A 72,089-nucleotide genomic window follows, 5' to 3' on the forward strand; every position below is an offset into this window, starting at 1 on the left:
TTATAGCTACTTTAATACATATTACTAATGAAAAATCTTGATTTATTAAATCAGGGTATGAATCAGTATATCTAATTTTAGAAAAGCTTTCTGTATTTTTACTGAAGTGAGAAAATTTGATATATTTGACAATTGTTACTCGAATATTTCTGATTAATGAGGCTCTTAGAGCTAAGCTGTTTATACAATGCCTTTGAAATGTATTATAAGTAGTAGTCCATAGATTACTATAAACATGGATTACACCTAGTGATTTTAAAATTTACTCTTTTTTTTTCAATATATCTTTATTGATTTCAGAGAGCAGGAAGGACACGGAGAGAGAGAGAGATAGAAACATCAATGATGAGAGAGTCATTGATCAAGCCCACAACCGGGGCATGAGCCCCGACTGGAAATCGAACCCGGATCCCCTGGATCCTAGGTCGATGCTCAACTGCTGAGCCACACCCGGCCAGGCTAAAATTTACTCTTTTAAAGAAAGAGTTTTTTAAAGAAAAGCAGAGATTAAAATGAATCAAATAATCATATCTGTCCAGTTGAAAAGACTCTACTGCATTCTCTAATTTTATCCAAAGAGCCAGCATTACCTTGCTCTTACTTTCTTGCCCCATCTTTTGCCCCCTCTCAGTCTTTCTTATCCCCTCTGATATTCCTATTAGGCCTAAATCAAGATCATGTACCCCTTCATTGCCCAGAGTAGAAACGATATAGAGTTTATAGAAAGACAGAGTGATCCCTTAGCAGGACTGAGCCTTTTCCCTCTGATTCAGCCATAAGGGAGCAGAGAAGCTGTTCGCATACTTTAAATCTCCAGGAAAAGTCAAAATGAAATAGTGTTATTATTATCAGACATTTACTTCCTGACTTTGCAACAAGTATATATATATATATATATGTATGTATGTATATATATATGTATATATGCATGTATAAATGTAAAATTTGTAAACATAAATTATTATAGGTAATAATTAAAGTGAGGAACTAACATTGTTTAAAAGAAAACCTTCTAGATGTGTACCAAGTCTTAAACTTTTTCCTCTTAAACTGCTGAGAATAAGGTGTTCGGGGAGAAATGTTAGTTCTTTCAAATCGATTAAAGTCAATGTAGTCAAAGTCACAGTCCTGATGAGTGTAAACGTCAGAATAGTTAATTGAAAATACACATTTAGTAAATGACTCTCTAGCATACATTTTCATATTCTTCCCCCAATACTTAATCTACCCCAGCCAAAGAATACCTTGCTCTTTGATAGGAATCTACCCATCATCACATTGTCAATTAATCTTTGTAATATCTCAAAAGAAGTTTTATTGACTCCTCAACTTCTCAGTAAAAAACATTTTTATTTTTCAGGATGTCAAACTTGGGGCAATTTGACTCCGATTTTTACCAATCTAATTATACCATTGATAATCAGGAGCAGAGCTGTAATGGTTCAGATGCTTATGGAAATCCTTACGGGTCCAGAAAGTAAGTACTTTATATTGAAAAAATATGTTACCATTTTAAGAAGTAATAATATTATTGCAAGGGGTTCCAGGCAGAGAGGTTTCCTTGGAGGAAGCAAAAGCATGTCTTTGAAAAGTGCCCAAGAAGAAATGTCAGGGAAGGGCAGAGAAATGAACTCAGTTCTCCATGAATCCCCTTGATCACCTCAGACCCATTTATAGCTGAATGGCTTGACTCTCTTTTCAAAATATCACTTAATAAGAGAGTCTGAATACAGGGACTATATTCCCTGTGACACTGCTTGAAAAGCATATTTTATTCAATTTAATAAATATTTATTGAGTACCTGCTGTGTGTCAGGAATAAAAAGGGCACTATAAACCCAAAAATAAGGGAGAAATTCATAATCTTTTACCTCACAACATTTAAGAATTTATGTTGTGGAGGTAGGCAGTTAAGTATGCTGTTATAACACAGTGTGAAAACTCCTAAGTGGAATGAAGATAAACATATTTCAGAATGTGTTAGTTATTTGAGTTGACAGTTCACCTTGAAGATAGATAAAAATGATTTAAGAATTTAGTATTTACCCTTTATTAGTGCCCAAAATAGGGCATTGAGAGTGAGAAGAATTTGGTTCAAGTTCTGGCTCTTGCATGTGTTCTTCGTGACCTTGGGAAAGACAACTTCCCTGACTGGTGTCTTAACTGAGAAATAAGGACATTAATATTATCCACTTCATGACATTGTCATGAAGAACATTTGTGATAATGTGAAGGAAAGTAGGTGTTAAAGTAAAGCCTCTATATAAGTGTTACTTATTTATGTAATTATAGGCTGCAAAAGTAATTGGCACTTTGTTGCCTAAAAACACCTAAACTTATTACGTTTGGTTATAGAGTTGTTTCTTTGGATGTCTTTTATGGGTCTAGATGAGTGAACTGTGAAAGGGTCAGACCTTTCAACTTTCATAATAACTACTGAGCTCTTACTATGTGTTAGGAACTGTTCATAGCTTTACATAAATTAACTCATTGGATCTTCAAACAACCCCGAGATAAGTACTATTATTATTCTATTTACACCTGAGAAACCAGGGATGCAGAGAAATGAAGAAACTATTCAAAGTTCCATAGCTAATAAGAAATGGGGTCAGGATTTTAACCCAAGGTTGTTTGATTAGGCCCTTAACTAGAGTGAACATATGATTTATTGTAAAATCAAGACATTTTGGAAACAAAGTAGGTACTATTGATCATAATATTGGTGAACGAAGAATAAACTCAGACATCTTGGAAAAACTGCGATGTGTGGTCACTGTGACATTCCAAGTGTAGGCCAAATAACCACATAAAAAATATTTCAAATTGATTGATTCTTGAAGTTTATCTTTCTAAACACAGATAAGTACCTTGAAAGCTTCCCATGTAGGAAGAAAAGACAGAGTAAATACAACAGGCAATGGGCATGCTTTTGTTCCAACTATGCCTGGGGAAATTTGAACACCATTTATCCTACAGATATAGGCAGATAGGTGCTGCCCTCACACACACTGCTTCCTAGCTACTGATTCTGAACCACTGCTCTTTCGATAGGGAAAGGTATTGGTATATAATGTTTAAAAAAACTGTAAGTGTTAAAATATCTGGAATTTTATCTCATGCATGCCCTTATTCTATATTGTCCAGCATCAGTCAGATTACCATAAGAATTTCTTAAAGTGAAAAACCACCTGTACATCTGTCTGTCTGTCTGTCTATCATCTGAATATTATGGCTGGGCAAATTAAAATGTTTAAAATTTATTATTAATAATGAGGGAAGCCTTGGCCTGTTGGTTGGAGCACCTCCCATACACTAAAAGGTTGCAGGTTGGATACCTGGTCGGGATCCATACCAGAAGCAACCAATCGATGTTTCTCTCTCACATCAATGTTTCTCTCTCTCTCTCCCTAGCCCCTGAAAATCAATGAAAACTTATCCTCAGGTGAGGGTTAAGACAGAAGGTGAAGAGGACAGGCTGTGTGGGACTGGCTCTGGGCTTTACATAAATTAGCTCATTGGATCACACTGTAGCATCCAACAGAAGAAAAAGAACTTTTATTTTATCTCACTGATGACTTATACCTTGGAACATCAAGAAAAAGAAAAGATAGAGTGTTTCAGGCAGAGGGAGTAGTTTGAGGTATTACAGGATCACAACTGAAAATATATAACCCACACTGAGAGCTATGTGAAAGGATTTTCAGCTCTGTCCTCTCGTTTTATTGAAAGGAACCAGTCGCCTTGACCTTCCATTTCTCTTCTCCCTTCTCTGGTCTATATGGGGTAAGCACCTGGGCAACACCTGCAATCTATATTTTCAGGCTAAACTATACTGAAATGTCTAATAAGAAGGCGATAGAGCTTTCCCCTTTAAGCAGGGACTCGTGGATCATATCTTTCTCCCCCATCCCACCTAGCCCAGTTTCTTTCTCCATTTGATTTTACATATCAATGTTGCCCAGAAATCAAGATGACCAAGAGGTGGAAGTTAATACAACCAAATAAGGAAAACTCTTGATTATATTGTTTCAGGTTGATGGCCTAGCCTGCTTATTAGCATTTAAATCCAAGCCCTGATTTGGAGGTGGTAACATTTAAATTCTAACCCACACTGCAAGCATCAGGAATTAGAAAAGGGCATGTTAGCTGTGGTAGTTTTATGAGGCACATAAAACATGGAGTCAGGTCAGTGAATTTCTAGTGTTCATCAGACAAACAGAGATTTGACCTTTCATTCATTCAGTGGACAGTTCAATTAAAATACACCCCAGTCAAAATAATATGCGATCATCCTGGCAAAAGATGCAGGAATCCGGAGTATAGTTTATAATTAGTTAACCTCTTTATCTCTGTTTCTGTCTTCCCCTAACAAGCTTGTTTGGCTCAATGACATGCTAAGCTGAAACCTGATTCACTGCACTTACTAAAACAATGAAGACATTTAAAGGCCAGTTCTTTTGTTTTAGATTAAACAAGAAGGAGCTTTCTCATTTTAAAATTTCTGTCCAGTCATCTGGGTAGGCATCAGTTCCAATCACTGGCAGTCAGTTATCGAGGCTATATTTCCCCACTATATATCTCCAATTTTTGAAATGGGAAATCGATTCAAATTATTAAGAGAAAGAAACAGAAATTTCTGCAGGAAGGTGACAACTAGAAAACTCCCTTTGGATGTGGAGAGTACATTTGAGTAGGACTTGAACAGACCAACACTGAATCGCCTTCTCATTGAAATCCCCAGATCTGATCTTTCTCTAGTGTTTAAACATAGCTGATGGCATGTCAATGGCATGTGGTTACTGTGCACTCACTGGCTGGACCAGCCAGGATTTAGGAATGTTATATAAGTTAACTCACCCAGGTGCAATCTCCTAAACCATTCTGATATCGAACTGATCCTATGGGATATGTTCTTACCAACAACACTTGAAATGCCCGATTTTACTGGTTCAATGGGAGACTTACATAGGTAAAATATTTCTGGGGGTTCAGACTAAATTCTTTTAGCCAACAGCGTACTTTTGTTGTAGATCTGTCATATTGTTATCTTATGTTGTTTCAGTCGGTGGTGTTGCAAATTCTGAAACCCTTAGTAGTCTCAGGTTACTAGAGGAATACATGTCACCTGATTGTATGAAATACTCATATACTTGAATGTGACTCCAAGAGTGGAGATAGACTTACAAGGAATGGGACTTATCTGAAGGTACGTGTTTTACCATCGGGTTCACACTCTGGCTCTCTATACAAGACAGGAGTGAGCGCACCACCTGTATTCCCCTAGGGGCAGACTGACAAGGGCAAGCAGCTCAGTTGACCATCATGATGGAAGTCCAAACCTATAGATGTAAAAAAAAAAAAATCCTCTAATAAAATATGTAGCTAGTGATTATGGAATGGGGTCCAGAAAACTGTGCAGCAAACAAATCTGCAACCACAGAAATTATAACAAAGTCTTCTAATGATGACCTTCTATATTTATACTGAAAGATGAGTGTTAAGTACTGTTGATTCAGAAACAGGTCACAAATTTTCCCCAGTGAGAGACTATGCCTAATCTCAGCACAATGTCATGTAAATGAAGGCAATCTTCTGGAGGCTAGTTGGAACATTATAACCCCAGGTATGGAGAATGAAAAGGGGAATATTGAAGAATTGGTGAACATACAGAGGGTTTTTCTATGGATTAGGTGTGTGACCATTGCTTTATGGCTCAGAGACAGAAATCCTGACATGAGTATAGTGGATGTTCTTCTGGTAGGAAAACACAGAAAGTCTGGAATGTCGTTGAAGTCACTGGGTATTCCAGGGAAACCAAAATGGGAAAAAGCTAAAGATGATCAGCACAGAAGAGATACAAACTCTTGGTCTCCTAATAACATTGTTTTCTTTGAGAAAGTGACTGACCAACATTTACAAATACAAATGCTCTGCCAGGGTGTGTGAAAGATGTTTAGAAAGCTTTAGTGTAAGTCTCGGGAAGAAAACAACACACAAATACTTAACTAATGCTTATTGATCACTTTTTGTGTACCTAACACTACTCTAAGTGCTTTACTTATTTTAGTTAATTTAATTCACCACAGCTTTCTGAGTTCTGTTATCCTCATTTTACAGATGAGAGACTGAGGTACAGAATGGGAGGTGATTTACCTAAGGCTGTCAAACTGGGATTTGAACCCAGGCATTCTGACTCCACTAGCTGTGTTTGCTAACTACTCTACTTGGTTCAGCATCATCTACTGTTAGACTGTCATTACAGGCAGAAATGCAACTCCACAGAGTTCAGGAAGCCAAAGAAGGGAAATATGACCAACAATGTTGCCATATCTAAAGGAGAATTTTATAACCACCTCACAGTTGCTTGAGGTGATGGGGTATATCAATCTGACTCATGCAATTGCCTTTAATAGGTTACTAATTCATGGACTTGACAGAGCAATTGGTAAAGTGTCCAGTCCCATTCATCCTGATTTTTTTTAAATGAAAGGATACTGTAGGATTGAAAGACATCACTAAAAATATAAGAGAAGGTCATTGGCATAGTCATTCAGAATTGTAACCATCTAGTGTAAAAGGATAACACTAGGAGACATGGGACTAAGTGTCTATTCAAGATATATGGTTAAAATTATGGCTGCTCAGAGTCATTTTTCAGAGAAAGGCCTAAAACATGAGAATTGGGTATTTACAGAGTTTATCTGGGTTGGAGTGTGGATTAATAATGTGATCATTTTAGTATTGCTTAGGTTTTCTTCATTGAGATATAATGTTAATTGCTATAGTTAATATGTACAAAGTCAAAATTATAAGATAAAAAGAGAAAATTTTAATTTGGACTGTGATAGAAAATGACCATGGTAATTTTTATAAAGAATTTTGAGGCTTTTTTTAACAGGAAAAATTTTATTTCCTAAAATTAGAATGGGGGAATTTTAACATTATGCCTTCATTATAACAAGGTCAACAGAGGCCAAGCTCCTATTGAACATATTTTGTTGGGTGAAATAGCAGAGGGATAGGGGAAAAAGAAAGGGATAGAATTTTGCTGGTATTTTTTTCTGTAAAAATGTGTTTTGCCCTTGGCAAGGGTGGGAGTGGGTCCCATACTGAATACCCTCATTCACAGAGATTGCTTTTCCCGGAGTAATTGTGAAAGTTAAGTTTCCTCAAGCCTGGTTATTAGCACCTGGGCATGGGTTTTGGTGAGGCCAGGAAAATATGTCAATGAAATAGTCTTGTTTAAAAAAGAGGAAAAGAAATAGTCTTGTTTAGACACTGGTCCATTCAATCATCTCCGTTTGCCCTTTTTATTTTTCTATAAATGGTTACATTAAAAAGTACAAATCAGGGGGAAGCTTTATCAACCAGCAAGCTATTCAGTTTCTTATTTATAATCCATTTCTTCCAGTACTTTTGATAGTTGGGCCTACTTTGCTGGGAAAAAAAAAAGATTAGAAATATGCCCTATGATTAAATGAACAATAACAGTACTTAGCATATGCTGTTTGGCAGCGATTTTCAACCTTTTTCATCTCATGGCACATAAACTAATTACTAAACTGTGGCACACCAAAAATTATATTTTTTGCTGATCTGAGAAAAAAATATATAGGTATATTGATTGATTCATTTATACCAGGTGGCTATTGTTGTGTTGGCTGTTGTCATTTTTTTATTTGACAGTCTAAGGGATAAAAGGTTGGTGCCCCTAAGCAGTAAGGTATTGCATGTTTTAAAAATGCTTGCGGCACACCGGTTGAAAGTCACTGCCGTGTGGGATTCAAGAAGTATTACAGCAGGCCCCTGCCCTTAATGAGCCTGTGGCTGAGTTAGTGAATGATTAAATGTATAGATTTCTTTCTATTTCATAGCTTTATTTTTCAAAAGAGGTTATTTTCTCTGTACTCATATAAGGGAGGGTGAATGTGCTATTCTTAGATTTCATAAGATTAATATTGGAAGAAAAGTATAAAAAGCCATTTTGTAAATATTTTAACGTAAAGAGATCACAGCTACAAAGTTCAGAATCCTAGAGTGTATTTTTAACTTAGTTTAGCTGAAGAGACTTTGATAGAATAAACTTAACACATGTTAATACAGACAACTTATATTTCTTCCCCTTCCTTCAGGAAAAAAACAATTAAAAATGACCATATAACTTCAAACACACTCTCATTTTTCATTCTTCCTTTCTCTAGCTTTACAAGAAATTGTTTACTGAGATTGTTGTTTTCCAGCTTCGTCACACAAAAGATGAAATAAAAAACAAACAAAAGCATGGTCAGGGAAGCATCATGTTTGACAAGAAACATGTTCGGACAAACTAAATTGTGCACTTCAAAAGAGAGACACTAAAGCCAGCTGTTGAATACTTTTAGTTAGTACTCAAAGATAATTTGATTGGCAGTAATTGTCTGGGAATGGCCCGAGTTAGAAAGTCTATTTCTTTATAGACAGCAGTCAGTTTATTTATTTTTTCCTATGAATTGGCTGTACTATTAAAATTGTGATTTTCACTTGCTGCTTCCATGCATTTATAAGGACAGTCATGTTTGGTGGTTGCCCTGAAAATCAATGAGGAAGCAGCCTGTGTAAGAGGCAGAGCACAGCTCAGCCAACTGCAGTTCAGAGACCGACACCTGCAGTGTTCTGTGATTCTGGGCAAGTCACTCAGTCTCCAGGAACCTTTGTTTCTCTTTCTGTAAAATGGGACTAAAATTGCAGTTTTCACCTTACTGAGTTTAATTACATGAGAAAATGTGAGAAAATATGTCCAGCATATTATACATAATCAATCAATATTGGCATGGATCAGTCTTCTGGAAGTCTTTTCATGACCAGTTACTTCACTTTTATGATTAGAAATTAAACTTCAAGCAAGTTCTTTCTTTTCCGCTTACATATTCATAAAACCTAGGATAATTCATGAAAGAAACATTGTAGTTCCTTTCCTTGATTTGTCATGATATCCCTTTCTTAGCTGTATAAATGCCAGTGTTTTCCTTTCTCTAGACTGCAAGCCGGTGAGCAGCCTCAGCTTGCCTTTGTCCCGCCGGAGATGCTCATGTCATCAGGTTACACTGGACAATATTTTCAGCCAGCATCCAACCCGGATTATTATTCACAATCTCCTTGCATTGACAGTTTTGATGAAGAGCCTCCTTTGCTAGAAGATAAGTTAAGGAAGTGCTATTAATGTGTGTACAGCTTGAGAATAATAGCAATAATGAGCACTTAATGTGGGCTGGCAGCATGCTGCGTGCAGTGTTGTGTGTGATTGTTCTGTGTGTAAACAAGTCTGCCTCTTCAGGACACTAAAACCAGTGGAAGTCTGTTCGTGTGGGGGTGGGAATCAGAAGTAGGTGTGTACTGTTGCTGTACTATTGCTCCAGTTATTACATATTTTTTTCACTGTTTCTTAAATTTGAACCCCCTGGCAGTGTCTAGGCAACAGTGAAGACATCTTTTCAAAAAGTGGTTATATCAAAGTAACCACCCTTCCCCCCCAGTTAATTAAACCACTTCCCCTCCCACTTTATACAGATCGGAGAAAATGTCTCAATTATTTTTTTTCCTTTGTGATTATCCCCACCAAATGTATAGTCTATTAGAAGAGAGAGCACTTAATATAATTTGTATTTTGAATCTGAAATTTCTAAGCTCTGCTCTAATATGTTCTTCAGGCCGGGCGACTTTGTGAAAGTCTCGAGCTTTGTCACTATAAAAGATATGAAAAGGCCATAAGCAGGATTTCTGCGATAAGGTGATGAATGACATTTGCTAGCTTTTTTTTTTGAGTGTACATCTAAACAACCTGTAAAATCATGAATCTATAATAAGACATCTCCCGCCCAAAAACATGTCATTTGAAACTGCTTGTTTATGCTTTAAATGCTTTGTTGTCTAACAGGCTTGTTTGGTTTTATGTAAGAATGATAACTTTTGCTATTTGATAATGTACAATCAATATGTTAACAAATACGCCTTGAAGACTAATAATCAATTTAAGTCTATCAGACCAGAAAAATTACTGTGATATTTATAGCATAACCTGGTGTTTATATTTGAAAGGCCAGTGACACAATTTGCATAGAAAATAAACATGTTAATTCATTTTTATAGCATTTATAGCTTATACTTTACTACCACTAGATGACAGTAAAACAATAATTTTACATTCAAATTTCATAGCAATTTTATTTTATTTTGTATAAGGTGTTAGATTATCTACAGTTAATAAATACTTATAATCTCATTTGCATACCTTGTAATATATTTGGAAACAAAATACAGGGTGGAGCAAAAGTAGGTTTATAGTTGTTCATATGAAAAATAATACAGTAATTAATAAATAATAATACAGTAATAAACTGCTTCACATATTCACAACTGTAAACCTATTTTTGCCCCACCCTGTATTATGATGATGTATTTGATAAAAAACACATAAAATCTTTTTTCTTATGAAAATTTAGTAGGTCTTAGGTTCATTCACTCTTTTATGACTCAGTGTTGAAACGCGTATAGAAGTTAATTATGCCATCAAATAAATGATTGAAATCAGGAATAATATCTCATAAAACATTTTTCATCTGAGTTTCTTCAGGAATAATTATGCTTTTTCAGGAAAAAGATATTTTGAATTAAAGGCCACTTTATTGTGCTCAATACTATTAGCATAAATGTCTAAATTGAAAATGAAGTTTGAACATAAATCTGAGGTGAAATTAATTTAGCCCAGTATTTCTCAATTTTTTAAAGTCTGCTATTTTAAAAATCACATTAGACATTCTAACCCAGCGTTTTTTAGTGTGTTTTTTAATCTCATGGCACATAACCTAATTACTAAAATTCTGCGGCACACCAAAAAATATATTTTTTGTTGATCTGACAAAAAAAAGGCATGATTTTTATTCATTCACACCAGATGGTTGTTGTGTTGGCTGTTGTCATTTTTTATTTGACACTGTAAGGGAAAAGAGGTCAGTGCCCCTGACTAAATAGTCAGGTATTGCATGTTTTAAAAATTCTTGCAGCACACTGGTTGAAAACTGCTGTTCTAACCTTATTTTAAGCTTGGCGAACTGCTTACATTTTCCAAAGTGTATGTTCATTAAGAAATATATAAATACACTGTGAAAATACAAAGGATGCAACATGAATGTTATCATGTAGATTATTTGCTCACAATTAATTTAACCAACCAATTCTTTTCTTTTCAAACTTGGGATAGTAATTGTCAGTCTGAATGTGAAATGAGTGAAAGAATATGCTCTCCATCCTAGTTCAGAGCAACACCTGCCTGACCTTCTGAAAAGTGTCGAGGTCCCTGTTAAAGCAAGGCCCTCTGTGTCAGGGTGATTATTAGAAGTCCGTCTGGTCTGTGTATGGAATGTCAGCTTTGCAAGGTGTTTAGGTGGGATGAGCCGTTGTAAAAGAGGTTGAACTATACTCTTTATCTGACCAAAACGAGTTACTGAATTCTAGGAAGGGAAGTTGAATGCCACATACAAATGACTTAGGGAGACAATCCACATGAGAGAATTGGGCTCAACTGAAGAAAATGCAACCATTATCCGTTTAGATGCACATTGACTCGATTAAAGCATGGGTTTTGTTTTTGGGGTTTATTTGTTTGTTTGTTTGGGAGGGACTGGTTGTATTCTCATACCAACCACTCCCTATTTCCGCCACCCCCAACCCCTGGCAACCACTTTTCTGCTCTGTTTCTATGAGTTTGACTAGTTTTTTTAACTTTTAGATTCAACATATAATTCATATCATGCAGTGTTTGTCTTTCTTGACTTATTTCACTTCATGTAATGCCCTCAAGGTCCAACCATGTTATTGCAAAGGGCAGGATATTTTATTCTACCACCACTCATAAAAGGGAACAGTTAACTTGTCTCAAGAATTTAATCTTTAAATACACAGGTTCAACCACATAGAGTATTTAACTTGTTAAAATATGCATGCACATCATGATTACTTTTACTTGCTGAAAGGGCCATCCCCTTTTCTCCTCTGTGGCATTTCAGGCACTTAGCATAGAATTGCTCTTCTCCTCAGGCATGTGAAAGTGAAATTCCAGACCTGGGGTAAATGTCTTTAGTTTAGATAATTTTGCTAAGTGAAAAATGATGAAGTGTTTGATATAACAATATTTCAAAAGTGTTAGCAATGGAAATTTCAGGGAAGGGAAATGTCTAAATGGGCAATAGGATGGGACTTTTGGTCTGTTAGCTACCATTATATTTTATTTTTACTGTAGAATGTCCTTTTCCCAATTTTAAGCTTGTATTTTCTACATAAGGGATATTTTTTTCTTATGGAAATATTTGTCTAAAATATTTCAGCTCATTTTTTGGAAAGAAAAATCTATGTTTATTTATGTTTAAATTTTTACATAGAATTTTAGATTATGGAGGTTAACAATTAGATTAAAATACTAAGTAAGTGAATCGGATATATTAACTTTAATTAAAGAATATTACTGATGTTTATTTTTCTATATTTATATTACCGTTTTCTCTCCTTTTTGCAGAACTTGGAATTAATTTTGATCACATATGGCAAAAAACCTTGACAGTGTTAAACCCACTGAAGCCAGCAGATGGCAGCATTATGAATGAAACTGACCTGGCTGGACCCATCCTGTTCTGTGTCGCACTGGGAGGCACCCTGCTTCTGGTAAGGGACAGCAGCATCAGATTTTAATGTGTGTCCTTTCCAATGTGATTTTTGCAGAGCACTTTGTAAATTAGAGGGCAGTATGTCACTTTACACAGTGAAAATTGTCTGTTTAATTTATAGCTACTTTTCGGGGGGGTAAGAGAGGCATACTTGATAGAATTATAGTGACAAAATAGAAACTGTCATCATGCATTACAACAGGTATAAAATATAAATTTAAATAAAACTTTAAAAATAAAATCACGAAATGAAAACTTTCAACAAAGCAGGCAATCATTTATGTCTTTATTGTTATTAAGGAAAAAAAACTGTCAATCTGGAATAGTTGAAGGAGCACATGGATTTGGGAAATATAAGGCTTAAATTTTATTTCTTGCTTTCTGTGAAATCTGTATTGTGACACTGGACAAATCCTTTCTGTTTGTTCATCACTTTCTTTGCTTGCACGTGTCTAGACTATTTCTAAATATCCTGTGGAGTCTGAGATGAGATGGGTCTTGTTTCTTTCTGGTTAGGTACTATGAGTAAATTAACTTGCAGTGATAACAGGATTTGTTCCTTCAGTCAATATATTTCTCCTATTATTTTAGTTTTATGCTTTTTCTGAGGACATTTTTTTTCCTGACTTCACCATTTCCCTTGTGTATGTGCCTCTTTCATTCTTTATATCTACGAGTGTTGATATCAAAAGATACCAAAAAATTTGTTTAAATCACATATTTGCACCTAAGTTAAGTTTAGATAGCATTCAAGCTTATAGTTTGGAACAATGTTTCATTTGAAAAAGGAAGAAAAAGAAGAAATGAGAAAGGGTTTACGATTTTATGCCAGGAGGGAATGATAATACATTAGAAACAGAGGTTGGCTTCAGCCTCATGGCTCAGTAGGTTGGAGCATCGTCCTGTACACCAGAAAGGTTGCAGGCTCAGTTCCCAGTCAGGGCACATATCTAGGTTCAGGTTCAGCCCCCGGTTGGGGCGTATGCCGGAGGCCACCAGTTGAATGTTTCTCTCACATTGATGTTTCTCTCTCTCTTTTTCTCTCTTTCCCCTTTTCTCCCCCTTCCTCTTTCTCTAAAATCAATAAACATGTCCTCGGGTGATGATTAAAAAAACAACACAGAAGATGAAAAATGTGGTCAAGCTAGTCTCAAAAATATGGTTTTATTAAGGCACAAAATGATAAACTTGGCAGGAGAAATAATATAGGGAATTAAAGATTCTAGACCGTCCCACTTTTCTCTCTCATAGCTACTTCCCATAATTGTTTTTCTCCAAGTAGTTACAATTTTTAAAAGTAGCTGTAAAATGTTATTTGCAATTAAATAAATTTTCACTTTTTATTTATTAACTACTTAATACAATTATCAAAACACTGATAGAAATCTAGTTTCTGCATGGTAATGTGGTCCATAATCCCAGCATATTTATTCAGTACAATAGTATTTTGTGATAGCATCTTATTTCTTCCTTTGAACTACAGCAAATACAAATACTCTGTAAATCAAACATTATATCAACTGGAGTTTTAATTTAGTCTCTAACCTCCCTTCTGTCTTTGTCACAATAATTTGATAATCTTAGATTAAATGTTGCTAAGTAACACCATGTCGATTAATCAAATAGTCAGAAACAATCAATTTAATATATTAACTCATCTTTCTTTTTCAAGTAATTTGTAATATAACAGCTGTTTTTTTGTTTTGTTTTTTAATATATCTTTATTGATTTCAGAGAGAGGGAAGGAGAGGGAGAGAGAGAGATAGAAACATCAATGATGAGAGTCATTGATCGGCTGCCTCCTGCACGCCCCTGACTGGGGATCGAGCCTGCAACCCGGGCATGTGCCCTGACTGGGAATCGAACCCGATCTCCTGGATCCTAGGTCAATGCTCAACCACCGAGCCACGCCTGGCCAGGCTGTTTGTTTTTTCTGTAGAAATACTACTATCACCACCCTTTAAAGCAAATTATTAATCCCATTAAGATCTTTTTAGGGTGTACAGTGTTAGTTGGAGTTATTTAAGTATCCTCTCTTTGGTCTTAAGTACAAAGTTATATATATAAACAAAGAAATCAACTGAAAGTAAGAAAATTGAATCTACCCCTAACTTTTCCTCTAGGTGTGATCTTGAATCTTTTGTTTTCTGTTTTTGGGACTTCATTTCTTCATTTTGAGGGCAAAAACGGTTTATTAAAGTGGTTCTTAAGGTTCCTTTCAGTTCTGAAATTTTGAAGAATATTTGAAAATGAGTATTTTCTGAAACCTTTTAAGAAAACATTATCACTTCAGTTTTACCATTAGTGCATGGTTACTTTGGAATTGATTCTGATGCATGTAGAGCAGTAAGGACCAAAACAAGCAAACAAAGTGGATATTAGTGAAGTCAGATTTAATTGAGAATCCATTTGCAGCCAAGTGAATCCTGCCCTGGATATGTCGAATTAAAATGTAAAGGGTGAGCCCTGGCTGGGGATCTCATTGGTTAGAGCATTGTCCGGATGCGCCAAGGTTGTGGGTTTGATTGCCAGACAGAGGCATATACAAGAATCTACCAATGGATGCATAAATAAGTGGAACAGCAAGTCAGTGTTTCTCCTTCTCTCCTTCTCTCTTTCTCTCTCCCCCCCTCTTAAAAATAAAAACCAATCAATAAAAAATTAAATTGTGAAAGATGATTTTATGGGCTGGTATATGCATGTACTAGAAAAAGCAAAAGCAAATCCGGAAACAATGTCCAAATCTGTTCATTGTCTCTGGAGGTGTAAGATTCATAGTCACATACTCATCGTTTTTCTGATTTATGTTGATATAAGGCACAGTACCTTTTAGTGGACTTTCTTCTTGTTGAAGGAGACAAACCAAAAAGAACAGCTTCAAACACTTAACACAAATTTAGTTTTACTTATTATTTCTCTCAAAATTATTTTCACTCCCAATACAATAAAGAGGAGTCATGGTTTAAAGCTATGACTCCATTTATTTTTATTTTTTTGGTAGGTCTAAGAGTGTGATCTGATAAAGGAATATGCATGGTAAATATAAAAGCATGATACATGAATAAGTATTTCTAACAAAGATTTAGTATGAAGCTGGTACACGGAGGATCCTGAAAATTTTGAGGTTAAGAAGAAATTGAACTTTTTTCCTTTCCTTTTTTTTTTATTATAAATGTTTCAGAACAACATTATAATTTGACATCTGTATACACTACAAAGTGATCACCCCCAAAAGTCTAGTTACTATCTATCTCCATACAATTAACATCCTTCACCCTTTTAGTCCATCCCTAACCCCTTTCCTCTCTGATAACCACAGACCTGTGATCTGTTCTATGTAGGTACTTAAAAAGAAAGAAAAAGGAAAGAAAAATGAAAACGGAACATTTATTTTCCATTTCAATTACAAGCCCTTGTTACAATTAGAAGCAAATTGAAAAATGGTGGTGGCCACTGCCAGTGAATAAAATTACAAGAGAAAGAAATGACGTGTCAGCACCTGACCTGGAAAGGGACAACTGTGCACCAAATTAGTTTCATTCATCACTTATTTACCCCACTTTATTCACAAAACTCTTGCGGCCAGGAAGGTCCAGCTGTGTGTCCTTTGGTGTAGGGAAGTTGCTTTTCACCATTACAACTATCGCTGTCTCAGAATTATCACATTCAGTTAAAATATTAAATAAAATACTTCTCTACTACATGAAAGTGAATTGAAAGTGTCACTAATTCACAAATGGAGCAAACCCACCCAATGGTGTAGTGCATAACTGATATTTTGTTTTTTAGCATGTCCATTAGCATCCTTAGTGTTATTTCACAAAATATCCAAAAGAATACAAAAGATATTCAATGAGAACTTCTTATGGCTAATGCAGGAGAGAACTCTGCCAGAGTAGCCCAGGGACATTTTTGTGAAAGAACTTAGTAGTGACCAACCTCCTTACCTACAGAGGAAGAAGAGTTGAAAATAACTGGACAATTTTGAACACTAAAGTGGTCTTAACATTCTCCATTACCTTCATTAATCACAAATATCTCTTTGTTCTCTAAGACATAAGGACTTTATGAATAACTGCTGTGGAGAGGGAAAAAAATGACAGCTGAAAGCTCTCTTTCTGAATCAATGTACCAGATTCTTTGCTGTTTTTTAATAATTCCCATGAAAACCAAAGTCAGTTCATCCAGCCTTTATCTAGAACTTCTAATCAGTTTAATATAAATATAAAAACTAAATTTGTTCTTTACTGGAGCATTGGCATCCTCAGGTAGCCAACATTAAAGTAGCCTCTGCTGAATTAATAGTAGATCATGGCTTTCCCCAGATAAGTTCCATGGAGATACTTCAGCTCCTAGACCCTAGTGCTTTGTGAGTGGTGGCTATTTTTATAAGTCCTCAGAAGATCCGTGGTATATCTGAACACCAGTGAATTCCCTTAACAGTACCTCTTTTATGATCCATTACCAGGTAGTTTATATAAATCAGCTTTTCATAAGGTGTATTCAGTTAAACTGGCAATAGGCATTCTGAAAACAAAATTTTCTATGGTCAAATAAGTTTGGGATATGCTGGGTTATAAAAAGTTAAATAAGTTCCATTATTTTAAGACTTCTTAGAGCTCCTGTAGATGTTAAGGACCTAAATTTTAGAGCCAGGTTTTCTTGGTTTAAAGCCAAGCTCCACCAATCAGCATTATTTTAATTTGGGAAAGTTACTTAAACTTTCTGCCCCTCAATTTCCTCCTGTGTAAAATTGGTACCAATAATGGTACCAATCTCATAGGATGGTTGTGTTGGATTAAATAAGTTATAGATGTGAAATGCTTAGAAAAGGCACTAACATAGTAAATCCTATAGATGTTTGCTAATATTACTAATATCCCTGTAAATCTCCAACGGAATTTTTTCATTAATTGATTCATTTATTTAATTTGAAAAATATGGGGAGAAAATATATTCTTACTTATGCCTTGTATCTCTAATAAGCAATCTATAATTTAAAAAAATATAAGCCTAAAAAATATTTCATCTTTTCTGTAGCTTGCTTGTGCTATCCCAAGTATAGTCTGGGGTGCTTGTTCTCAGGACCTTAATTCGTGTTATAGCCAGAGTTTTTTCCAGAACTCCCAGTCTCCTGATAGTTGTACGTACCACAAAGATATGGAACACTGAGCTGATTGACTCTAAAATGCTCTCTGATTTGCTGACTTTCTGATTTTTCTCTTGATGCTTTTTGTATGTTCATACTGTTCTCTTCTCATTGTTTCAGGCAGGAAAAGTTCAGTTTGGTTACGTATATGGCATGAGTGCCATTGGCTGCCTCGGGATTTATGCCTTACTAAACTTGATGAGCTCTTCAGGGGTGTCCTATGGCTGCGTGGCGAGTGTTCTGGGTTACTGCCTGCTCCCCATGGTCATCCTGTCCGGCTGCGCCATCTTCTGTTCACTGCAGTAAGTGTCCGTGTCCGCTAATTGACCCACCTGCACAATCATCGCTAAGGTGTGCCACACAGTGCAACACTTAACCTCTTTCTGATCATTTTGGTTGTGGAGTTAGGGAATCCAATGACTACTAAAAGGTACAGGCAGATTCAGGAAAGTAGGTTCGTTTCGGCTAAGGTGCTGTTTCTATTTCAATAATTAAAAAAATGGATTAAACCAAGTAATCTTTAAAACTGGCACTTTGTAAGTTGTCACATCCTTCAGTATGAGCTATTGTCATGGGTAATATACCAAGTTCAGAAAACTCACTTGTTTGATTTTGGAAGAGTAAGTGCATGGCGAACTCTGACAAATTGCCTCAGCTCCCAGGCACTCTGTCTTCCAGGCGGGAAGCAACTGTTGCCTCTCAGCTGGGCTCCGTGCAGCACAGAGCTCCCAGGAACCCTGATGAGGATATTAATGCTAGAGAGTTTTATGGCATATGTGCTCAGTCAAGAATTTTTTTCCTTATTACTTCCTGAGCAGTGAGTATTTGCAATTCAAAACCATTAGTAAGGAGGCAGTAGATAAGTTTCTGCCAGGCACTCTCCCGGGACATCTGCATGTCTCAACCACGTTGATTGGGGAGACCAAGTAATTACATTGTCCTTTGTCACTTGTCATGCTCTAAACCCAATTAGAAATAAACATTTGCCATTAGTGCTCATGATTCCACATAGTAATGAGACACAATTTGCATTTTTTTCTTGGATGATCCACATTTTAGGTTATTAACCCTACATTGGATAGGATAATATATAAAGAATTTACCAATACCAAAGGTAGACATTTTAGAAAAGCCTTTAATGTTGTTATTTAGATATAATCTCATATCATATTTTTCATAGCATTATTGAAAATGACTTAGTTGGAAATGCTTTTAAGATATGGGCTCATTTTTATAGTAACATTCTTGTGAATAACTTAGAGGAAATTCCTATTTTATCAGCAAGTACTCCTCAATATTTAAAAAAGAGGAATACAACAGAAAATTGATACTTTGAATGTATAAACACAATGTGAGTTGTAAGTATATTTATTAAGTCTTATCCATGGAAAAATTTCACTTTCTGCATATCAAGTTCTTTAGCAAGCAAGCTGTTCCATTTACTATGTTGTTTGGTAAAAACATTTGACAAGTTAATACAGAGTTCAGTTCTATGATTTCTATTTTGTCAAATGCTTTTGTTAAAGAATACTATAAGGATTTACCATTTTAAAATTCTAAGTTTTAAACATCATTTCCAGCAAAGCTGAGATTTAGGGCATTTTAAATGACTCTAGATTATTAGGAGAAGAAAATAAAAACTGAAACTCTTGGATTTTGAGAATCATGATAAGTATGGACCTTTTTTCATTAGATTTTCATTCTAAAAGATGATTTATAAATCATTTAATTTATATTAAAGGGAAATAAACTATTTGACACCTAAGATCATTACACTGAAATTGCCCTTTCAGGCATATTACTATATCATTCAAATTAATCATACATAATTTTACATTCTTGTTCACAAAAACCTGTATATTAAATCACTCTAGAAATTATTCCTAATAGATATTCATTAAACCAATGAATCTATTATTTATTAAAAATATTTAAAAATATATATTTTTTATTCATAAGCTGTATTGTACAGTTTTTCACTTGTTTTGCTTTGGTTCAGTTATTAAAGTAGGTTCTCTTGTCATTCTCACAAATAATAAACACAATTATCAACTTCAGATTCAACCAGGAACAATGGAGGTAGTGTAGTTCGATGGTGAAAAGAGCAGTGTGCCAAAAGAGCAGTTAGGTGATTTTGACCTAATGCCCATTTTAGTGTGCCATTTTTGTTAAGTCACTTCATTGCTTTAAAGCTGGGGACTAGATATACTTGAGATCTATCCTAGGTCTGATGTGTTATTTTCCTAAATAATGCATTCTGTTTTGCACATAAGAAAAAAAATTCACTCTTTATCACCCATACCTCCTTTTTTATTCCCAAGGTGGCTAGACTTAACTACCTTATTTCCCCATTTCTTCTTAAAGAACCAATTGTCTCCATAGTTACTTCTTCAAGATACCAATTTAAACAAGTCCATTTCAGCATTCTAAAAAATCCACACACACGTAAAGGGATCTTCAGCTGTGAAGTGGGAAGCAGCACATATATGCCTTCCCGTTTCATGTGTTCCCTGCCTGAGTTGTGTCAGGCTTTGCTATCTCAGACAAAAACCTGGAAAGGGGACTTGGGAGCAGTGGGGACTGGGCGCCCTACTGGAATTTAAGTCCAGTAATTTTTCTGCTCATTCTGTGGGTAAATTTAGGAAGAAAGTATAGGGTAAAGAAATCTATAGCTATAAAAAAGTTTCTAAACATAGTTTATGTAAAAGAATTTCAGGAGTTGTGACTTAATGTTGACATATGAGAGTAATTGCAAGTGGATTCTTCTCTTTCTATGAATTCTAATTTTACTGAAGTATGAAATATTTAGCCTCTGGTGGCAAATTTGACTCAAATATTTTCTAACTGGCCAAGACCTTTGAGTTCATATGGTTCCTCACCCTCATTTTACAGATGGAGAAAGTAGTTAAAAATATTGTGCCAGGATATTTCAGAGGCCTCTCTGATCCAATAATCTTTTCCTTATGTGAGGTAATCACCTCTTTTGTCTTTCCTGTAGGGGCACAATTGGTACTGTGTTGGCACTGGTCATCATTGTCTGGTGTAGTCTCTCAGCTTCCAAAATCTTCATTTCGGCCTTGGACATGGAAGGACAACAGCTTCTCATTGCCTACCCTTGTGCCTTACTTTATGGACTTTTTGCCCTCCTAACAGTTTTCTGAAGAGCATTTGAGGTAGCATTACAATGTGCTGTTTATTTGCTGTTCAGATTGTTCTGGGAATGTATTAGTTTTCAAATTTGGTAATATGTTTTATTGCTACTGAGAGAATAATAAGCAGAAAAACAAAATAGCACCTAAGGATGATGCTCTAATAGCATGTTTGGTTTGAAGGATGTTTTGCTTTTCAGTTGGTGCATTAAAACATTTAAACATACTTTAAAATAAAAGAGATAAAGTTGTTGTGCTGATGGACCCTGCTTTTCTCAATAGATGCATTTCTGAGAAATTGTAAGTAAATAAAATCACATGCTGACTGGATAGTTAGCCTTCTAAGAAAACCTCATGATGGCTCAAGTTGTGTGCATATGGTTAGAGTCACACTGTCCAGTACCTTTGGAGAATTGGAAGGGTAGGTTATGCAGGGTTTTATTTACATGAGGTTTGTATAACTCCTGTCTTTCAATTGAATTACTGTAGCAACTATTCTTTCGTCCCTTTTCAACAATGCATTTAACTCACCACATTTTCAAGCCCTCACTTCCTTCTTACTTGGTTTAGATGCCATGGTTCATTACTATAATTCCTCCTCTGCATATATCCTCAGCAACCTTGCTATTTGCTCCCTAAATACATTTTAATAAGTAAATAATAAATAAATTTTGGGTGTTCCCAAAAATGTATACCATTTTGAATAATTATAAAGGCAGTGTTTATTAAAATGCATTTCATTTTCAAAATGTAATAGAATCTACAACTGTCAGCTGTTAAAGTGTGTATACATGTTTTGGGGATACCCTGTAGATGAATGTGACTAGAGGAAACCCCACTTGTTTCACTTTAATTATATTTCTATATCTTAAATGTTAAATGTTTCCTCTGTATGGCCCTTTGTTATTTTTATTTTTTTTAATTTATTGATATGAGAAAGAGAGAGAGAGAGTGTGTGAGAGAGAAACATTGATTTGTTGTTCCATTTATTTATGCATTCATTTGTTGTTTCTTGTATGTGCCTTGACCAGGGATCAAATCCACAGCCTTGGTGTATTGGGATGATGCTCTAACCAACTGAGCTACCCAGCCAGGGCTTTGGTACTGCCTTTTGAATCTTACTACATTATCAACTAAATTTGCTTTCACGTGTTTTGAGATGATTATGCTACACCATTTCTTCACTCCTCAAATCTCTAATGTTCCTTTCTCATTTCTTACTGTTAGTTGATGAATTTTCTTTTTATTTCATTGAAAAATAGAACATCTCGAAGAAAAATGTTTTATATTCCCACCACCAGATCTACCAATCTACATGCATCTTTATAATATATACACACGCACACACATATATACTTTGCATTCCTTCTTGTCCCCGTCTCCTCTCCTCTCCAAAGTCAGTCCTGCCCCTTGCATAGCCATTGTGTTCCTTTTGGCCTATTATTCATATTGGCATATAAACATGTTTCAGTATCTTCTATCTTAAAAACCCTTTGATTCAACATCACTCTGCAGTTATGGCCCATTTTTCTGTTGCAAAAATTATTGAAAGAGTTGTCTATTGTTTCCACCTCCGATTTATCACTACCCATTCTTTTTCTTACATTCCAGTCCAGATTTAATCATTGTATTCACCAAGACCATCTTGGTTAAATCAGCTCCCACAATGGTCTACATCCAGTGGTCAATTCTTAGTCATCATTGTACTCAAACTCACAGGTCTTTGGTTACCACTAATCTCCTCCAGCCCCTGTGTTGAAGCACTTACTCCACTAGGCTTCTGGAGTAGTATACATGCTGGGTTTTTTTGTTCTTATGGGTTTTTTCCCCTGCCTCACTGGTGGCTTCTTCTCAGTCTCTTTGGCTGGCCTTTCTTCTTCTCAACATCAAATCTCTTCTTGATCTCTAGTCAGTCACTTGCCAGATAATCTCATTTCATTGCATAGCTTTAAAATCTAATGACTCCTGCCTGGCCCGGCGTGGCTCAATGGTTGAGCATTGGCCTAGGATCCAGGAGATCATGGTTCCATTCCTGGTCAGGACACATGCCGGGTTGCGGGCTCGATCCCCAGTTGGGGGCATGCAGGAAGCAGCCGATCAATGACTCTCTCATCATTGATGTTTCTATCTCTCTCTCCCTCTTCCTTCCTCTCTGAAATCAACAAAGATATAAAAAAAAAATCTAATGACTCCCAAATTCCCATCTCCCATCTAACACTCTCCCCTGAGCTTTTAACATATATATTCAACATATACTTAATACTTTTCATTTGATTTTTAATATAATATTCTCACACATAGTATATCTGAAGCCAAACCCTTAACTCCCATCCTGTTCTTCCTCCAGACTTCCTTGTCTTTATAGCAGGAACCACAGATTACCAAATTGCTCAGTCTCAAAATGAACAGTCTGTCTTCATCTCACTTTTAATTTCTCGCCCAACATCTAATCCATCAAAAAGCCCTATTGACTCTATAATCAAAATGTATCCCATATTCAACCATAATTACCTGAAATTATGTTATTTACTTACTTTTTTGCTTTCTATCTCTAGACACTTTGAGGCCAGAGACCTTGTTTGTATACAACAGTTCCTGACAAAGAATAGAATGAGTAAATGAATGAAGTTGTGATTGGGTATCTATCACTGTAGTAAACAAGTCAACCAAGGCTGCAGCCCGAATAAAAACTACATTAGGAATGGGGCGGGGAGACAGACAGTAAACAAGTAAATAAAAATTAAGGCAATTACAGAATTATGAGAAGAATGCTAAGGTAGGAACAAGTAGAAAAGAAGCTAAAACAGTAATAAATGTTAGATTTGTGTAGGTTATAATCCATTAATGGGCCTGTTAATGAAGCAGCGAGTTGTCTTTTAAGCTCTTGCTTTCTACTTGCCGAGACAGTCGTACCAACTCCTAGTTTAAAGAAGATGAAGCAAGAATCTAGTTGATGGTCATGAGTCTCTGAAACATCACCTTATTTCTTAGAGGTATATGTCTGCCATGGACTTAAACTTTTACCTTTTAGAAAGTGCTTTTACTAAAAAAAAGTTATAGGTAAAAATTGCTCTAAATTCGGGTTGTATGTTGAGACTTCTCTATGCAGAAAAAGATCACACATGAAAAAGGTTTGATTTTTTTTTTTTACTGTAAAAATTATAACATCAGTATAAACAAACAGCCACTACATGAAATACTAAATATTTCCTAACAGTAATAAATAAGTTCTTTTAAAACTTCCTAATGGTAGAATTATGACTTATCTAAGAATTAATGTAGAAATAAATATTGATGATGTCTATGAAAATAATTATAAAATATTAGAGGCACTTTTTAATACTACAATATATGCTATACCCCAGGATGAGAAAAGTGTATTTTGTAAAAGACTATCCCTAAAATGAATATATAGGTTTAATGTAATTCCAATTAAAATTCTAGGAGTATTTTTCCTTAAATGTTGGCAGTGATTTTAAGGTTAATCTGAAAACATAAGAAAATATGAACTGAAAAATTGGAAACAATATAAAAATTTATTATAATAGGCAGTGAGTTAAAATCAATTATTTTTCATCTATGGCTGAATACTAGGGAACTATGAAAATATTTTGGAAGACTTATAACATGAGAAAATTCATGTATTAAATTTTTATAACTTTGATATTTACTGAGGACTTACTGTGAATTGACCTAGATGCTTTATATTATTTACTCATTTAAACTTCACAATAATTCTATGAAGTGCTAGTATCATCACCTCTATTTTAGAGATGAGGCCCAGCGTTATTCAGCCAATAACAAGGATTTGAATCCAAGAAGCTTGAATCCAGAGTCCAAAAACACAACATAGCACTGCCTATTACTGAGCAAAAAATCTCATTACATCTTCATGGCTATCAACGTGTCTACTATTTATTCTACTCAGATTTATCCTTTCCCCTTGACCTTGGCCAATACTAGACAGAGCCAAAAGCTTTACCTGCCAGGGAAAAAGAATACAATAAGAAAACAGCAGAAGAATCAAGAATTACTAAGGGGACTAACGTGACACTTGCATCACTCCTGGTTACCTTTCTGAACTCTTGTTCAAATAAACTATGCATTATCAGATCTAGTTAGCATTAGGATAGAAAAATCTCACAAAATATAGGCCACTTCCCCCATTCCCAGTAGTGTGTGCATTATTTGGATTTGTGTGAATTGGAGGTATTTTTCTTTTTAAATAAATGGTGACATTTATTTATGCTCAGTAGGGTGTGTTACAGAACAGAAGATAAAGCGAAAGGAAGCACACTTAGGGTATACAACTAGAAATACTATGTCTTTTTGGTTTAATAGATCCTGGCAAACTTTTTCACTTTCCCTTTTGCTCAAACTTTCTAATTCTGTTATCTGAGAATGTAACACTTTTCTAGTTTTCTGTCTTTACTGGTTGGATGAAAGTTACAGATTACGTGTTAAGGGTAAATGGCACATTTAGAGTCAAGAGGTGGCCTTCATTTCTACAGGAATGATTGGGCACATGTGCTGAAAATAAAAGTCCTGAATTACTCAGACTCAAGTGCCCCAGTTCACAACAGTTTAACTAGGGCATTGGCCTTTACAACATTTGATGACAGATGCTTTTCTACTCTCCTCTGATTCCCAGTGAAGAATGCCAACTAAAATCACATTGACAATCTCCTGTTTTGCTTTCTCTTTTTTTTTTAGAACACTTTAGGTTCTATTCTGTTTCTCAGTGACACGAACAAAGATCTATAGCTTTGAAAATCAGTTTTCATTTTTGAGAAGTCTAAGATGATCTTAAGTGCGTGTTCTGGGACCCAAATTTCCACGTGTGGATGGAGGGAAGGAGGGAAAGGTTCCCATACCACCAGCAAGCAATTCGTGGATACCAGCAGGCTGCGCAAGAATTAACTCAGTTCAGACACAGTCTACCCAGCGATAGCACCAGATTCCACAGGTTAACAGTCCTACAAGACTGTTCACCTACCCCCAACCAGCCCACTTCAGACACCACTCCCAAACCCAGGTTGTTAACTGTCCTTCTGAACTTGGCAGACTGGCTATAAATTGGAGGTTCCCACAACCCCTCTTTGGGTTCCTTAATTTGCTAGAGTAGCTCGCAGAACTCAGAGAAACACTTTACTTACTGAATTACCAGTTTATTTTAAAAGGACATGATAAAATACCCAGCTGGTATTTCTCAGTGGTTGAGCAGCGACCCAGGAACTGAGAGGTCACTGGTTCAATTCCTGGTCAGGGCACATGCCCAGGTTGTGGGCTTGGTCCCCGGTAGGGGGCATGCAGGAGACAGCAGATCAATGATGTGTCTCATTGATGTTTCTCGTTGATGTTTCTATCTCTCTATCCCTCTCTCTTCCTCTCTCTAAAAAATCAGTAAAAACATTTTAAAAAAGGACATGATAAATGATACAGATAAGCATTCAGGTGGAAGAGATGTATAGGGCAAAGCATGGGGAAAGGGCCCAGAGCTTCCGTGCCCTCCCCATGTGTTCACCAACTGGAAAGCCCTCTGCACCTCTTCCTGGGTCTGTGTGGAAGCTCTATTGCACGGGCATGACTGATTAAATCCTTGGCCATTTGGCAGCTGCTTCACTCTCCAGCCCCTCTCCCCCTGGAGATGGAGGGGAGAAGTGGGACTGAAAGCTCCAACCTTCTAATCACATGGTTGGTTCTCCAAACAACCGGGATTCTTAGGTGAGTTCCAAAGGTCACCTCATTAACATGACGAAAGACATCATTATTGCTCTCTCAACACTTAAAAAGTGCCAAAGACTTTAGGAGCTCTGGGCCAGAAATGGAGACTAAGACCAAATATGTATCTATCATTTTAAATCATAGTATCATAGGGTTTTAAAATATTATTTTAAAAAGCCAATCAGTCTATGCCCCAGAGAATCCATGATGTTGGTGACCAAATATATATTTTGAGAAAAAAATATATATAACAAAAGAGCACTTAGAAATACTCAAGGAAACAAGAGGAGATTCAAATAATAGAATGCTATGTAGCTGAGGCTATACCTGCTAAACTAGACTTTCTCTCTGACAAGGCCTATGTTCTCTGGTCTCTTCCATTATGCCCTTTACCCAAGCTTGGTCCTCCTACCTTAAGGTTGATTCTGTGATCTATCCTACATCCTTTTCATAGATATTATTTTCTTTTTATAGTAACCAGAGTCAAATTCTGTTTTTTGCAATCAAGAACTCCCAAGGTATTAGTAAACTAATGACCACTTCCTTAATTTGGTATCACCAAACCTCGGGAGTGCAAATTAGGTTATCATAATATAGAAAGGTTAAATAAGTGTTTTCTTTATGCTGTTGGAGACAACCATTGTACTGTCTGTAGTGCTCACATGCAGAACACCAAGTACCTAAACTGTCTCTGTAGAGGTATCGCTACTCAAAACACATGCAAAAAGTGGGACTTGGAACTGTAATTTGGAGAGGAGACTTAATAACTAAAGTATAAATCCCAGACTCTGGGGATGAATTGAGAACATGGGTTTTTATCTGTCCCACCAGCAAACCTGAGACTATTTGATGCTGTATATTGTGTTACTGAGGGACGAGCCACGCTAGAATGAAAGCAGCTTGTGCAAGGATCATGTGAAATATTTCTGAGCGGTGAAAACCTGGGCTGGGGCAGAGGAAGAGCAGTCAGAGTGAAAAGTCCGCACCACTTCAGCCACTGCATGAAAGCACTACAGTGAGATCACTACCTAAATAGGCATTACAACCAGTACTGCCTCTTAAAATGCGGGAACTAGGGAATTCATTCTTATTTAATAGAAAGTACGTTCCTTGTAGATAAATGAGCATTCTGAACTTCCCTGGAGCAGTCATTGACAGACCAGTGAGAGAAGCAGGTACGGGCACAGCAAGGTTGTTCTAGTGTCAAGTGTATTGAAGGAACTTTTATAGAATCCTTTCAAATTTCTTGGATTCTCAAGATTGTTTGTAGAGGCCCCAAAATGCTGTTTAGTTTTCTATGTTTGATATTCTTTATTTGTGCACAGAGACTGGATGGAGTGAGTCCAGAAAATATATAGAATATGCAAAGATATTTTTATTCCTAGCATTATCTTTGTAAACACTGACTACAATAGCACTTATTTTATGTATGTATATTTGGGTATGACCCTGGGCTTGTCTCTCTGCAAGTAATCATAGAGCCTGGTGTAATATTTTGCTTACAAAAACCTAAACCCTATTTATCTGCCCTGAGTCATGAGTGATATTAAGAAATAATGCTTAATTAAAACAGTAAATCAGAAACAGAAACAACTCCTTGATGAATGATATACATTCATGTTTACCTATTGCTATTAGAAATACCATTTCCAGGGAGATTTGCCGAGTTAAGTTCCCTTCAGCACAAACTTTTCAATAAGTTTTTCATTATTTAGAAACTGATTATATAAAACCCTCCCATAGCCATAAGTATTTGCTTAAACATTATATGTTCATAGGTGATTATATGAAAATAATGAGAGATCCTATTTACTAATCTTTGCTCTCATAGTTTAATCTAGAGATGGCTCCTTTTAATTTGAGCACAGTGAACTAATCCAGAATCTTTTCCAACTATCATCAGAAGCATCCTGAATCATGTGCATAGCTTCTCAGAACTACAGAACTAGCAGCCGTTTGGTTATGAAAGGTTTTTCTCCAAAGTGACCTAAAGCCACCGATACCAGGCTCCACCAGCCCCAGAGTATGGGCCCCAGGGTATGGCCAATAGGTATGGGCCCTTGGAGTTCTTTTCAAACTTTTCCACTCTGGCTTTCCACTTTTTTTCCTTCCATGGGTAGAAGGAGAAAAAAAAACATTATATATGTATACAATAGGCGTGAAGGAAGTATCTAAAACACATATATTGGGCACCAATTATATTTCAGTGTTTTATATTGAATGTCTCATTTTACCATCAGAAAAAGCAACGAGACTGATAATGAAAAATATGAACTAAGAGAGTACCATACCCTTTTTATATGCTCCCATGGAACCCTGTGTCTGTCTACCACTTTTGCAGGTATTAGAAATTCCTGTTTATTTGTCTACACCTTCAGTGGAATTAAGTGTCTTGAGGATACTGATTATATTAATTTTCTAGGGCTGCCATCACAAAGTTCCACAGACTGGGTGTCTTAAAAAGCAGAAATTTATTTTCTCACCATTCTGGAGGCTAGAAGTCCAAGATCAAGGTGACAGCAAGTTCGGTTTCTTCTGAGACCTTGCATTGGTGTGCAGGTAGCTGCCTTCTCCCTGTGTCCTCACATGTTCTTTCCTTGGTCTGTGTTTTCTGTGCCCCAATCTCCTCCTCTTATAAGGACACCAGTCATATTGGATCAGTGCCCACCCATATGACCTCATCTTGCCTGAATTATCTCTTTAAAGGCCCTTTCTCCAAATATAGTCATATTCTGAAATACTAGGGTCTACGACTTCAATATATAATCATTTTTATATGCTCACCAAAAAGTTAATACTTGTTTCTATCATGCCGCCTGTTTATCCAAGTAATTTTTTACTTCTTCCTCAATTTGCTAAGAATGACTATTATTCATACCCCCTGGAGACACTCTCCCACCCTGCCCCTTGTATAGGATGTACCAGAAAATACGGCTGCTGTCAACAGCTCCTTCCCTATCTGTATCCATGTGCTACGCCCCGTCTTGAATCTGGGCTCCTTGTGACTAGTTTGACCAATATAATGTGAAGGAAATGGCACTGTGCCAGTTCTGAGCCCAGCCTTCGAGAGGACTGGCTGCTTCTGCCTCCTGACTTTTGAAGCCTTGATCCACCTGTAAGAAGTTCAAGTTCCTCTGTTGGACTAAGATGCCACAGGAAGGAGCACTGAGGGGCTAGACATGTTAGGAAGGTATCTTGGGCAGATAGCTTTTACCTTGAGAATATGTTGGTGAGAACTCTAGTAGTATTGTCCCTTTCTTGACGCTGTCCTTCGAGCCATAACTACCTCTGTGCTCATCTGAGTTCACTGAAGCCCCTGCCCCCATGTACCCACCTGGGGATGGGTAGATTACCATCGCCTTAGAGAACTGCTTTGCACCAACTAGCCCAGTACGTAGAGTAGGCAGTGAGTGCAGTCTTGTCTTCTGTCCTTTCCGAAGAGGTCAGCCAACTCTGTCCAAAAGGAACTAAACGATTTAATAAAATTAATGCATTTTTAAGGGCAAACTCTTGCACTTTTAACATAAAACCAGTTTCACATAATTTGAAATCTATTCACTGGGGCAACCATCCACAGAATGGTTCTCAAATATTCTTGAACCTGAAATGCCTATTAAGGTACAATTGGCACTGTCAACATTCCTTGCACAATTTTAATGAGAAAAAAAATTGAAAGCACACTTCTCCGTACAACCAGTCATTAATCACTGTAATGATAGCAGGGAAGTAAATTAACGATACTATAACCTCTCACCCTTCAGAAGCTAAGTAATCATAAAGGTACCACAGGAAAATTGGTTACATCTGAACACATTTTTTAAGGAGTGATGATAATTAAAAATGTTAAAAGTCTAAGAGTTTGTGGGGTTTTTTAAGTTAAAAAGAGAAACATTCTGAGAACTTCAAACTTGGAGGCAGTGCCACCATTCTCATCTTTCCCCACCATCACTTTCTGAATGTTGCTCAGGTCGTGCCTACCCTTTCCTTCTTGCCACTCCCTCCTCCAGGGGACCCCTTTGCATCCACTGAGGACTTAGGACTCTATTGCATCCTACTCTTTTTTATATTAATTTATTGAATTGAGACAGAGGGAGGAAGAGAGAGTGAAACATCAATTTTCTGCTCCACTCGTTCATGCACTCAGTTTATTCTTGTATGTGCCCTGACTGGGGATTGAACCCACAACCTTGGTATATAGGGGTGACACTCCAATCAACTGAGCCACCCAGCCAGGGCTGTGCTGCTCTTTTCTCAGAGGACCTGCATACCCATGTGGATAGTGTGTCTGGCGCTCCATCCTCTGAATCCCTGATGACTCCAGCAGCCTTGATTTCTCCTCCATTGAGAATCCTACTACCGCAGCCACACTCTGGTCTTTGCTGTTCCATCTCAAAAGAAAAAATCATTAGCATTCTCAGTTTCTCAATTCTCTCCTTTTCTTTCAGTATTATTTTCCCATCCCAAGACATTTCACTCTTGTTTCTTTCAAGGCCAGATATCATGGTGTCTCACATTCTCAACTCCCTCAGGCCTTTCCCTTCTGCTGACTTGCTTTGCTGAGCTGCTTACAGCCGTAGATCAATACAAACTCCTGGCTTCCCAATTTCCTTCTTGTCCTTATGGGAGCTGCTGGAAAACTAGAGGATCATACAACCATATTGATTAGTTTGATTTCAAGTTAATAAACTCATATCAAATGGGTTCTCACAGCAACTCAATTTTTATAAAAGTAAAACATGTTTATATTAGAACTCATAAAAGCAAAGAAAAAATAACAAAATTTTGGGGGGGAAAGGCAATCATATCATTACACAGAAAAACTGTAATTAAGATTTTGGTGCTTTTCCTTTCAATTTCATTTCTATATATGTAACAGACAAAATGTTCACATTCTTTTACAAAATGTCCTTAATATTATAAAATGTACTTAGTTCATGTCATGGAATTTATTTCCAACGTCCCATTTTCAATGACTTAACAATATTCCCCCTTGTAAACATATGTGAACATAAACAATGAAGTCACTGATGTCGAAGAGCCCAACCTAAGGTGGATTTGGGAGACCACGGGGGAAGTCAGGCTTACTTAGGGCCACGCTGGGATAAGACTTGAGATTTTGAGCTTTTTTGTTGTTGTTCTACCTGCAAGACTACGATCTAAATCTTACTGCCCTGTTTTCATGCCAACACCTGCTCGAACCAACCCAGCCCTCTTTAGACTAGTCAGAAAGCTGTGTCAGCCGTTGGAGACATTTCAGCACAACCGTGGCTCGTGCTTTTGTAAGCTCCAGCTGCCTTTGTCTTCTCTGGAGCACACTTCAGGTTACTCCTGAATCTGTGACTCCCAGATCCGAACCCTTAAAGACCCCAAATCAACTTTTGTTTGCTTTACAACCTTAGTCCTTTATTCTTTGACATAGGCTGCAATTTATTTTTAACTTTGCTTTACTGGTAATATTTAGGTTGTCACTGACCAGCAACTCAAATTTTTTTCTCTACAATGAAATCCTAAAGATAGAAACTGGGAACTAAAGAAAATAGCCGTTTTTAAGGACCTTGATGTGCTTTGACAAGTCATCAAGGTCCTTAGAACCTTGAGAACAATAGATGCCAGTAACAGTGGAAGTAACCACTGTGGGTCCTGTACTGGGCACACAGAGTAGCTTATATAAAAGTTGTACTGATAGCACCTAAAAATGTTTGTTAATATAAGTGACCAAACATTTGATCTCTTTGGTTACTGGTAAGGTTAAACTTTTCACTTTATAAGTTTTTGGTACCTATTATTTTATGAATAATAAAAAGAAGACATTGGCTCCCCAGTGTTCCACTCTACATTTTCTAAGTAATCATTTAAACTATTCCTGACCATCTTACCCCTCATTCCTCTTAATCACTTTTAATTTTCACTGTTTTCCAGTAGCCACCCATTCTAATTCCATACCTTTCCAATTTTGCTTCCATAGTTTAGTTTACATCAAGTCTACTTGGCAAAAATATCTTTTCTTCTCCATCCCCATACTCTGTCTTATGTACTGTGCTGGTTTGTTTATCAAAGACTCAGAATCATTTTTCTCTTGGAATCATTTTTCCTTTTGTGTGTTACTTTGTATCACATGAGCTAGAAACCTGAAAATTGTATTTACCAAAGTTCCACCAACAGAATCCCAGGTAAGATTCCCACAGGTGCCTCGTGCGAAATGTCAAAGGCTGAAGCGCAGCAGAAGCATTGTTCCTCCTAAGCCAAGGTGGGCAAGTGTGGGCTTCGGCAGAAGGCAGACATGAGGCCTTCCAGCCTTCTGGGTATTCTCCTACCCGTCATTCAATTTGATGCTACAAGAGGCTGAGATTATCACTGGCATTTTCACACAATTTTCATATAAATTGAGTTCTTGAATGCTAGAGGCTTCCCTGCTAGGAGTCCAGCTCCAGACCCAAATCCTATGTGATCTTTCAGGTTGGATCACAGCCAAGAAGCTTTGCCAAGCAGGCCCCCTAGGGAAAGCTACCTTCCATCCTCATGTCAGATTTGTTGCACAGTCAGGGAATTGGCGTTCTCTAGAGGGAATGAAGTCAAGGAGGCAGGTTCCTTTGGGCCAGCTCTGCTTCTACACATATATCTAAGGGCACCTTATCAGGGGACCTTGGGCATCTCTGCACTTTCCAGGTACTGTACTTCCTTGTCTGAGACTTTATTAGGGGCCTTGCCTTAGGCACTTTCTCCACTTTGACTTTAACCTTTCCACTGCTAGCTCAGCCCCAAGTTCCTCCCACCAGTTCATGGATCCATAAAGATGTGCTCCTCGTAGCGATATGATCCCTGCCATCTGCAAGGCATCCACCTGCCCCCTGCCCAGTGCTGTTCTATGGGGGAAAGTGGAACACTGGGGAGCCAATGTCTTCTTTTGTCCCTCACTTGCACTGTCACAGCAAGTGAATAAGAGCTTGACTTTTAATTTCAGTCTGACTTGTTGTCCAATTCACCACATTACATCTGATTCCTGGCCCAGCCCTGGGCTCTAATAACCTGATTTAAATCCCTTCCCACATCAAATATCGAGAGTTGTTCCTTTTGTTCTGATAGAACCCTTTCTGATACACTTACCTAGTGTTTCTTCTGTTTCTTTTACTTCCAGGACAGACACTGACTTCCTTTGTGAATTTCCATGTCTTCAGATAGATTGGGAAATGGATTGGAAAGTTCCTATAATCATATTGTTAGAAACATAGGAGATCTGATGCACTAATGTTTAGAGAGGATATAGGTAAAACTGAGACTTGTTCGTGCAACACTTATCCCCAACCCTTTCCCTGCACGTAGAGCCTAAATTTTATTCTGGCCTTATGTCCAAGGTTCCCCATGTGCTTTGGTAAATCCTTATGGTTCTAGGCCAGCTGATTATCAGGTCCTGTAAACTTTGGCAATGATGGATTTTAGTTTGGGCATGTTACCCAAATAAGGCCGGGGAGATAGGAAGCAATGTCTGAAACCTGGGAAATGTTTCTGAGTTCTTAAACACAAAGACAAGTAGAGATAGTCACTTTTCCTGCCTCCCTTCTACTGGCATAAGAATATTTGATGCCAAGAGCCGTAGACATGTTACACAAATGAATTAGCTGACTAGCTGATTGTGACAGAGTAGGAAGATGGCAAAAACTTGGGCTGTTGCTGATGACTTTGCGCTGCTAAATTAGTAACCCTGGAGTTTCCCTTGCTCAGGCTTGTTCTGTGAACTAATAAAATCCCCTTATTTGTCATTTGAGTGGGTTTTTTGTTGTGTCAGGCCTCATTTAGACCTGTACTACCTTTCTATCTCTATTTCTTTCAGTTTCTCTTTCCTCTGCATTTTTAATTTTTGGTTATATCCTGTCTTATTTACATTTTTATAATGGGATATCCTGGCTGAAATTTGACCACAGATTTGGGAAACTTTGAGTAATAGCTGGGGAAAAATAAAACAAACATTTTCTGCCCCTCAAGAGCTGGAGGTATCAACAATCTTTAGAAACACATTATCCTTAGTTTAAAAAAGGTAAATAATTGCTATGGGTATTTTATTTGTATAAATGCACAGGCAGTGCACACCTGATATTTGTGTGAAAAATAGAAGAAGAAAAAAAGTCAGCTCTTTTAAACTGAAAATTCTCTTTCTGTAATGCAAGTTTTTGTTTTGGATGAGTCAGTGCTATGCTTTGGTAGTTTTCAGGGGGACAGGGGGATACTTAATGTGAAAGTGGGATAATTTTTCCCCTACTCCCCCCCACCCTGTGGGGGTATTGAGTGCACTCCATGTATAGTTTTGCATATCCTTGTGGAGATATTTATCTGTGTGGGTGTGTGACAACTAGGCGCTCACAAAGGGATAGGAGCTGAGACACAGAGAAGAACACGAGGGACCTGGGGCCTGGACTTCACCTCAGTCTGAAGGACAGAGTGCAAAATAATTGGTCTGAAAATACAACTTGCCATGAGAACAATCATATTTTCTGATTTTTAAGGCTATCATGATGCTTTCAGAACGCCACTCTCTGATAAGGTGTTTCTCTTAATGCAGAACCTCTGCCTATATCCCTGAGTTTGCAAACTGAATGCCGCTAGAACCTGCTGAAGCCCGAATGAGAGCTGCGGTGATCGCATCGACCAGCATGCCTTTTAGACAGTGCATTCCCTGTGTGCTGATGACCCTGTTGGCAGGTATCCCTATGTTTGAATTATGAATAGTACTTAGATGAGAAGTTGCTCCCTTATCTGTGAGCTGCATTTCAGTGAGGCTATTATAAATGTAGGTTTAGGCTCGGTCACCTGTGGTGTCCATTGAGAATGAGGCAGAGTGCCCTCCTCCACACCATTTGGGATTAGCATCAATGCTGCCCCTCTGCCAAAGGATTCTCATTTTTTCTGCAGGGTATTGATACCAGATAATGCTGATAGGAAGTGTACTTTCAATAGTCCACATATTCATCAAAGTGTTAGTTCTAGATGAAGCGGAGATGGTAGAGAGGCCTAATCTCAGCATATCTTTAGGCCTTGTAACTACAAACCCTGAAACCGCTGTGTGTGTGTTTTTTGCTCAGTGCTTTTTATTCTGGCTGTCTTAGGATAGATCATGAGGCTCTTAGCATACAAAGTTTAGGAAATAGGTCAATTAATGTTAAACTCTTCAATATGCCCCAAAGCTGTTATTTTAAGCACAGATTCTGCTCAAATCCCAGAAGGGAGACCATATTTGGTTTAAGCTTGTTTTATAATCTAGCTTTGTTTTTAATATGATTTTGCCCTCTTTGTTAGAAGAATGTATTTGTGTGAATTAACAGTATTACTGGACAAAATCATGCTTATTTCCAGAAAAAGATAATCTGGATCAATCTCACCCTATAAACCTCAGCAATAAACCTCAACAACCAAGTGCTTTTAATGCAGACAAAACTACTGCAAGCATTTAACCTGGAATGCTTGAGAAACATATTTTATAAATTTAAAGGATTCTTAGAAAGAACGTTCATTAGACATGGAAATGCTGATCGGCTTTTGTGTGAGGAGAGGGTCCCAGCTTGTGATTAATTTTCAGTGTCTTTGTTTTGTCAGGTGAACACTTCCTTCAAATAAACACTTTCAAGTGGTTTCTGATTTAATTCATGAACCTGAGCTCACTTGTTCAGAATACCAAGTAAACAAGGTAGGTGCGTGTATGCATCTATCTGTCTGTCTGTCTGCCATCATGCTTGTCCTTCCAAGGTCACATACTAAAGAATTAACTGAAGTAACTAAAGGGTTATGAAGCATCATGCTACGAAAGCCACACAGTAGGATATGCACGATCGCTAGCAATTTGTACATATGAAATATACATTTAAATACATATGTTTAAACTTAATATATGTGCATGCTGGACCATTTTTGGCATGTTATTTATCAAATGAGTGCCACTGTTATAATAAACAGAACCAGGTTACTTTCAATTATGTCATTAAAAACATTTTAAACATGAGAGCATTGATTTGAAATAATGGTACTGTTAATGAAAGAGAAAAGCTACATAAGCAAATCTTATATCCTGTTTCGGGATTTGCATATCTGACTCCAATGAAGACAGGGGAAGGGAGACAATATGGAGAGATCATGATAAATCCAGGTGTATATATGATCAACTATACAGGTGTATATATGATCAACTATGTGCTGGGGACTTAACAGAAAAAAGACTTATCTCCTCCCCATAAAAGGCATACAATCCAAGTAATGGAATTTTGCTTACAAATACAGGATGGGGCAAACGTAGGTTTACAGTTGTTCATATAGAAAGTAATACAATAATAAATAAGTCCAAGAATACACTCTGTGCTTCAGTACAGTACTCACAACTGTAAACCTACTTTGGCCCCGCCCTGTAAGAGTGACACCATTTAGCTGGTTGTATAAAATATAAAAGTGTGTCATGACCTTGCTGCTGCTGCTTCCTCAGGAAAAGTGAGGAACAGTCTTCTGACTTTCAAGGCCAAAAATACATTAGTTTACTCACCAAGGCTGATACATTAGGTAGACTCCTGCAGATGTTCTAGTCAGGATCTTTTAGTTGCAGGAAACAGAAGCTCACTGGAGTTGTCTCAGTAATGAGGGATTTATGGCAAGGAAACATTAAGGGCAATTAGAGAGACAGAGATGAAATAGGACTCTGAGAGTGGGAACCTTAGGACATCTGGCCATCAGACAAATGGAGCTTGGTGCAAGGCAGCGCTAATAATTACCGCAGCAGAGAGAGGCTCATGAATCCTCAGGAGATGACAGCAGTGCTGTGTTCTTTGTATTGACTTGCATTCTTTCCGCTACTCTGTCCTCTAACTCTGCTGTCACAAAATTTCAGCTTGCTATGATCCTTCATGACCCTAACTTGAAACACTTCTTTTTTAAAAAATATATCTTTATTGATTTCAGAGAGAGGAAGGGAGAGGGAGAGAGAGATAGAAACATCAATGATTAGAGAGTCATTGACCAGCTGCCTCCTGCAGGCCCCCCACTTGGGATGGAGCCCGCAACCCCTGACCGGGCATCGAACTGCGATTTCCCGGATCCTAGGTCGATGCTCAGCCGCTGAGCCCCGCCCGCCGGGCTGAAACTCTCCCTCATCCCATCTGATCCTCATGGCTTCTCCTCCTCCTCAGACAGCTATAATTTTCAGGGTTCATCACTTAATTTGTCTTGGTATTTAATAGACAACAATTTTGGGGATCTAGAATCTTATAGGGCTTTTCTATTAAGAGGCTTTTTTATTTTTGAAATTGAGGGAGATGACTGTATTTATTTATTGATTAATTGAATTCTACATTTAAAGGAAAATATTTGAATACTGTCCATACTGTTATTTAAAAGTTAAAATATTTCTTAAAACAATGAATATTTTTATATATCAGCATTAACCTTGGTTTTATATTTAAAAATAGTTTCCCCAGTTCACTGTTTTCATTTTAAATTTTTTGATCAGTGTTTCCTGACGTGTACTTTAGTTTTAAATTTGTATTTGTAAAATCTACCCATCGCTTCTTCCCTAGATTTTGTTTTTTCTAATAGGCTCAGAAAGGTCTCCCCTACAGCAGTGTGTCATTTTTCCTCAATCATCAGTGTTTTTATGTAGTCGTCTGCAGACCACCTGAGCAGAATCAGCTGGGCTTCCTTCCTTAAAATGTGGAATCCTGGTGCCCTGCCCTAGACTTATTTTATTAGATTTAGTTTCAAAGTGAGACCCAGATAATGTGCATTTTTTAAATCAAGAAAAAGGGTTGATCCTTTTGCATAGTATAATCTGACATAGTTGACATAGCTTTCTGGTACTTCATTAAGACTAAAAATTACTTTTAAATAATTATAAAAGAAGATTATTGTTTGAAAAAGTCTTGCAAAACAGAATTATATAAAAGTAAAAGTGGAAGTCGTGTTCTAATTCCACTTTGGGGTTAAAACTATTATTAATAAATTTGCTTTGAAATCTTCAGGACATGTTTTCTCTCACAGCAAAATTGTGATTATGTCTTACGAACTGGGACAATATGATCTTAGAGACCAAGAATTGGTTTGTAAACATATATAATAATTTTTTTTGCTTTTACAGAGAAGTAACAAAAAATTAAAATGAGTTCTTTTGTACAGTTTACGGATTCCTTCAGTAATAGCACAGAGTATGCACCACGCTGTGTTCTAAAGCTAATAAGGATACATAGATATACTTTTATTGCATAAAATTCTTGGTGCAGCTTGCTTTATATTATTTAAAAATTCCAAAGGAAATGTTAAAAATTATTCATTATAACATGAGCCGAACATAGTAGTAGAGCTATTCATTTTATTTTCTGTCACATCAACCAAGTTCTTTGCAAATTGTTCTAGAGTATAAATAAATATTTTTAAAAATTCTGGTCTTGTGCAGTTTGATAAAATTTTCAAAAGACATTGAATGTCCTCAGAAGTGGCAGTTTTCCATCGAGTGCAATAATAAATGTTAATCTTAGGTGACAGTTTGTCTTTTATCATGGCTTCCTATGTATTATTGAACTTGATTTTGAACATGAGCAGCCTGCCTTACTCTATTACTTGACCAGGAAGGAATTTACAGTCATTAATACAGAGCAATGCAATTTTTTAAAAAAAGTTGAATATAGGCCTTTGTTTAACCCATTTAGTATATTTTAATTGCATTACTTTATTTGGACACTGTGATATTATTAACCCATTGAAATACTTTCTTCTGAAAATGTATCTTGGTCCTCAACTCTCTCTGTTAGAATACAGGGATTTTTTAGCCCATGGCCATTCTATTTGCTAAGACTATGGAATTTATATAAAAAAACTCGTGACTATTCTATACCAAATTTGTTCTACACCAGATTTTAGTCTGCTTACAATTACAAGTCTGGTTGTGTGACCTTAGGCTCATTCTTTAGACTCTTCTGTATCTAATACTTGTTTCCAAGGCAGTGATCTCATCCAGTGTTAGAGCTTTAGATTCAGCTCTGTGCCAATACTCCCACACTTTCTAGGCAATTAAGGGCTGGATAAGTAATGCTGAATCCCCCTGGGTTGAGTGAAGGACCCCAAGGAGAACCCTCTCTGGGAGTATTGCTGAAGAAGCAGGAATTTTCCATGGGAGTTTCTAAATGAAAAGTATCTCGGGCTTTTTGCCATTTTGTGGGAGAACTCACTAAGAATGAAACCAACACAGGGAAATGCATTGGATTAAAGATAGATTTTCGATGGGTTCATTTGAGCACACAAGCCCAAACATGCAGGCCAAAATTTACCTTCATTTGCTTTAAGCCATTTTAATAAGGTCTCAATTTTTTGCAAATAAGTCAATGACACAGAAAATACATAAATAATAACAAATGGTAAAAATTTTTTAAATTTCTAATATTATTTCAGATGGTAAAGCATATGCAAAGAAAAACAAAGATGTAAATTCTCTTTGAGAAATAGAATTTAGAGTGTTGCTATTTAGTGACCTGTTTTAATCCTCAAACTTTCTATAAGTATCTGTTATGTTTATTGTTAGAAAGGCTGCATGTTCTAATTTTATAAAAACTAGCTTTTCCATATTATGGATCTTGCTATTTCCTCAGCATTATTACTGACAAATATTTTTGTGCTTAAATATGATTTTGCTTGAGAGTTCAATCTAGTAGATTTATCTTTATTGGATGCATAACTTTGAGTTCATTAAAATTTTTTTTTTTGGCTAATAGCGTTCTTCTAATTCATAAAGACTTTTGTTTCTTATTTTAATTGTGTTTTTAAACATATGGTTCTCACCTCTAAAATTTTAAATGTTCTCTTCTCTTGACTATGAATTATCTCTTTGCTTGTTTTTTTTTTTTTTTTAGTGCATATACTTTCCTTGTCTCTTTGCTTTTCAGAATGTGACATCACTAATGTATTTACTTCTAACTATTCCTTTAAGTGCATTGAAAGCAGCATCTTGCGAATATCCATTAACAGCTGTGATGGAAGTGGACAGTCATTGTTATATTCAACTCTACTACTACTGTCTCTGTAAAAACACTATGTTTTTAAGCCTTTGTGTTTTGAAAAAGTTTGCAGAAGACCCAAGCATTATGTGCACTGGCTCTTATTTTAGCTGATACCTATAATTTATCCAAAATTATCATATTAAATTATAACTAAATATTTGAATACATTTTATATATGAATAGAAAGAAACTGTATGATTCATTATGAGTTTTGTCCACTACGTAAGTGCTAGAAATTGCAGTGTGTGAGTAGCTAATGCATAAACGTACATGGAGCATTGATAAATTTGAGGCACTTGAATGTTAAAAGGCGAAGCAAGCATAGAATTTTTTTTCTAGCATTGGGAAAAGAGTTTTATTTTGATTAGAGGTTATTTTTTAATATTCTTCCAAATACCAGAGGGACCTTCAGCAATAAGAAGAGACACTCTCTCCTTGAATTCTCAAGCAGAGGCTCTAGAATATTTGGCAGAGGCTGAATTGGGAAAGAATAGCATATGGAAATTTTGCCAATCTGCCTATCTGCGTTAAGGTTATAGGACTAGAGCTGAAAAAGTTTCTACATTAAAGTCAGCATGGATCAATTACAGAAGAGACAGAACTCTCTGAGACTTGCATAGAAGCTCTTATAAAGGAAGTAATTAGCCCGGCATGAACCAGTTTAGGAACAGAAGAGGGTTAGTGGGTGGTTGGAAAAAAAAAGAGGTAAAATTAGCAGAAGCAGATCTGGACCAGACCTGGGGCAGAGACAGTCCTGTAGGGACTCCTGACAAAGGATTTCACTCTATCTTAGAGCAGAAGGATGATCATTCCCACTAAAACCAGGTACTAGTCTTACTGCTTCTATATTCTTTGTTATTAATTGTCATGCTCAAGACTACGTAATTTATTCCATAACACACGTTCAATTTTTCTCAACTTTTTTGCCCATGTAAATGGAGCTTCAGGGATTGTTAAACTCTACAGGAAGAACTTAAATTCCATTCAATTTAGTAGGACAAATATTTCTTAAGGACCTGGTAAATGTCAGGCACATGACTCAGTGATAAAGGTGAAAAAGACATCACTTCTCACCTGGAGGCACCCAGACAGCATAATGCGGTACTCTAGGAAGCATGAACTGGGATAATAAAAGGTCACTTTATGTAGGCCTCGGTGCTGCAGGGGACAGGGCTGGGTGACCGCTGAGGCTAGCTGAGGAGCTGATGCTAGAACTGAACATCGAAGAATAAGAGCGTGTTATGGAAATGGTGACGAAGACATGGTTGGGACTGGAGAACGGTGGAGGGTGAAGGAATATTCTAGAATCAGGGAGTGAGGTTAATAGACGCATGTCAAGGTCCTGCTGCTGCTAGTGAACAGGCCACCTCAGCTGCATGGCTTTTGTGACTCTTTCTTAATTTTTAAAGATGAGGAATATTTATTCATCCTGATTCAAGTCTTTATTAATTGCTAATATTAGACATTTTGTTTTTGTTAAAGACATATTTCTTACCCATTGGAAGCCTGAATTTAGTGTAATATTTATGGTTTGCAATGATTTTTGTGATATAATCGCCTAAAGTTTGAAATATCTGGTTAATGAGTTTTTCTTGATTTTCTGGAGGCATGTGTGTATTGCTATTTTTGTAGTTTTGTATCTTTTTAAAGCTGTGCTTCATATAGCTTACTTAGCCTACTTTACTGTAATGCCTAGAGATCTTTGTAAATCAAAATGTGTGTGTTTTAAAATCTTATTGCCTCTTTTTTCAAGTGAAACCACTGGTTAGGCTTGGGAAATAGACACATTTGCAAAAGAAAGGTATTAGAAGCTTAACAAATACAAGTATCCCCTACTCTTCAAAAGTTCGTGTTATGACACGTAATTTAAATGAAAGACCTACCTTGTTAACTGTTTTCACTAACTGAAAGAAATCCGAAGAGGATTTTCACTTTTATATAAAATAAAATAAAAAGGCAAAAAGCAATTACACTCAGCATCTCAGTATCAAGCCAGCATAGCTTTGAACTGGGTCTGTGAGCATCTGTGCTTTATCTGGATTTATTTTGTGCATCCATTTGCAAGATGCATCCTGAAGTATCAGGAAATCCTAAGAGCTCATAGGGTGTTATTCTAAGTGTAAAACTAGATGTAATTGTTTTGGTCATGGTGAAAGAAATCAAGATATTATGTGTGCATTGAATTTTGGGTCTGGGAACACTCACATTTTTTTCCGTATAAATTAGTGCCAGCTGCTTTTTCTTTTTACAACATCTTGGCTTACAAAAGGTTTCAGCTACTCTTGGAGAGTGAGGTAACTTGCTTAATAATTAAAATGTTTGCTTCTTTTTAATATAATTCTGTGCCTTCAAAAATGTGGAAATACACTCAATACGATATAATGTATTTGCAAAAGCAAGTAGAGCTCATTATAATAGACATAGTAAAAGAGAAAAAAAACGTGATGGGACATGGAATCAAATTCTATAACCTGGGTATTTCTGTAATGCTACTGAGCCAGAATGTAAAAAACTATACATACTTCTGAGTTTGCCCAAAGCAATGAATCTCTGTCTCAGTTTGTTTTTTGCTAGGCCCTGTTTTGCTCTTTCCCTTTGCTCTCTTCTTGTAGCCAGCACTTGGGGAATAGAACCTCAGACGCTGTAGAATTTCAAAGCTTCCTGTGGGTCTCTGCAGATAAAATAATTTTCTCCATGCCACTTAAATGTTAGACTTTATCAGAATGTTAGCCACTGCTTTTACTTCTAACCATTTTTCTAAATGCCTCAGGTTCTGTTTCCTGAAATACTGTAATTTAATTATTTTGGTGCTGTAAGGGTCTGCTTTGATTAGCATTGGTCTGTGATTATTGTATAATTCTTTGGAAGTACATTGAACTTAATTACAAATACATAAATAAGCTTTTTTTTTTTTTTAGTGCTATATGTTATTGGGACTTTCTGTCTTTAGTGATGAAGATTTATGCTAAATGATTCCAGATAAAGTGCCTGGATCTATTTCTTCTCTTTGTTCTTTCTATCTACAAATATACAGACAGAAATTAGTTCGTTTATTTTTATAGTTTCCAATCTTTAAGATTAGATTTGCTCTCTTACTCAGCCACTGAACATAACTTCATTGCTTCATTTATCTTTGCAACTATAGCCAAAAGCTCCGAGTGTTTTATTTCCTTACTTTATATGGATTGGGAAGCTTTCAGTGACAATAGGTTAGCTTTATTGACTCTGTTGCCTAAATTAGAATAATTCTCCCATTGCCTCTCCTGTGGACTAGCCAGGGCTATGTGCGAAAGGAGAATGTAATTGTATTTACTTCAAAAGAATGAAACTGTTTTAAATATTTTATTGTAGCCGTGTTTCTTCTTAGTTTTATATGGTTGCTTTACTCTTCTAGAATTATTTAACTTTGTGTTTTGCAAAATGTAAAGACTCCAGCAGAGATTTTTTTTCTTAACCAAAGTCTATTCAACTCATTTTGTCTAGGTATTGGAGAGATTATGTCCACATAAAAATGAATTTCAGCAGACAACTTTGAGGGTGCTGAGAAAAATACCTGAGCAAAAAGCATATTCCAGAATCCTTAAAAGAAATTAGTGATTTTTTTTTAATTACAAAAATATGAAGTATCTCCGTTTTTCACTACTGTGTAAAAAATTGCTCCAAAGCACAATGGTTTAAAATTAAATGTTATTTTTATCTGTTACAGTTCTATGGGTTGCTTGGGCCCAACTGGACAGCTCTCACTTAGGGTCTCTCACAAGGTGGGACTGGAGTCACTCAGGCCCTGACTGAGGTAGAATCCAAGTCGGCTCGTTCACAGGCTGGCGGGTGATGCTGGCTGTCAGTTGGTTGCTCAAGACCAGAGCTTCTACCCATGGACTAATCTTGTAGTTAGGGCTTTCACAGCGTAATAGCTGAGTTTCAAGAGGGTAAGACCCAGGAATGAGCATTCCAAGAGGCCCAGGAAGAAACTTAGCTTCAGAAGTTCCCAAACATCACCTCCATAGTGTTTTTTAACTAGTCTGGCAATAGAATCTGGCCTGATTCAAGAAGAGGGGAATTAGGCTCGACCATTTGATGTAGGTGTGACATGTGAGTATGAAGAGTGGAATGGATGGTGGCCATATTTGGGGACAGCCTACCACAGGGGACATCAGTCATGAAAAGACAAATTAATTTTCAACCAATTCATCAACTGCAGTTATGATCACTGAAGTTTAGCAGTGGTTAGGATTGCCCATTTGCTGATAAATAAAATCGTTTAAAAAAATAAATGTTGCCATTAATTTGTCAATTTACCCTTTGAACAAGTATTTATTACAGACATAAAGTGATAGATTACAGCCTTTTAAAGTTTGTAAGGGAAAAAAGAATAAAAAGCCAAACCCCACCACTCAGAAATACTCACTTGTATCATTTGGCATCTTTTTCTTGTTATATATATAAATATGTTCATGTATATTTATATAATTTTACATCAATATACTCACATAAACATAACCTTTTTTATGGAAATGACTTATTGTAGGACATATTTCCATGTCAAGAAGTCTGTAGCAATGCTCCACAGAGGGTGTTTTTTGGACCTGGTGGTTTCATGGACAGGTTAGTTCTTGCAGTAGAAAATAAATTATATTAATTTGTTTTCAAACATGTTATAAATTTACACTCTAAGATTGATTATGATTTTCATAGAAATCTTATTATGTTCTTAATAAAAATGAATGTTCTCCAGTTTCGTGCACGTGCATAAGGACTATCCTGGTCACTTGTTTCAGCTTACATTAAATTGAGTCTAATTCCTGAAGAAATCATTTTCATAGGATTTCATATTAATCTTTACATTTATTAAGATTTATAAGCCTTATCAGTTTATGTGGTATTACAACAGATCAGTGGGTCAAAAGTTGTTTATTGATGGGTGAAAGAAGTAATGGAAATAAAAACAACGAAACTACAATTTAGAACATCATAATTTTAAGTCCAGTAACCCAGGGTGGGGGTGGTGGTGTTTTAAAACTTGGTCAAGTCTCTTTTAGTTCCTGGAAATGTACTTGGGAAAGAGGGCAGGAGGACTCAAAGGAATTGTTCAGAGGGAAGAGGGTAAGAAATCAAGACTTTGGAGGTGGTTCAGTTTCTGGTGATGCAAATTTCTAGTGAAGTAAAGAGAAAGGTCATTGGGTCTGAGGACAATGTTGGTTATCAGTGAGAATGGTGACAAGTTTGTTATGAAGAGGAACATTCAGGGGCAGGAGATAAAATTCAATTGCTTTAAATAGTTCCTCTAGAACAATGTTAAATAATATTGAAGATAAGGAAAGTAACTGATTTATTCCTAACTATACTAGACATGCTCCTAGATATCGCCCTTAACATGGTGCTAAGTGTTGGTTTAAAATCTATCTTTTTATAATCTATTTAAGGAAATAAATTATTTCTACTTTTTAAAAATTGGGTTCTTTTGACATCTAGCTATAAGTTCACTTGTGTTTTTTTCTCTTGATCTTTTTATATCCACTAATATTTGAAATATATTCTCTCAATATCACTTCCTATTCTTTCTGTCTTACTTTGAGTTGCTTGACTGAAGCAATCTTTTGCTCCCCACCATAAATGAACCCACCTTTCTATGCTCCTTTTCCTTCTTGTGTCATCAATATCTTCTTTAAATTCCATGGGCAATCATAATTACAACCTTGCTTACATGTTCAGTTTTCTTGATCTCTCTCCATCTATCACACCAGTTTGGCCAAACACCAACGCAGCTTAAAGCAGATCTCCACACGCACATGCAACAATATTGATATTAAAAAATAAAGGTGAGAGAAAAATACAGTCTTGGAAAACTAGGCAGTAAGATGCCGCTTTAGAGAATCTCAAAAACAAGCAAAACCAAGCAATTACTGAAGAATTTATTTCTTTTTTTAAAAAGAGAATTATAGCAACAAAACTTAAAATTGTGGCTACCTGGTTGAGGGTGAGTAGGTCAAGGAATGAGCTGGGGGAAGAGCATATTATTGGTGATGTCCTAGTTTTTAATTTGAATAATGGCTTCATAAGTGTTTATTATTTTGCATTATAATTTACATACATCTTACATATTTACATATATAAAGACAAAATAAATAATATGTGCAGTTATAGATTTCAGAAAGCTTTTAAAGAGTTTTGGGATTCATTCCATAGACAATTTAGAATGGGGGTAAAATGATAATATATGTGCTTTCACAATACAGTATTAGTCTATTAACAGTTTGGAAAATAAATTAGAAAGGGCCAGAATGGATGCAGGAAGACTCCAATTGGTTGGTACAGCGCCAGGGAAAACTAGAGAGTGGCACTGAAAATAGACAGAAGTGGCTCCTGTGCTTGCCCTGTTCTAGTTGGAATCGTATTTCTGTTACTAGAATGAAGGACAGCTGTTCATGGTGTCTCATTCTCTCAATACACTGCTATAGTTTGCTTATGAATGTTTCATTTTAAAAATTTGCATCTTTACATAATTAGGTGGTTTATAGTTAGTTTTGTTTGTATTTGTGAGATTTTAATGTTGTATCATCTTATTAATTTTTTTGAAAAGGAAGCATATCTATGATCAGGAACCATTTAAATACTAAATACACATTTTTGAAAGCTTTGAAATACTTCTTTTAGCACTATTTCTAAAGGTAGATATTTGCTCACATACTTAAGTCTTTTATGTGTGTTGGAATATTTAATATTTGTCTTCTTAGGTACAGTTGCCATATAGAATACAAAATGTCCCATTAAATTTGAATTTAGCAAAACCAATGAATAATGTCTTAGTATAAATATGTCCCAAATATTGAACAGAAAATATTTATATGAAATGTTGTTTGTTATTTTGAATCAAATTTAAGTCTGTATCCTGTATTTTTTACTTGTTAATTCTGCCAACCCTGTTCTTATATCAATTTTGATATAAATTTAGGCATCATTTTATTTACATTTAGAAAATTTTCATTATGGTGTTGTTAAAAAGAATTCTAATATAAGCAATTCAAGTTTCTTAACTTGTCTAGTTCTTACACTTGGCCCTTTCATATTTTTTAACTCATAAATTAAATCTGTAACTAATTTAACTCTATTCTCTCTTATTCATTAATGAAAGTTTCCAGGGTTGTAAATTTTCTCCTACGCTCAAGGTTAACCATGCACAGCCAATGTGTTTTGATGTCTAATATTCTTCCTATAATCATTTTCTAAATAATTTCAAAGTGAGGTTTATATTCTCTTTGATCCCAATATTATTTTAAGAAAACACATTTTTTCTTAACATTTCTAAGTGGTTGCATTTTGGTTATTCATATCTTTTTTTTAATTTGTAGATTAACTGCACTATAATCAGAGAATGTAGTTTACATTCTACTTTGGAGAATTAACTGACATTTTCTGTGTCCTAATACAGGGTCTATGCTTAACATTTTTTATAAGCAGTTAAAAAAGTATATTCTTTATGTGATACAAACTTTTCTTTCTATAGAACTTTACAAACAATCTGTTATTCAGATTTTTATTATTTCTTGGATTATTTTTGCTTACTCGTTTTATCAGAGACTAAAAGACATGTTTCAAATGATCTTATTAGTAGTATGTTTTTCTGCTTCTCGTTTTATTCAGTTTTTCATATATTTCTATCACAAATTGATTTTACCCACCTCAAATACTAGATTTTCCTCACTTTAGCTTAAAAATAGAGATATTTCCACTCTAAGACTGTGAACACTTCCAGGAGGGACACGATACTGTACCTTACTTACCTTTTAATCCCCAGTGCTATCGAGCCTGGAGGCACTGGAGAAAATACTTGGTTCAAGAACTTGGCAGATGCCAGTGTCCTAGGGTTAAAATTATGTGGATGAAAAACAGTGCCCTCTGAGGACATAAGACATAAACCATGCTTGCTAGGTGGTAAATTCATTTCTTACATGTAGTACCAGCCACCAGGACATGAACATCTTGCATCAATACCTCCTCTCCAGAAGTCCCCTTTCAAATGTTACAAAAAATTTTATTTCATGGAAATAATTGTACAGATTTATAGTAAACTTTACTGTGAGTAAATTCCTAATCAAATGTTCCAGTTGTCTGGCTTCTAAGGTAGAGGAGGGATGTTCTATTTTAAGAGATATAAAATCAGGATCTCTATCTAATCCTTTTTTATCTATAGCATAGTGTCCCTTTGGAAATTGTTTAAAACAGTTGATATTTTGCCACCATGTAAACATTATTCAATATTTACTGAGTGCGTGACAAAATCTATTTTTAAAAATTTCACATCCTGAGCATATTAAACAGAAAAGAAAAAAAAAAAAAACCCACAGCAGAGCTTTGCCAAATATGAACTGTGATTCCCCTTCCCTTGGACCCCTTACTGAAACTTTGGGGAAAGCATTAATTGTCTTGAGCAATGGATCTATGCTGTTTAACTGAAACCTGCTTAAATTGCTTGCCTGTGAGGTGGAAACAGTAAGTTAGGTTCGCCCCGGAATCAGTGATGAAACTCTTTATCTGGATGAGCGTAACATGCAATGCGCGTCCTGCCATGAAGCCAGGAAAGCTCGCTCACACCTTTCCGAGGCAGGGCCGGTGGACGCGTCCCTTAGGAGCGCGGCGTGTGGCCTGGGACAGTGGCCAGTTCCTGGAATCTTAACCAGCCTTTGCTCTCTGCCCACAGCGAGCGGCCTGGAGGTGGGCCAGCTATTCCTGACGTGTCCCGCGGCCCTGTGTCTCCCTGAGTACCCTCTTAGTGGCAGGACGCTTTGTCGTCGCGAAGACAACAGGTTTTCTTAGGAAGGAGAAGGGGTGTTTTGTCGTCATTAGCCGTTTTCCACGGGACCTTCCTCCTCGTGTGAAATAGATCACCGGCGACCTAACCTTCGGTAAGTAACTGTCTGCCAGCTGACAGAAAGGGACCGGGACAACTGCTGAGAGGCACCGCCGGGGACCCTGGGAGAGGCGGCGCCGAGGGCTGCAGCCTGTGCTGGACACGCTGTGGACTGGACATGCCGTGGGCTGGACACGTACTGTGGGGTGGACACACTGTGGGCTGGACACGTACCGTGGGCTGGACACACCGTGGGGTGGACACACCATGGGCTGGACACGTACCGTGGGCTGGACACGCCATGGGCTGGACACATACCGTGGGGTGGACACACCGTGGGCTGGACACGTACCGTGGGCTGGACACACCGTGGACTGGACACGCCATGGGCTGGACACGCCGTGGGCTGGACACGTACCGTGGGCTGGACACACCGTGGGGTGGACACGCACCGTGGGAGTGGAGCGCACCTTGGGCTTCAGCCTCCACGCACCACTGGCCGAGCTCCCCTGTGCCGGGAACAACCTGAGCGGCTGCGCGGCAGCAGGAGGGACAGGGCAGAGCCGGGCCGAGGGCGGCGATGGGGTGAGTGTGGCACAGGCGCGCTGGCCCTGGCGCTGGCCGTGCCGGGCAGTCACTGCGAGCAGAGGCCGCGGCGCAGGTGTGCGGGACGCGCCGCAGTCAGTGCAGCCTTCCTGCTGGCTCCTACACTCCTGACGGTGATACGAGCGGGGGAGGGAAGGAGCCTTCCTGGGGCTGTGTAAGAAAAACGTCAAGTCACTGAAAAGTCAGCGAGTGGGTTATTACGCAAATGCCAAGAGTTGCAGTAGTTATATAGGAGCACAGGAGGGCACTGCCTCAAGGAAACAGCACCCTCCTGTGCAGCTTGAAGGAAGCAGGTACCAGAGGAAGAGAGGAGTCCTGAGGCTGTGACCACCCGCCTGGCACTGTCTCTCTGCTGGATGTAGAGCCCCGCCCCTACAGCGCAGATAATGTAACAGGCCCCAAAGCGGCGCACAGGACATCCCTCAGCCGCCACTGCATTCACGCCCCCTTCCCTGTTTCATCTGGATAAAGGTGCTGCAGCCGTCGTTCCAGATGTGCCGCTTTGCAGAGCATGAGATGCGACCCTCTAAGTAGAAGGCTTGCCCATCGCTTTCTCTGGAGGCGCTTTGTCTCGCAGGCAGGGTCATCAAGAGTCAGCTCAGCTCCTCCTTTGAAGGTGCCAGGCCTGGTGTTACCTCATTACTCCTTGCCCCGTCCTCCGTTCAGCTCTGGATATTTTGCCCTGGTTTATTTAAAAAGAAATTTAACAGTTGAAACACATTCTGAGTTTCTGAGTAAGGAAATAGCCTTCAACATGCATACTTTATTTAAATAATATCAAAGCAACATAGAAGAGATTTAAAGAAGTCACCTGCCTCAGCTCTTACCCCACTTTGATCATTTGTCAGATGGTTGCAGTCTGGTAGCCTCTTTTCTTGTTACTGTTTTTAGATAGTCTACAATCTTTCTTGATATTGTTTGGTGTTAATCATCTTCGTGTACAAAATTTTCCATCTGTCCATTCAGTCATTCACTCGTTACTTTCTAGTTTTATTGTATTGTATTCAGAAAGTGCTGTTTTTAGCAATTCTACTTTATGGATCTTACCAGTGTTTTCTTTGTGATCTGATAGAAGATTGATCTCTGTGAATGTTTTTTGAGACAAAGGTGTGCTCTTTATTGTTAGAGTGTAAATTTCAATATACATTTATAAAACCTACTGTATTGGTTATTATTGTCCACACCTTTCGTTATTTTCTGTCCACTTGGTCTGTCTTGTGGAATGATCTAAGTTATCCTTATTTATTGATACGACTGACATTTTCTAACTGAATTCTTAATATCATTTTATATTATAAATTTCTATATATATTATGTTATATTTTCTGAAATTTTTAATCTATTTGGAAGTTTTGTGTTTTTGTTCCAGTGGTTACCTTTATATCTACATTTTATACTTAAAAAAAATTTTTTTTAAATATATCTTTATTGATTTCGAGAGAGGGAGAGAAAGGGAGGGAGAGTTGAAACATCAATGAGAGAGTCATTGACTGGCTGCCTCCTCCTGCATGCCCTCTGCTGGGGATCGAGCCCGCCACCTGGGCATGTGCCCTGCAGGGAATCGGGTGGGAAATCAAACCTCGATCTCCTGGATCCTAGGTTTGTGCTCAACTGCTGAGCCACACCAGCTGGGCACATTTCTATATTTCTTGTGTGATGGTTTGAGGTTATTTTGTGCAATTATAGTTCAAGAATATATTCTATCAGATTAAAAGGCTGCAGTCTCTTTAGTTGACGACTTTTTTCTTTTCTATTTTTGTAAATGTGGAGAGGGTCATTTTCAAAATTTTTGCTTTACTTTTGTTTTGAAAGATTCTAAAAATGTCCTCCTCTTACTTCTTTTACCTTTCATCACGCATCCTTCAAAGAGAGTCTCTTCTTTCCTTTTTACCTCTGCTGCCCCAGAAGTAGCACCTTTCCCAGACCGCCTCCTTGAATCCTGCGTGCTCACTTACATCCCTTTTCTGTAGTCAGTGTTCCAGGGGCCCAGAACTCTTTTTCAGTATTTTTGTATGTAAGGAAGACTTTCTCTTTCTGGAAGTTGTTTTATATCAATCTTTTACTCTTTGTTTAGCACAGTTTTTCTGGACTTCCCTGCCTCCCTGCAAAGACTTGCATCAGGGACTTGATAAATAGGTATGCTAAAAATTGCTATTTATTTTATTTTATTAGTTTTTATTTTCAGATAATTTTAAGCTTGTTATGCTGAAACAGTAGGAGTTGTGTGGTTTGTTTGCTGGTTTTTGTTTATTTGCACAGTGTGGGGAATGCTAGAGAGATTTGGATTTAGCCAATTATGCAGCTACCTGGAGGTCCTCCATTGTCTCTGTTTCATAGATCAGAAAACCAAGACTCAGATAATTACCCAAACCCAGCTTACATGTCACATGGCCACTAAACCACATATTGCCTCTGAAATTAAAAAAAAAAAAAAAGTCTTATTTACAGCAACTGCTCTAGGAAGCAAGATTGGTATGGTAGCACAATAGAATTATCAAAGTGGCCAAACTGTTTAGGGAACAGCTTTAAAATGACTTGTCCAAATTTTAAGGGAGAGTAAGTAAGATCAAAACAGACAGACACACTGTGAAAGCAGGCGATGGGAAATGGATCAGAGAGAAAGCAATTTCAGCAATGACAAAGCGGTGAACGGGTGGTGGGGTTAGAAGGATGCCACTTGTTTCCAGGGAGAGAAATCAGCATAAGAATTAGCTTAAGTACAATTAGGGAGATAAATGTGCACTTTCCTAAAAGCATAAAAGCCAAAGAAAATTAATGGGCTATAACCAACCTTGTGAGTAATCCTCACCATTATTTGCATCTAGAAAATTAAGATTGGGATTTGCTTGGGTACATGTGACCTTGTCCTGAAAATGGCAAGTGTATTTTCAAGGAGTAGTCATTTTCAACTATTTGAAGACTCAGTGAGTGAAGCTGTGTAGAGGACAGATAATTATTACTTAAAGGCTTAGAGGAAGGGGATCTGTGAAAATGCAGAAAGATAAGTGCCTTTAGAAGAACTAAATATTCCCAATGATACATTACATTTCTATGCCTCAGTCGGTTCTGAGAAATGACTGGCAAATCCTACCTGTGGATCTAGGGAGTGCTTAATGTGAGGTCTGAGCTCAGCATGTTTCCCAAGCAATCTTAAGCTTCCAAGATATTAAGAGACTACCAAACCATAAGACCAAATCTGCCTAATGCTGGTCTTGTACGTTTCTGGGAAACAGGCTTAAGGTTTTGATGGTATGGTTACTGGTTCATTACTCTTCTTACTATTCTCAGGGGGAGTGTGGCCTGGTGGAGGAGGCAGATAGCTGGTAATGTAGCCCTTATGTTTTGGTGCTTTATTGCATGTTAAGAAAATGTTTCTTCTATGCCTGTTTCTCAAATCAAAGAGTGCCCAACTTATAAAGAGCAGGGATGCAAATTTGTTAGTGGAGAAATCTAATTCTTGGGAACACCGGCAACATGTAACATTGCATCGTTACTCCAATGAGGGCACAAGATTTTACTGGGGAGGTGTAAAGAAAATGTATTGAAATTAAGGGACAACATTTTCTTGACATTTGTTGTGAAATAAATCATTTACAGAATGTGGTCATCTCCTTCACTTGACTTCATTGTTGATGGCTCTCTCCTTGAAATTCTCCTTGCTTTCATTCTCTCTCTTTTCTCTCCTCTGGAGAAAACGATGTATTCATTTTAATTCTAATGTTTTTATTTTGATAAAATACACATAACACAGTGTTTGTCATTTATCCATTTTTAAGAGTACAGTTCAGTGATATTAAGTATATTCACGTTGCTGTGCAACAACCACTGCCATCCATTTCCAGAATTCTTTTCATTTTGCAAAGCTGAATATTATCCCATTAAACAATAACGCCCATTTCCCCCTCCTTCTGGCCCTCAGTGAGGACAACCGACTTTCTATCTATAGTTTTGACTACTCTAGTTATCTTGTATAAGTGGGCCATCCAGTATTTGTCTTTTGGTGACTTATTTCAGTTAGCATAATATCCTCAAGATTCACCCATACTTATAGCATAAGTCAGAATTTCCTTCCATTTTAAGGCTGAATAATACTCCCGTGTGTGTGTGTGTGTGTGTGTGTGTGTGTTCCATTCTTATTCATTCATTCGTCAATGAACCCTTGGGTTGCTTCCACATTTTAGCAGTTATGAATAATGTTTGTAGAACATGGATGAACAGATCTCTCTCCAGGACATTGTTTTTAATTCTTTTGTGTATACACCCAGAGGTGGAATTGCTGGGTCCTATGGTAATTTTATTTTTAAGTTTTTGAAGAACCGCCATAGTGTTTTCCATGCAACTCGACCACTTTACATCCCCATCATTATTGTATAAGGGGTCCAATTTCTTCACATTCTCGTCAACACTAGTTACTTTCTTTTATTTTTGATCGTAGCCATCTTACTGGCTGTGAGGTGGTGTCTCACTGGGGATTTCTTTGCATTTCCCAAATGATTAGTGATGTGTTGAGCATCTTTTCATGTGCTTATTAGTTGTTCACACATCATCTTTGAAGAAAAGTCTCTTCAAGTCCTTTACCCATTTTTTATTGAAGTTGTTTGTTTTTGTTATTGTTGAGTTTTAGGATTTCTCAATATATTCTGTATATTTTCTTTTTCTCTTTTTTTATAAGCATTTTTTCCTACCTCCAATGAATATATCTCTAAGTGTAGTCTGAAAACTGAATCAGAATCACTTGGGATATGTGTTTAGAATATATCTTCTCTGAATCCACCACTCTACCTATTGAATTAGTCACTAGATTAGAGATGCTGCATTTTAACAAGCTTTTTGAGTGAAACTTCATAAGTATTAAAGTCTGAGAACTATTTCCTTAAATGTTAAACCTTTCTAGGGTTTCTTTCCCAGCTCACTGTTCTCAATTTCATGGTTTAAGTACCAGCTCCTGATACACTGACAGCTTTCAAAGCTATTATATCAGTTCTGACCATTTATTTTCACATAACCAGCAGAGCCAGACACCTCAAAGTCAACACTCACAAAAGTTAACTTACCATCTTTTCTCTCAAACTTGGTCCATCTAGTCCCTGAAGGTGAAAATTTAAAAATAAAAAAACTGAAAATAATCCTTTATTTCCCCTTCTACTTTACCCCTCTCTCCAAACAATTAGTCACTACATTCAACAGATTTTACCTCCGTGTATTTCTCAAACTCTTCTGCTTGTCCATTGACACAGACTAGTCCTGCACCGTGTCCCAGCTGGAAGGCCTCTCTCTTCTTTTAAAACCATTTTCTTTACAGCCCCCCTGTTTGGCTTTTCTAAAAAAGGCAAAGTATATCAGCTCAGGTCCCAACAGGAAACAATGATCATTTTCTAAATAAGATAATTCCAAGAGAGTTTTTTCACAAACAATTTTCACAGGCTTGCATGTGGAGCAACCAACCACAACAGATGGTATAATAATCCAGTCAGGTGGCTCTCACCTTTAGCTTTCATGGGATGAGGTGAGGGAGTGGTTCCTGGAATATGGAAAAACTAAATGGGTAGAGCTGGCTGATTTGAAAGAAGTAGAGACCTTTGATTAATCAAGGGACACCCCAGACCAAGGCGTGTCCAGGCTACACCAGATAAATACCCTGTTCTCACTCCCCCTCTCCCTCTGATCTCCGACTAGGGCGCCTATAAGCCAAGCCCAGCTGGAAAGCAGAAGGCATGGGAACCCCTCGATGCAGTCTGTGCCCGTCAGTCACCAGGGCAGAGCACAGAATTGAGAAGGGTGGAGAATGGACCTGGAAGACAGTGGAACCATCCAGCACACAGACCTCACAGTGCAGCTTCCACGTGGGCCCCGGCGCTCTCGCCTCCATGGGCCAGCTCAGGCCTTCCCTTCGAGAGGAAATGCTCTCTCCCTCCCTCTAAGCTGTCCCAGGAAACCCCCCTCGGCCACATCCCCGACCAACAGCCCTCTCCCTCTTTCACAGAATCCTGACGGTTAGTTACTGATTCTCAGTATTGTCCGAATCTCTCTATCCTTGATTGTATTACATTGTTTCATTACTACCTATTAATGTGTTTCTGCTCCCAGCCAGACTTAATTCCTTGAACTTAGTTTATAGTCTAATGGCTAAGCCCACTGCCTATTGGTTGAAAGAAAAAATGAATTAGTAATTTCTCCCTGCCTCTTCTCTCGCTACTCACGCGTTAACAGTCAAAGGAATCATTTTCAGATTTCTAACAAATGGTGTGCATCTAAGTACCCCGTCCTGGGGCTGCAGCCAGCATTAATATTGAACTGGTAAGTAATGGCCACTCTTGTTTCCTCTGTAATGGAAATTGATGGAAAGAAGATTCACTGTGGATAATTAGATTGATTTTAGTTTTGCCACTTTAATATCCAGACGGTTCTTGAAAGCGATTGTTGTAATTACAAAGGGACAAGCTGATAGAGAAAGCCATTTTTTATTTTTCTCTCTCCAATCTAGGCCCACTGTGCTGGGAAAAAGGCTCCTAGTTGTCCTCATGCTCGGCACACCTTCCTTGAGAGGGCAGGTCTCAGAGAGGCTTCCCAGGCTGGGGGGCATTTACCGGCCCATTTGTGATACTTAGACCGGGCAGGGCCCTACTCACTGTAATGCTTTCAGTCAAATAAAGGCCCAGGGAGAAAATGCTGGCATGCACCCCAAGATCAATGGTTTTTCACGATGACAGTGCTTTCGGTGCTATTTAAAATTTTAGTTAGAAACATGGAAGGAAATATCGGCAGAGGAAGAAATTTTCTCCCCCTATCCCTCCCCAAGCAATAACCGCCATCATATCTTATTGTAATTATTTGATAAAGTTCCTATTAGAATGTAAGTTCTGCTAAGGGAAGACATCCATTCGACTGGTTGACTGTTATAATGCTAAGTACAGTGAATGGCTTATGTTAGGTGCTCCATACACACTGAGGAATGGCTAAATGAATGAGTAAATAAACCCACTAGCTCCAGTCTCTTGGCTGCTGTACAATATGCTGTGAATTGTATATATGACTGTTATGAATCATGTCATTAAATGTTCAAATAATATTATTTTATTATCATGCAGTGCATCTATTCGTGAAGGAAAGTACTATAAGCATTTTACATGCATTAACTCATTGGCTCTCATGATTCTAGAGGTAGGCATTGCCATTCTCACTCGTTTTCAGATGTGTGAACTGGGACTGAAAGTGTTTATTTTCCAAGGTAACATGCTAGTAATTACAGAGCTAATTAATGGGATTCAATGCTCACCGAAAACCAGATTATAATTTGGCTCCTGTATCTAACAGAAAAAGAATGGGTGGTTCATAGACAGGATATCTGTTTACTTCTATTCACACCATTTAGAGTGACAAATACCTTTTGACCTGTCATTTTTGTACTATTTAGAAATACATAGTATTCTATAAACTTAGATTATAAAACATACTTTGTTTTTCTTGAGGCATTAGGGTGGGAATTGTAGCATGAAGAGAACATGCATGGGCATGGAAAGCAGTCATAGGTATAAATTCTGACCTTGACACTTACTATGTAACCTTGGTTAGGTTAACCTTTCTGAGCTTCAACTTCCTCATTTGTTAAAAAGGGGAATATTCTGATAATTTTTTATAGAATTATAAAGGTTAAATGAGATAAACTTTATCGAAAGTCTGCTGTTACACTGTCACATACTTGCCACTTGATGACTGGAGGCTACTAAGACTACATTGTTTAAGAATGTACTTTGCATTCTGCTGCTTGACACATGGGAGGGAGGCCAGGGCCAGTCCACACTGCTCCTCTCCACTGCGCTTCCCCTGCTTTCTGCTGTCTTTCCCCACGCTTGAGCCATTGAGGATGCTTGGTCCATCTCTATATGAACCAAATCCAAAATATAAAAGTAGGCAAGATCATCCTACTATGCATTACCAAAACCATTTCTTTCTTTCATCTTTTAGGTCATTCAAACAAACAATAACAATAGTAACAAACATTACTTGGAATTAGAGAAAAAGAAGTTCTTCTAAGATCTGGCTGTGTTATATTTATTCCTATTGAACTTTGAAGGAGGGTCTTTTTAAATGGAAAAAAAAAGAATATCAAAGATTAAAGAAGCTTGTTGGGTGTCTCAATGAATGAGAACCAAGATGTATAATTCCATTTTCTATATCATATTTTTAAAGCAAGATTATCACAGAAATAGATTATGTACATAGAATCTAGCATGTATTCTGATGGGCACATTAACTTGATTTTCATTAGGAAGGTATTGGTGAATTGTCTCACAACTAAGTGGTATCATTTTAGGTTATCATGATTTCCCCAGTGCCCCCAAAGAACTACCTAAATCAATATACTTTCTTTAGCTCTTTGCCAGCTTATTAACAGGGTGTAAACTGGGAGATCTAAGCTCAAAATGTAATTTATTTTTCTGTAATAATTTTTTAAAAATGAATGAAAGGGAAATGTGCTTTCTGTTTGTATATGTTGTTATGGACTAAATTATGTCCCCTCAAAATACACGTGTTGAAGCCCTAAGCCTCAATGTGAATGTATTTGGAGATGGGGCCTTAAAAGAGGTGATTAAAGTTAAATGAGATCATAAGAGTGGAGCCCTAATTTGATAAGACTGGCAACCTTATAAGAAGAAGATGAGCTCTCTCTCCCTCTCTCTTTCTGCACACACAAAAGACAGGCCACGTGGAGACATAGTAAGAAGGTGGCTATCTGCAGGAAAGAGAGGCCTCACCGGAAACCAATCCTGCTGGTACCTTGATCTTGGACTTTTAGCCTCCAGACTATAAAAGAGGAAATTTCAGTTGTTTAAGTCACACAGTCTCTGATATATTTTATGATAGCTTGAGCAGACTAATATATATATATATCTATATATATATATATAAAAGCACCTCTCAGTATAATTTTAGTTAGTATGTATAAATATCAAATACTGTTTTCATAATATCCACTCTAATAGTATATTCTAGAATAATGCATATTTTTTATTTCTCAGAGTCTAAAATATCTTCATTCTGCTTTAAGTTAAAAATGATATTTGGGAGGAAAGTATACATAATTTGATATGCCAGATTGGTTAATATCCTCTATGAATTGTTCATAGAATTACTTCATTACAGTTGTGAATCCATCTAACAGTCAATTAGATGTCTATTTTCATAATTGCCTTATAGCACAATGTTATGTTGATGTTCAATTTCGTCTAGAGCCAGTACATGACTAACACATAGTGGATATCTTCCTAATGGTACATAATTATAATAACTTCAATTTGACACAACATTATCTTTTCATGAATTTATCGCAGAGTATTTATATGAGCTACCTTACTGGAGTTTAGGTAATAAATCCCAATGCATTACAAGGACCAATTTGCTTTTGGGAGTTTTGTCTTTGTCTCTTTGAAGGTAAATACACTGGCGAGCTTCCTAGTAATGTCCAGAAGACAAATGCCAACCATTCTAAGTAGATTTTCCTCATGCTTCTTCAGTATGTGCTTTGTCTAAATGAGGTTACTGCCTTTTAAAGACAGCATTTTAGCCAATGATTGGTAGTGGGCACACATTTGGATAATCAGACAATAACTTTCATTTAGCTGTAGAATTACGCCATAAGCATAACTAGATCCTCCGTCAGACCCTGCACTCTTCAGTCCTCTGTTGCCAAAGCCCTCTGACGTGACCTCTTTTCGAAGTATTGTAGGAGCCGTAGGTTGGGGAATTCTGGAGTAAGAAATCCACAGACAAACCCTGTGTTTGCTCTTTGTTCTGTTTCTTTGGATTTTACTTCCAATGTGGTAGGTGCCTCTGGCCCCTTCTTGTGCTTATGTCCTAGCGCTGAAAGAACACTTAAATTCCCAAGTGAAAATTCACATCACTTCATGTATATCCGGGACATAAAATGAAAGCATTAAAACTGCAAAAATTCTGCCCAGCTCCAGGAATGTCAGTGATTTGTGGTGTTTCTTTGCGAGCAGCCCAATAACATGTCAGGAACTAAAAATGGAAGTACCTGTTGTCCTTTGGATGACCCTATGTCGTCTCCGAGGGTTTCTCTAATGGTTCTCTTCTCTATTCAGATTCAGCTCCTGTCTCCATGTCAAGACCTGACAGTTAATTTTCTGGACCTATAAAGACCATCTAGGCCCATGTGTTAAGGAAAAGAGCTATTAAGAGGCATTTTGTAGAAGCACAGAATCAGGCAGTGGTTGGAGTTCAGTTTAAAACTGTTTCCAAAGAAAAGGTATAAATAAAATATTATTGCATAGTTTCAGGATGGCAATAAAAATTTTTGTATAAGGATAGCAACCATTTCTTAAGCATTGGTCCTTTGGGGTGGTTTGTAGAGAATTCGAGCTTGAAACTCTAGGTCCTAAGACAAGGGTGAATGAAGGCTTTGGCCTGGGCGCCTCGCTCCCTCACCCGTAGCCCAAAGGCGGCCTGGCCGTTCAGCACGCCCTCTCGGTGTTGGTGCCCTCCAGCAACGAGAGGCTGGCCATGCATCTTGCTTATGCGTTTCAGTGCCAGCGTTTCACCAAGAGTGGAAGCAACGGGTAGTGTGAAATGTGAGATGCTGGCCATCCACTAGCCCGGAAGAAAACGTGTACAAAAAAACTATGCCAAGGAAAATCCGGAGTCTAAACAACATGTCAACCCTCTAACCCATTCTTTCCAACCCTCAAGAAAAGGGACCATTTTAAAATTAATGCTTTATAGTAGGGACCAAAATATGTTTCTGTAAAAGACTAAATAGTAAATATCTTAGGCTTTCTGGGCCATCTGCTCCCTATCATAACTACTAAACTGCCTTTATGGTGCCAGAGCAGCCATCAGTAATACTTCCACAAATGAGCATGGCTATGTTCCAATAAAACTATCTGTGGACACTGAAATTTGAATTTTGTAAGTTTATACATGCACAGGATATTAATCTTCTTTTGACCGTTTTCATTCTGGTCTAGAGAGCAGATAGATGGGTTCCGTGTGGTATCAGTTTTTCAGGTGTCCTAACAGGAACCTGAAGAAGCAGGACATATTATCAGTGTGTGTATATAAACTATGTATGTATAATGATATGTATATTTAATATGTATTTATAGAATTGAGCTTTTTAGGTCTCACTCCTTTTTCCCCATTCTTTGTTCTCCACTTTCCTGCTCCATTTATACATCACAAATCTTTTTTTCCGCAGTATCATGGGAAGAGAAAGAGAGCTTATACTTGCTACTTGTCCATCCCTTACCCTCTTTATTACCCCCAGGGACAACTTTGACGATTGGCTGCCTTATCCCATGCTCACTAAGTAAGTTAGTTTAACAAATAAGACATACTGCACAACTTAAATCTTTGTAGAGTAATATGAAAGAAAGTTCAGTAAAGGACAACACAGCTAAACACTCAAAAACTAAACATGACCAGAGAGAACATTGATACTGATTAATAGAATTCTCTGAATGATTAAATTTTACCAAAAGAAAATCACAGCCAGTTTTCCCTATTCAGGGGAACCAAATTCATCTAAATTCTCAACTTAATTAATGGGGCTTCCTAAAAGAAGCCAAACAGAATAAATGGTCATTAAATGCTAATTTTGCACAGTTAAAATCACTGCAAATCACATGTAAATCAGAAAACATAATCAGTAAAGGATCTTTGTGCAATTCCTGGAGCCATAATCTGATTTTATTTTATGTTGTATCCAGGGAGCATAGTCTGGACTCTGGGCAGAGAGCAGCCTGTCATCTCAGGGTCTTGGAGTTCACTGTTGTCTGGGTCAGTAGTAGCCTTGGTTGATAATAGCTTGGACTAACCAGTAGCAGTGGGGAAAGACACAAGGAGATAGATAGAAGGATGTTTTGAAGTAGAATTAATAACCTTGGTTGGTGAAATGGATGAAAACAAAGCCTTCTCTGAAAGAGAAGTCGTGAAATGTAGGTTCAGTAGATGGAAATATGTCACCTTTTTTTTTTGGCATATTACATGTCTATAATGTCACTAAATATATATAAATATATGTAATTATATTTTATCATTTGCTCATTTGTGTTCTTACTTTAAAGCTACTGTTAATATTTGATGTGTGGAGCAAAGAAAGCAGTATATGTGTTTATTTATTTTCCCCTTTTTACCCCCATTGATCCCCTCCAACCCACATCATCCCACCCCCACGCTTTTCCCACACCAATGTCTCTGTCCATGGGTTATGCTTATAAACATATAAGTTCTTTGAGTAATCTCTCCCCACCCACGCCCCCCTCCCTACCTTCCCTCTGAGATCCCTCTGTTCCATGCTTCTATGTCTCTGGACCCATTTTGTTCATCAGTTTATTTTGTTTATTATATTCCACATATAAGTGAGATCATGTGGTACTTGTCTTTCTCTGACAGGCATATTTCACTTAACATAACACTTTCTAGTTCCCTCCATGCTGTGCCAAAGGATAAACGATCCTTTTTTACAACTGCATAGTATTCCATGGTGTAAATGCGCCATAGCTTTTTTATCCACTCATCTACTGATGGTGCCTGGGCTGTTTCCAGATCTTAGCTATTGTAAACTGTGCTTCTATGAACATAGGGGTGCATAAGTTCTTTGTGATTGGTGTTTTGGGTTCCTTCAGATAGGTTCCTAGAAGTGGGATCACTGGGTCAAATGGCAGGTCAATTTTTAATCTTTTGAGGAAACTCCATACTGCTTTCCACAGTGGCTGCCCCAGTCTGCATTCCCACCAGCAGTGTACTGGGTGCCCTTTTCTCCACACCCTCGCCAGCACATGTTTTTGGTGATTTGTTGATGGAGCCATTCTGACAGGTGTGAAGTGATACCTCACTGTGGTTTTAATTTGCATCTCTCTGATGATTAGCGATGTTGAGCATTTTTTCATGTGTCTCTTGGCCATCTGTATGTCCTCTTTGGAGAAGTGTCTATTCAGGTCCATTGCCCATTTTGTAATTGGATTATTTGTCTTCCTTTTGTTAAGTTGTATGAGTTCCTTATATATTTTGGATATTAGCCCTTTATCAGGTGTATCTTTAGCAAATATGTTCTCCCATACAGTGGTCTATCTTTGAGAACGTCCTGTGTGCACTTGAGAAGAATGTATATTCTGCAGCTTTGGGTTAGAATGTTCTGCAAATGTCAATTAAATCCATCTGATCTAGTGTGTCAGTTAGGGTCACTGTTTCCTTGTTGATTTTTTGTTTGGAAGACCTATCCAGTGAAGTCAGTGGGGTGTTGAAGTCCCCTAGTATGACTGTATTGCTGTCCATCTCTCCCTTAAAGTCCTCTAGAAGTTTTTTAATAAATTTAGGTGCTCCTATATTGGGGGCATAGATGTTTATCAGGGTTATATCCTCTTGTTGCATCGATTCCTTTAGTATTATGTAATGACCTTTCTTGTCTCTGGTTATAGTCTTCATGTTGAAGTCTATTTTGTCCCATATGAGTATTGCTACCCCAGCTTTTTTTTCATTTCCATTTGCATGGAAAATTTTTTTCCATCCCTTCACTCTCATCCTGTGTGAGTCTTTTGTTCTGAGCTGGGTCTCTTGTAGACAGCATATATTTGGGTCATGTTTTTTTATCCATTCAGCCACCTTATATTTTTTTATTGGGGCATTTAATCCATTTATTTTTAAGGTTGTTGAAAGATACTTATCTACTACCATTTTGTTTCTTTATGCCTATGTTTCTCATTCTCTTTATTTCTACTTCTAATTACAGCAGTCCCTTTAACATTTCCTGTAATGCTGGTTTGTAGTGATAAAGTCTTTTAACCTTTTTTTTGTCTGGGAAGCTCTTTATTTCACCATCTATCTTGATTGATAATCTTGCTGGATAGAGTAGTCTTGGTTTCAGATCCTTGTTTTGCATTACCTTGAATACTTCATGCCATTCCCTTCTGGCCTGTAGAGTTTCTGATGAGAAGTCAGCTGACAGCCTTATGGGGGCTCCTTTGTAGGTAACAGATTGCTTTTCTCTAGCTTCCTTTAAGATTCTCTCTTTGTCTTGAATCTTGGCATTTTAATTATGATGTTTCTGTGCGTGGGCCTCTTTGGATTCTTGCTTGATACTCTTTGCCTCCCGAACTTGTGTGCCTTTTTCCTTGACCAGGTTAGGGAAGTTTTCTTCCATTATTTCATCAAACAGGTTCTCTAACCCCTGCTTGCATTCGACCTCCTCTGGCACTCCTATAATATGAATATGTTATGTTTCATGCTGCCCCACAGCTCCCTTAGACTGTCCTCCTGGTTTTTAATTGTTTTTTGTTTTTGGGTCTGTGATTGAGTGATTTTTTTCTACCCTGTCTTCTAATTTATGGAACTGATCCTCAGCTTCCTCTAATCTGCTGTTCATTCCTTCCAATGTATTTTTCATTTCTGCTATGTCATTCTTCATTTCTGATTGGTCATTTTTGGGTAGTTTCCATATCTTTTTTCACGCTGTGGAGCATCCTTACAATCAGTATTCTGAACTCTGTGTCTGAGAGATTGCTTATCTTCATTTCATTTAGCTCTTTTTCTGGAGGCTTTTCTTGTTCTTTCATTTGGGGCTTGTTTTTTGGTCTTCCCATTTTGGCTACTTTTTTGGGTTTGTTTTTAAGTGTTATGTAGATCTGCTAGGACTCTGAATATTTTTGGAGGGTCTGTGGAACAGACCAATATCAGATGTGGTTTGTGACTATCAACAACCCAAGGCTTGAGGTCTCCATTGCTGGGGCTGGGTGCATTTGGAGAGGGCCAAGATGCACACCAAAGTCTGCTTTTCTAAGGCCCGGGTCCTGAAGCGGAGCAAGCAAAGACTCAAAGCACCCTGAGGTCTGCCTCTGCCTGCAGGCTGATTAATCTGATTCTCTTAATGAGCCTCAGGCTGTAGAAACTCCACAGGGTGGGGCAGCTGGTTGTTATTAGTCTCTTAACAAGCTTCAGGCTGTAAAAACTCTTCTGGGCAGGGCAAGAGGCTTTCCAGCAGGGTAGGGCAATTGCCTCCTGCTCAGGCAAAGGCTGAAAATTGGCTGCCTGTGAAAGCTGTCCCCCACAGTCTGGGGGAATGACTCAGCACAGGAATCTAGACAAGCCTCCCCGGATCTCACTCTCCAGAGCCCACAACCCCAGACTCTACCCACACAGCTCCAGTCTACTCCACTCCTCCTCTGTCGGGGCCAAGGTGAGTGGCTTCACAGGAAACGTTGTGTGTTGGCTCTTTAAGAGGTGCCTGCAGTTCCAGCGGCCTCTCCCTGGCCGACAGAAACCCAGAAACCCGGCTGCTTTTCACAGCCAGATGTTGTGTGGGCACCTTTCTCAGTTCTGGTGCTCTTGGCTGCGGAGCCCAGCCTCGGGTTTAGGCCCAGAGTCCCCAGTGGGAACCCCCCCAGCTGAGGTCTCCCTGCAGACCTTCAGCTGCTGCCTGTGGGGGCCCAGCCTGGGGTTTAGGCCCCAGAGTCCTCAGTGGGACCCCCCAGCTGAGATCTCCCTCCGGCCCTTCAGCTGCTGCCTGTGGGATCAGCTAGCCCTCTCGAGTCCGCCCTTCCTCCCAGTCTCTGTGCGGCCTCCACTTCTCCTCCTTGGTTATGGGGATGCTCTCCAGCTCGTCTTCAGTTGGTTTTCAGGATGGTTTTTCTGTTTTAGTTGTAAATCCAGATTGGTCCCAGGAGAGTGTGAGTGTAGCTTCCACTCAGTCTGCTGCCACCTTGGATCTCCTGGAAATGTCACCTAATTAAAAAATTTTTAAAAATCAGTAAGTGCTAGGAGAGAATTGATCCTGGTTAAAGTGATGCAAATTTTGTATTTAACAATCTTTAAAAATATTTTTTTTTGTTCTATTTTATTCCTCTAGAGCCACAGCCCCTACTGGGGCAGACCCTCTCCCACCATTACAGCTTTTATTGGCTTTTCCTGTGAGAGCAACTTCTCTTTGTCTCTCCAGATTAGAGATGGCAACAGCTTCTGACTGTTGGGGTTCCTAATGCTTCTCTTTCTCTAGTTGGTGCTGATAACCCTCCCTCACAATCTGTAAATAGTCTCTACATTACAGTGTCTCAGTTACCACTTCTCCGTGTGTGGCAACGATCCTGATTAATAAAATGATTCATATTCTTAAAGCATTATTAACTCACCAAGTTTCCCTTGATGTAAGTCTAAAGATAATGGGTTCAAGATTTTAAAATTCATTGTTGACTCTTTTTAGGGGGTTCACTCCATGTTCTCCTCCTTATGTATTCCTCCTCTTTTTCCCTTCCCCGAGTGAGGGCTTCTGGACCGGCTATAGTTACGTTCATGCTCTTGTAGCCCTTTCTATGTACTCTACGGAGGTATTTAACCCACCTGTTGGAATTAATCATTTTTGTGCCTCCCTCTTCTTTTTAAAAGTTCCTCTGCCGTATTTATCATTGTATTCCCAGACTTTGAATGGTGCCTAGAACTGGCTTTCAATAAATGTTTAGTGAATGAGTTAATAGCTGGGGATGAGTTGCCCAAGAGTAGACATAATTCTGTGGCTCTATGGTATTTTTAGAATAGTTGGATCATCTCAGGATAGTATAACATAGTGGTTATAAACATGGGCTTTTTGGCCAGACTATCTTGTTTGGCCATTTGCATTAGTCAGTGACCTTGAAGATTAACCTCTCAGTGCCACAATTTCATTATGTATAAAATGATGATAATAACAATACTTATTTATTAAGGTTGTTGTGTGGATTAAGTGAGTTAAAATATGCAGAGTTCTTAGGATTGTGCCTGGCTACATAAATAATAATTAGGCTACATAAATATTTTCTACTATATTTTCTACTTTTATGGATCTTATATAACATTTACCAGTGAGGAGAGGGTTAAAATATCAAATGTATGGTAAGCAAAGAGGACATTTCAAAACGAATTGCAAACTGGACTTTTGCATCATCAGAATCTCAGTCCCTCCATTAAGAGTTTTAAAAATACATAAAATTGATAATGTGGAATTGTTGGTCAAAAACTTAGTCTATTGTTAGGTTCTTAGAACCCAGCTGTAGGCCTTATCTTTTGCATGGGCAGTGATCACAAGCCATAAGGCGACGATCTTAAAATAACTCCTATGGGCATCCAATCTCAGGTAGCATTGTGTTATATTTACCAGGGGATTTTTTACATGATAGTATAATTTCTTTTCTCTGAGTACTTGGGAGACATCTCACTGGATTTCTCTACTGCAGATGATATTCACTAATTTTCTAGAGACTTTTGAATATTAAAGTAGGAGAATGGACAAGGCTTCTGGATGCTAAGTCCTTCAACTGTAATCACATTCCGAAAACCATTTCTATCATAGTGGGTAGTGGCAAACATTCTGAAGTCAGATTTGAGGGTTTAAATATGCTCTACTTACTAGCTATAAGACCATGAACCCATTACATAAATTCTGTTTTGGTTCCTTTAAGTGTAAAATGGAAATAATAATGGTATCTACTTCATAGGGTTCTTATGGGGATTAAGTGAGCTAATCATGTAAAGCTCTTAGAAGAGGGCCTGGCACAAATTAAGTGCTCAGATTGTTCAAATCTTGTCCTTTAAAAAAAATACTCTGAGATAGTTTCACATCAATCATTGCTTTAAAAGAGTAGGCACAACTTATCAGTGGAAAAATAAATTTAGACATTTTTGTGTGTGTGTGGTGGTATTTAAGTGTAAGATGTGACAAGAATCGAGGGCTACTATATCTGCCTTCAAGGTGACTGTAAATGTGATTTAGATCCGCCTCACAGATCAAAATTCTCCCTAACAATACCTAAGGAGTTATTTTAACTCTGGCATTAAGAGTTCAAAAGGATTAATAGCAAAGAAAGTAGTTTTCTCAAGGAAATGTTCCATATTCTGTTACTTGGTGACAGTGAAATACCCATTTTTAGTCTAGTTAGTTGATTATATCTGTGTGTGTGTGTGTCCTAGCCAGTAGTGCCTCAGGCAATGTTGTGAACCCAGTTCCGCCTCCTTCACTGAACTGTGCCTACACTGCCCTGTAATCCACCACGCAGGCTTTCAGACCCTCTATTACTCACAGTCATTTTTCAGTGTTAGAGCTGATAGACTGTTAGTATAGAGTTCTCCCTCTGAGACTGCTCAAATTTCCGTCTAAACTATAGAATTTCACCAATTGGACTTAGGGTGTTGTTGTGATTCTGTTGTTTATAATTATCACTGTGCAAAGCCCTGCCACTTACTAGCCTGGTGTCCTTAGGCAAGTCCCTCGCCATCCCTGCTCCTAAAATGAGGGTAATAATGGTACTTAGCTTATAAGGATTGAAAAAATTAATATTTGTTAAACCTCTAGAACATGGTTTTGCATACAGTAGCATTACATTAATATTTGTAAAATAAAAAAAATAAAGATAAATAAGACACAGTATAGGTTCTGAAACATTTGCTGGTAGGGAAGTGACAGTGAGCCTTCCAAGTTTGGGGGTGACTTCAGCTTTGTTTGGTTTGTAAGGTACCAAACCGAGGGACTGCTTTGCAGGAAGATCTATAGTGGTTGGTTGAGGGGAGTAACTGTGATCTTAAGCCGTATTTATAGGAAAGTGGATTCTCAGCTGCTAGTATAGACCAAGGAAGCATTTAAGAAGCAATGTAAGTGCTGTGGTGGGCTAAGGAAATTGGCCCTCTGTGCTTTCAGGGCTAAAAAGTTAACACAATACCAGGCATTATAAAAAAGGAATTAGATATAAAACAAAACTTGGGAAAGTCATTTGGCATGCAATTGAAAGACTCATGTTGGTCTAGGCTCCAGTGTCATGATCTTGAGCAAATTATTTAACTTCACTGAATTTTGGTTACTTCATTTGCAAAGTACGTGCTTTTTGGTATATATTTACGTTATAAGATTGTCGTATTCCATGAGAGTGGGTATTCATGGCTGCATTCACTGTAAAATAAATTAACACACTGTTATTAGTATTCTTATTGTTAATAAGGCCCCCATATTACCATTTTATGGGACAATGACAGCTCATTTATTCTAATTCTCAGTGTACTTTGACAACCCTTGGGAAAAATTAAACCAAACTAGAAAAGATACTGAAAGCCCTCCCTCCTTCTACTACTTTCATTATCAGCCTGTGAAAAGAGTAAAATTAAAATTTTTAAATCAAACATAAGTCATAATAAATTTATTAAAACTTCTAAATAGTCAAAAATTTTTCTACTCTACATTACAGCTTAGGTTGTTGAAGTCTATAGTTCGCTTAACATGACATAACATGAGTATTTTTCTATTTATTCTAAAAGTAATCTTACAGTATTCTCAGTTATTTTTAAATTTTAGATTTGATAAAGATTAAATTCCACATTTCTCTTTGATTTTGTAAATTTTAATCAATATTTGTGGCTAAAGAATTAGAACAGTTTATTGGAATTGATTATAGGAAATGTGACTCTTATGCAATATTTTGGAGAGGAAAAATAAGACATAGATTGTCAAAGAGGAGGAGAAACATTACAATAGTCCTTGCAAAATAGCCTTCCTCCTAGAAGCTAACACTTACTGAGAATTTACATGGCCAGGTGCTGTTCTAACACATTCTAGATTTAACTCCTTGAATCCTCCTGACAATCTTGTGAGTTAAGTCTACTATTATACCCAGTTCATACGAGAGGAATCCAGGGTAGGGAGAGGTTGAGTGGCTTGCCCAAGATCACACAGCTAGAAAATTGCAGAGGTGGCTATACATAGACTGTAACAAATTTAGTGATATAGATAGTGAGGTCAGTTTAAGAAGGAAATTATTATTAATAATACACCTTAAAAATACATGAAAAACATTTTCATATGTATATTCTATTTTAAAAAGAAACGTCTGTGGAGCAAGGCACTATGATTTAAATGGAATAGATGAAGAAAGTGAACCTCAGCTGAAACTAAATTATCCATGATTACAAGGTAGAAGGCTTAAATGATTCTTTAACTAGAACTGTGGAAAACTGTACTTGGCTACCAAGTTATGAGTGAGGGACTAAAAAAAAGAAAGACACTTTTTTAGCTCTTCCCTTTTCTAGTACAATGTTTCTCTGAGTTTCATTGATGTCAGAATGAAGTTAGACATACTTCTGGAAGCTCTCAAGTTATCTATCCTAATTTTTAATATTGTTTTCAGCTTGATGATAATAAAATCCTAACATACACATATTCTAGATCATCTGGATGACTGCATTACTATAATCAAATAATGCTGGCGATTTCATTGCCTGTGACTGCCATGGCTTTTATGATTGCCCTGAGTGTCATATAAGACTAACCTAATCATTGTGCACCAATTAGGAAAGAACAACTGTGCATTTAATACTGAATTGACTCCATGAAAAATAAAAATGACATCATCCTGCATTAGATAAACAAAATAGTTCTTCAGAGAAAATGGTGGAAGATTTGTGCCAACACACAGGACATGGCAGTGCGGGCTTGTTGAACTCGGAAGACAAATGCCGGAGTAATCAGGACCTAATTCATTTTAGGCGTGGCGACCGAAAGTCAGCTCAGCAACGCAGTCCTTCCCGAGGGCAGTGCAGCATATGGGACAAGTGCATAAACTATGTGGAGCCAGACAACCCGGCCCCGAATCCCAGCCATGCTACCTATTGGAAGTGTGACTTGGGGAAAGTTTAGTTAACTTGTCCGTGTCTCACTTTTATTCCCGGGAAAATGGGAATGTGATTTCCCTACTTCGTGAGGTTGTTGTAAGCCTTACATTCATATATGTGAAGCTCATAGAACAACTTCTACAATATAAAAAACCCTAAATAAGTTTACAGTGCAATGATTAGGAATAATTACTTTATACTTATTTTAGAACCATTTTATTGAAGTATAATTGACATAGAATAAAGTGCACTCTTAAACATGTGCCTTCTTGCCCCCGTTGTAGATGAATGGACCGCACATGCAGGGGTCAGTATACTATTTAAAGTAAGTTTCTGGCCTGGCTCAGCTGGTTGAGAGCCGTCCCACGCGCCGGAAGTTTGCCAGTTCGGTTCCCGGCCAGGGCGCACATGGAAGGCCACCAGTGGAGGTTTCTCCCTCTCTCCTTTCCTCTCGCTAAGCATGTCCTGGGTGAGCGCTAAAAAAAGTAAGTCTCTTGTTGGCAAGTTAGTTGGGTTTTGCTTTTTTATCCAATTTGACAGTCTTTGTGTCACCTTACTTAACTTCTTCTGAGATCTTGCATGTCCGGCGCTTAAATTTTTTGCCTCTTTGTACAAGTCCATACATTGCCAGGAAAATGCAGCAAATATTGACTTGGAAGTTATAAATAAGTGTTCGTTACTAGACACATTTTCAGATACAGAATCCACAAGTAATGAGACTCAGCTGGACATTTAATGTGGCTATTGATAGGGTAAGATTTAAATCCACCAATCTTTTTCCATTTGTCTGTTCTTTTTTTCTGCCTTCTTTTGTACCTTTCCACTTTATTTTATTTAATATATCTTCTTGGCTTATTAGACAAAATGTTTTTGGGGTTTTTTTCCTTTCTTTTTCTAAGATCTGTTTTTATTGATTTGAGAGAGGGAGGAAAGGAGAGGGAGAGAGAGAAACACTGATGGGCTGCCTCCTGCGCCCCCGACTGGGGATCAAGCCTCCACCCGGGCACGAGCCCTGACCGGGAATCGAACCCCCACCTCGCAGTGCACGGGGCGAAGCTCAACCGACTGAGCCGCACAGGCCAGGGCTGTGGGTAAAAATTCTGGTTCTTTTTTTTTTTTTTGGACTTAAAAGATGCAACCCCATGGCTTTTTAGCTTCATTGTCTCCATCAAGGAATCTATCACCCTTTTTTTCTTTTCTGTGTGTCATTTTTCTCTGGCTGCTTATAAGACTCTTTATTGTTGGTTTTAAGCAATTTTATTATAATAT

At 37.6% G+C, this 72,089-nt stretch overlaps 1 protein-coding gene across 1 annotated transcript; it reads left to right on the plus strand.

Moving 5' to 3' along the window:
* The first annotated feature begins 1,361 nt into the window (after nucleotides 1-1,361).
* Nucleotides 1,362-21,123, plus strand: YIPF7 (Yip1 domain family member 7). The gene is made up of 5 exons (XM_087816853.1): nucleotides 1,362-1,477; nucleotides 9,016-9,174; nucleotides 12,546-12,693; nucleotides 17,965-18,146; nucleotides 20,843-21,123. The coding sequence occupies exons 1-5, from the start codon at nucleotides 1,362-1,364 to the stop codon at nucleotides 21,003-21,005; spliced, it is 768 nt and encodes a 255-aa protein (XP_087672979.1). The 3' UTR covers nucleotides 21,006-21,123.
* The last annotated feature ends 50,966 nt before the right edge of the window (nucleotides 21,124-72,089 follow it).

The sequence above is a fragment of the Miniopterus natalensis genome, chromosome 1 (assembly GCF_054644295.1).
Source record: "Miniopterus natalensis isolate mMinNat1 chromosome 1, mMinNat1.hap1, whole genome shotgun sequence".
Taxonomy (NCBI): Eukaryota; Metazoa; Chordata; class Mammalia; order Chiroptera; family Miniopteridae; genus Miniopterus; species Miniopterus natalensis.

Coding starts and splice junctions, on each gene's coding strand:
- YIPF7 (XM_087816853.1), top strand. CDS start 1,362: ATGTCAAACTTGGGGCAATTTGACTCCGATTTTTACCAATCTAATTAT. Junction 1,478..9,015: donor AATCCTTACGGGTCCAGAAA/GTAAGTACTTTA, acceptor TCCTTTCTCTAG/ACTGCAAGCCGGTGAGCAGC. Junction 9,175..12,545: donor GAAGAGCCTCCTTTGCTAGA/AGATAAGTTAAG, acceptor TCTCCTTTTTGC/AGAACTTGGAATTAATTTTG.